General features: G+C 34.5%; 3 protein-coding genes and 1 pseudogene across 3 annotated transcripts; all 4 read left to right on the top strand.

Moving 5' to 3' along the window:
- Window positions 1-30,668: 30,668 nt before the first annotated feature.
- LOC120113462 (rac-like GTP-binding protein RAC1) lies at window positions 30,669-31,747 on the top strand. The gene is made up of 4 exons (XM_039134619.1): window positions 30,669-30,767; window positions 31,057-31,144; window positions 31,235-31,517; window positions 31,682-31,747. The coding sequence occupies exons 1-3, from the start codon at window positions 30,669-30,671 to the stop codon at window positions 31,348-31,350; spliced, it is 303 nt and encodes a 100-aa protein (XP_038990550.1). The 3' UTR covers window positions 31,351-31,517; window positions 31,682-31,747.
- A 4,737-nt stretch (window positions 31,748-36,484) lies between these two features.
- On the top strand, window positions 36,485-36,842 carry LOC120113546. Its single transcript, XM_039134675.1, has one exon. The coding sequence runs from the start codon at window positions 36,513-36,515 to the stop codon at window positions 36,831-36,833; it is 321 nt and encodes a 106-aa protein (XP_038990606.1). The 5' UTR covers window positions 36,485-36,512; the 3' UTR covers window positions 36,834-36,842.
- Window positions 36,843-39,353: 2,511 nt separating this feature from the next.
- LOC120113485 lies at window positions 39,354-40,239 on the top strand (annotated as a pseudogene).
- Window positions 40,240-59,386: 19,147 nt separating this feature from the next.
- LOC120113484 (GDSL esterase/lipase At2g24560-like) lies at window positions 59,387-60,314 on the top strand. Its single transcript, XM_039134632.1, has 3 exons — window positions 59,387-59,632; window positions 59,798-59,884; window positions 59,994-60,314. The coding sequence occupies exons 1-3, from the start codon at window positions 59,387-59,389 to the stop codon at window positions 60,312-60,314; spliced, it is 654 nt and encodes a 217-aa protein (XP_038990563.1).
- Window positions 60,315-72,089: the final 11,775 nt, after the last annotated feature.

Raw genomic sequence — 72,089 nt, 5'->3', positions numbered from 1 at the left:
TTTGACTGTGATGAAAGGAAAGATGACTGCAGGAAATATTTATAGATTGTTAGGGAGTACCGTTGCAGGTGGAGTTCATTCTGTTGAGTCTTGTGATGATACTACAAAACTATGGCATATGCGTCTTGCTCATCTTAGTGAACGTGGTATGACAGAATTACACAAAAGAAATCTGTTGCATGGTGTCAAAAGGTGTAAGCTCGATTTTTGCAAGTATTGTGTTCTTGGTAAACAGACTAAAGTCCGTTTTAAGACTGCGAGGCACACAACTCAAGGGATTCTTGATTATGTGCATTCTGATGTATGGGGGCATTCCACGACATCGTCTTTGGGTGGATCTAGGTATTATGTTACTTTTATTGATGATTTTTCACAGAAATTTTGGGTGTATTTTTTGAAACAGAAATCTGAAGTTTTTGAGAAGTTCGAGCTGTGGAAAGCTGAGGTAGAAAACCAAACAGGATGAAAAATCAAGTGTTTGTGGTCTGACAATGGTACGGAGTACACAGATTCACAGTTCTTACACTTCTGTAAGGAGCACGGGATTAAGAGACATTTTACAGTGCGCAAGACACCACAACAGAATAGTGTTGCGGAACGGATGAACAGGTCGTTGAATGAAAGAGCCAGATGTTTGCGGTTGAATGCGGGGCTTCCCAAACACTTCTGGGCCGAGGCTGTTAACATGGCGTGTTATCTTATCAACAGATCGCCAAGGGCATCATTGGCTGGGAAAGTTGTAGAAGAGGTATGGACTGGTCATGATGTTAGTTTTGATAACTTACGGATTTTTGGTTGTCCTGCTTATGTGCATGTACCTACTGATGAGAGATCCAAACTTGATGTAAAATCGAAGGAGTGCATTTTTCTGGGTTACAAGAAAGGTGTCAAAGGATTCAAGTTCTGGGATCCAATTGCGAAGAAAATTGTGATCAGTAGAGATGTTGTTTTTGATGAACAATCCATGTTGCAACAGAAGAAAGACACGACAGTGGTGGATTTCGAGCAGTTTCCAGTTGAGAAACCAGAAACTTCTCAACGGACTTCTGGTGGTTCCACTACGGATGATTTGCAGGATTATAGTCTCGCTAGAGATAGGGTGAGACGGACGAATATAAAGCCTCCGAGTAGATTGGGTTTTGAAGACTTGGTTTCTTTTGCACTTATTGTTAGCAGTGATGATCCGATTAATTTTCATGATGCTGTTACTAGTCAGAAAAATGACAAGTGGATGGCAGCCATGGTTGAGGAGATGGAGTTTTTGAATCACAATCGTACATGGGAGTTGGTTCTCCTTCCTGAGGGTAAAAAGCTAATTGGTTGCAAATGGGTGTATAAGAAGAAACCAGCAGTAACAGAAAAAGAGGGGGAGAAGTTCAAGTTCAAGGATCGTTTGGTAGCAAAGGGTTTTTCACAGCAGAAAGGAGTTGATTATGATGAAATTTTTCTCCTGTGGTCAGGCACACTTCAATCCGAGCAGTACTTGCATTGGTGGCCAGTTGAGATTTGCATTTAGAGCAGATGGATGTTAAAACTGCTTTTTTGCATGGTAATTTAGAGGAGCAGATCTACATGCGGCAACCTGAAGGTTTCACTCAACCTGGAAACGAGCATTTAGTTTACAGATTGAAGAAATCTTTGTACGGGTTGAAACAGTCTCTGAGACAGTGGTACAAATGGTTTGACTCCTATATGATCAAGATTGGCTACAACCGATGTGAGTATGATTGTTGTGTCTATGTTAAGAGCCTTGATGATGGTTCTTTTATTTTTCTATTACTGTATGTTGATGATATGTTGATTGCTGCGAAGAACATGGATGATGTTATCGGTTTGAAAACTTTATTGAGTCAGGAATTTGATATGAAAGATTTAGGTGCTGCAAAGAAAATTCTTGGAATGGAAATTTACAGGGACAGAGACTCAAGGAGACTGTGGCTATCTCAATGGGGTTATGTTAAAAAAATGCTAGAAAGGTTTGTGATGAGCAGCGCAAAACCAGTTAGCACTCCATTGACAAACCACTTTAAGCTCTCATCAGAACAGTGCCCTAAGACAGATAAGGAAGCTGAAGATATGGCAAAGGTTCCGTATTCTAATGTTGTTGGCTGCTTGATGTATGCAATGGTATGTACTCGTCCTGATTTAGCTCATGTTGTTAGTCAAGTTTGTAAGTACATGTCTAAACCTGGTAAGCAACATTGGGAAGCAGTCAAGTGGATCTTTCGATACTTAAAGGGTACTGTGGGACATGGAATTGTTTTTGGTAGTCAACGAGATAATCCTTTAGTTGTAGGATATGTGGATTCAGACTATGCAGGTGACTTGGATAATAGAAGATCTACGACAGGGTATGTTTTTACTCTTGGTGGAGGACCTATTTGTTGGAAGTCTACTGTTCAATCTGTAGTGGCACTATCTACAACTGAAGCTGAGTACATGGCAGAGACTGAAGCTGCAAAAGAAGCTTTATGGCTCACTAGTTTAGTGAAGGAGTTGGGTGTTCAGCAAGGTGGAGTTCAGCTGCTTTGCGACAATCAAAGTGCTATTCACTTAGCTAAGAATCAGGTATATCGTGCTAGAACTAAGCACATTGATGTACGTTTTCACAAGATCAGAGAGTTGGTTGCATTTGAAGAGATTTTGTTTCAGAAGGTACACACTGATGAGAATGCCTCTGATATGTTCACCAAGCCAGTTACGACAGACAAGTTCAAGCATTGCTTGGACTTGTTGAATGTTTCAAGTTGTTAAAGAACTAAGGTAAGCCAAACCACATTGAATGTTTCCTAAGGGGCAGGATATTCGCCAAGGTGGAGATTTGTAAGGTATGGCTCATAAATATACTGGTAAAGAGGACAGGGGATGGAGCGGAGTGAGCGAAGCGAACATCAACTGTCCTTACATAGAAAGTCTCGTAGAGGGGGTTACGATTATGTGGGTTGGGGGTGCGGGGACAGCGGCCCCGCGGTACGGTACAGGGTTAATTTTGTAATTATGTACCAGGGTTTTCTATTATAAATAGAGATGTAACCTAAACCTATGAGAATTGAATAAAATTTTCTAGCGCCGTCTAGGCACCGAAGACCTAAGCACATTGCCGAACCTCGTTAAAATTCTTGTGTTCTTTCGTTTACTTTGCCCGATTTATCAACACTTTTCATATAAGTAACCTGAAAATCAACAATTCGATATCGACAATTTAAAAATCAACAGTTCATATATAAGACACTTTATGCCAAAATAGAACATTCGACTAAAGCTTTACTTTCATCGAATCAGGTAAACTTGCACTTTTCACATTTATTTAAATCACAAACCAATGTATAATAAGTGAGAATGTATGGTACGTGAGTCAAACGAGTGTGCGCAATATGCAGTTTTACTGTCAGTAACAGACTGCCCATTTAGTGTCAAATCGATCAACAATCATTCTGGCACATTGATTATTCACTGTTTGATTCTTTGACTCATCATTGTTTTAAAGAATAGTCAGGTTGTTGAGAGTGAGAGCCACATGGATTTATCAAACTTACTAAAGTTTATTACGAATTACACAACTAAGTAACTCACATATTTGTTCAAGCTGTTAGATCCTAGATAACTTATGAAATAACTAATAAACTATCAGTTATAATACCCCGCCTCTAGATGGAGGCTGGTGAATGTTGAGAAGTCCCATATTGATCATAAGAGTTTTGAAGACTAGTGAAGAGAGAACTTTGGTGAAAATATGTGTTAATTGGTTAATAGATCGAACATGAAATAATTTGATAAAACAAATCGTGACATTGTCTCGAATAAAATGATAATCGATTTCAACATGCTTACTACGTTCATGAAAAACTTGATTTGAAGCAAAACAAATGATCGGTTGATTATCACAAAATAAAGAAGCATTCGGGACGGAAACTTAAAAAGATGAAAGAAGAGTTGCAATCCATATTAGTTCACATGTAGCTGAGGCCATCACTCGATATTCTGCTTCACATGATGATCAACTCACGTGTGTTACTTAGATTTCCATGAAATGAGGCAATCACCAATGTAAGTATAATAACCAGTAGTGGATCGACGAGTATAAGGGAATGAACTTTAATGGTGCACAAAAGCAGTGAGTTGCAAATTATTGCTTAAAGAAAAAAAATAGACCAAGACTTGAAGTTTTCTTAATGTATGATAATAAGTGATAAACAACAAGGTGTGTTTGACGAGGAAAGGAAACAGATTGACTTAATAAATGGACGACATAGGTGATATCATGTCTCGTATGAGTGAGATATAATAACCGACCAATCAGCCTTCAATACAATTAAGGATCAACCAATAATTCACCTTCTTGAATATTCAATTTATGAGAAGGAACAATTGGGAGGTCAGTAGGCTTCTTGCCAAGAGTATCAGTATCTTCGAAAAGCTTCAATACATAATGTATTTAGGACAAAAAGATTCTAGTAGCATTTCAAGCAATCTCAAACCCAAGGAAGAACTTCAAGGTACCTAGAAGTTTTAGCTTAAAATTTTACTGAAGGAAACCTTGAACATCATTTAATATTTCCAAAATTCTTTCCTACGAGAACAATGTCATCTACATGAATGAGAAGTACTACAAAATCATCTCTTGAGCCTTTAGTAAAAAGGGAATATTCTGATGGAGATTGAATGAAGCCAAATTTGATAATTATTTGAGGAAAAACATGGAACCACTACTTGGATGCTTGTTTTAGATCATAAATGGATTTGTTTAACATGTACACTATGTTTTCTGAATTATTCAAACTATAATCAAGTGACAGTTTCATATATACTTCTTCATCAAGGTTCCCATTTAGAAATGTGTTGTTAACATCTAATTGAAGAAGGTTTCAGTCATTAATAGTAGTCAAGGCAATCAAGATTTTGAAAGGATTCATCTTAGCAACCAAAGAGAATGTGTCAATGTAATCAACAACTTCGATTTGAGTGAAACCTTTAGCTACCCAAACAAGCCTTACACCTATATATAGTGCCATCAACTTTGTACTTTATCTTATAAATGTAGGAAAACTGTCCAGGTTTGAAGATCATCCATACCTTTTAAGTCATTATGCATGGCTGCTCTCCATTCTGGATACTTAACAGCTTGGTGATAATAAGAAGGCTCATATGAAGTAAAAACATTTCCAATAAAAGATTCATAAGAAGGATTGATATGATCCCGGTTGTGATGTTATCCAATCATATATGATGTTGCCCTATTGTGATTCTAGTGAGTGTTTGAAATCTCTTGCTTTGAAACCTGAAATTGTAACTTGTAAGATGATAAGGAAATATATGAATGTTATGGTCATGAAGGATTGATGATGAAATGATTATTGTGATTTGGATAAGTATGGAAGGTAATGGAATTTGTAATTGGAAAGAAAAAGGAAATATGGTGAAGGTATTGGATGATAATGGCATTGGAAGTGTAAGATAGAATGAAGGAGTATGGATTGTGACCCACTAGTTATATAGAACCAGGAACGAACAATATAAAATAATGGATTGAAATGGTAGGGATGGAACGTGACCCTCTAGCTATAAAGGATATAGGAACCAACATTATAAACAAATGAAATGGATGGATGCCCTAAGAACAAACTTGAAGCCAATAAAGTTCTCAAAAGAACTATAAAGAAAGCAACTCACAAAGAGGTTTAATATATCAAAGTTGTGTCTTTACAATTAAAGGAATGTGCGTATATATAGTGTACATAGGCTAAATTTGAAGAGTCACACAATGGAAGATGAATGCTTCATCTTAATGGTGACAAATGCACTTAATTGGTTGGTCTCTTCTTTTCTCTCTTGTTGACTAAATTTTCCATGTAGCCTAGGTTGAATGTGGACATTTTCAAGGCTGAATGAAGACATGTTTTTGTCCAAAGGGAGGAAGACTCTTGAACTTCCATGGCTTGCTTCCTTATGAAATAAAGGAAGGATGAATGTGGACACTTGAATGTATGTAGACATCTAAGGGAGAGTGTCTCTCGGAATTCCATGCTCATCTTAATGTAATTATCCTCCTTGAATGTCATAATAGTATAAATTAAGAAAGCCTTCAATGTATGTATCCTTTTATTAATTTGAAAAGACTTCAAAAATAATGATAAAGAAGGCTTGAATGAAAGATTTGAATTCTTGTCTCCCATTTAGAATGTGAAAGATATTTCCTTGGTTCAAGCTCATCCAAAACGTCTATGCATTTAGACACAAAGGTAGTACAGGTTCAATCTTGAAAATAAACAAAAATAAACACGTCATGCAAACATTTAAAAACCGAGTTTGATTAATTAACCATTTTAATGAATGAGCAAGTTTAATTAGTGAACTAGCTTTATTGAATGAAACAACATACTTAAATGAAGTAACCTTCATAAAGGAACTACATGCTTTTAATGATCTAAATGCTAAATGAAGTACATGCTTAAATGAAACAGCATTCTTATTTTTTTATGCAAATTCATGTCATGTAACTAATAAAACTCTTGCAAACTCATGCACAAGTAAAAGTTGGTAGTCCTCCCTCAAATTTGGTGTTTCCTTCCTCACGTCTCAATCTTGACAAAACATGTACTCCATAGCTACTTGGAATTTCTTGGCTCTTGCACGTGTAATAGGTCCACAAGGGAATTCCTCCAGGTTATTGCCATTGGTGATCATATAGGGTAATCACAAGTAGAAGAGGTACTATTGCAGTAATAACTCGTAAGATAAGAAGGTTTTTGAATAAACCTAGTTGAACACCTAGAAACTCCTTCTACGCGTGTAGTATTATTTTGTGCAACATGTTCAACAAGTTTATCATGGACAATCACATGTGGAATTTCCTGTGATAGTACACGTGTATTCGATCCATTCTGATCAATACAATTATTTGTATCCTGGTCATCATTGTCATGTTGATTAACATCATGAACCTCATTGTTAGTCAATATAAAAGTAATTTGAGAATTTGAAATCTGAGCATCTTGGCTAGGAAACAAAGAAGAATCATATAAAACTTTTGGTAAAGAAAAGAATTGAAATGGATCAATGATTAGATCAATACTATTTAAGGAATGAAAAGGATATATGTTTTCATGAAAAATTACATTTCAAGAAACCACTATAGAATGTGTCTGAAGAACATAAACTTTGTAACCTTTAACCCATTAAGCATAGCCTAGAAAGATCCCAAATAATGCTCGAGTAGAAAATTTATCCATGTTTGCTTGCTTTAAGAATGGAAACAAAACATAAACTCCCAAAGGTTTTAAGATGCAAGTATAAGGGTGTTTTATTGAACATCATTTCATTTGAAGATTTATATTCAACATGATGGAAGGAATTTTATTAATATGTAGTAGTAAGCAAGCAATCTGCCCAAAACTTTACTGAAACTATGGTCTGAAAATAAAGTGCACAAACAACTACTAGCAGAAGCTGATGTTTTCTCTCAACAACAACATTTTGTTGAGGTGTCTCTATATAGGAAAACTGATGAATTATACCAAGAAAAGAAAATAAATATGTGAATTTAAGCTCAGGAGCATTATCAGATCGAAAGATCTTTAAGTATCAAACTATCTTTTTATAATGTAAATGGAGTAAGGAACAATTGAAGCTACTTCAGACTTGAATTGCAACAAGTATGTCCATGTATATTGAGTATAATTATCTACTAAGATTAAAAAATATCGTTCGTTATCATAAGTTACATGCTTACAGGAACTCCAAACATCACAATGTACAAGTTCAAAAGACTGAGAAGAATGTGTAACTGATGAAGGAAAAAGAAGTATTTTTTGTTTACAAAGAGGACAGACAAAGCATGTATTATTTTATTCAACACAGAAAGATTCAATACATCTTTAAGTAAATATAACACTCGGTTACTAGGATGACCTAGTCTACTGTGCCAAGAACAAAAATCAACATTATTAACAACATTCGATTTAATATCATTTGAAACATGATTAACATCATTCAAACTATCATTAGTTGACAAATACAACATATATAATCCTTGATGTAGATCACCCTTCCCAGCCACCTGGTAAAGATCATGAATTACAAAACAAGTTTTGTTAAACAAAATAGTAAAATTAGAATCTTTAATCAATTCACTAACGATCAAACGATTAAACTTATACATTTTTAAGGATCAATTGAGAAGGCAAATGAACAGTACCATAAAAACTAACGAGGGTTATTGACTTATTAGGGAGGGTTATTGACTTCTTAGGGAGCATAATAGAATCACCTCTAAGAGATAAAGTTTCAAAAAAAATCTTAAAACAAAAAATATGTTTAGCAGATTGTGATTCAATTATCTAATCATGACTATTGCTAAAAAAGAGGTAAACTAATAATTAGACAAAAGTTTCTTCTTCTATAAGAAAGTTTCGTCCCTAGTGTACTAAGTCATATGTTGGGTCATACAAAGGACAAATATTATAAGCTACATGGATATTAGGTTATAATACTTGATAAAAAAATCTCATACTACACATACTACAATATCAATGGTGATGGAAGTGTCAACGGTATTGATAATGTCAAAGGAGCTGATTTTTTAACTACATAACAATGTCAACAATTTATTGATATGCTCGCTACACAATTGCAGGTTGCTTCAATTTTTTATCTTCCTTTTAAATCCATAAACTCTTCTATGCAAGGCAAAAAATTTTACAACAAAAACAGCTTCAGAAACAGAACCAGTTAATGAAATCAACCTTTGATTTTTTCCCCTGATAAAATCCAAAAACAACTTTGATAAGAGATAGTAAAGGATCCATCAATAAAATTTGTGTAAGAATATGGACATATGATTCATTAATTCTCATTAAATACCACATCGTTTGCTCTTTTTGATTCATCTAATATCTTGCGAAAACCTCCACATGTGCATTGCAAACAAGAAAAAAACTTGTTTGACTGAAACCAATTCATCCTATATGATTTTAAGTCGAGTGTAATAAGTGCTAACAGACATCAAACCTTGGGCTAACTCATTAAGTTTCTTCTTGAGATGGAAAATACAAAGTCCATTCGACTGTTGAAATCTATCTTAAGATCGCACAATAGTAGAATGATAAAAAAAGACTTGCTACAATTTCTTTGGAAACAAAATTCAATATCCAAGAATTCACAAGATTATTGGTTGTCCAAGCACTATACAAATATATTGAAGTTTTAAGAGGAGTAATAATCGACCCATTTACAAATGCAGACTTGTTTTTAGCAGATAACGCCATCAATATGGAGCATTTCCCGTTGTTATAATTGTCTTGGTTAAGCGTTGAGTAACCAAAATCATCCCTGGATTATCGAATTGACAGATACAATAAGGATTGCTACCATTATCAAAAAGATCATTTATATCATCCAAAATAAAATTAATTAATTAATTAAAAAAAACTTCTTTATGTGCAAAAAGTTGACGAAGCAGGAAATATAACTTCAGAAACCATATCAAATTTACTGAAGTTTATTAAGAATGAAAAATTAAGAATTACACAACTAAGTAACTTACCTATTTATACAAGCTGTTAGATCCTAACTGACTTATGAAATAACTAATTAAATGTAACGTCCTAATGCACTACAATCCCAAGACCGAAGGATTAGCACGCTTCACGATACCACTGAGGTGGTTAACCCAAATTTTTTTTTTTAAAACAATTATAAAGACCAATTTAAAACGTCCATCATAAACATAAAATGAAATAGCAGTGTTTTAATTTACAAATTGGGATCCCCAAAATATATCCAAACTAATTTAAATAAATATTTCAAAATACAATTATGACTCAAATACAAAAGATCCATATACAATACACGTCCTCTAAAAATATACTCAATACATACACAAAAAGATGATGTCGGTATGGAATGCAAACTGTGCGATAAGCTCCTCAAACACTCCTCCTAAGAACTTGCACGTGAAAACAAATTCTGAACGCTGAGCTCACAAGCTCAGTGCCACACTAATTAAAAAATTGTACTATATGCATCCATTATATGATCATGCTCACTAACATAAATATTTGCATACAAAAATGCAAAAGTAAACATACATACAAAGGTGGGCATCATGGTGTGGTCGGAGGGTTTCGCTACATCTTAGAGAAACACACACCCTCTAGCCTACCTAAGGTGAGATATGAAATTTCTACATCGGAAAGTTAACCCAACCAACCTACTCCATACGAGTACTTAGGGCATCTACTATTGTTTGGTAAAGAAGTGCCTTCTGCACTAATTAAGACTAGTCCTGACATTCTACCACGCAAGTTTTTACCTAGCTACTAGACTAGCTTAGGTGTCCTGATTGTTTCCCTGCACCACACATGGCTAGTTTTATGATTCCCTAAATGATATCGTTTCTAGATGCAATTATAGTCAGTAGTGTTGTTCTCACTTGGAATCTTACCCAAATCAAGATGAGGGTATCGATACTGGCCTTATAGTATTGATACTGGCCTTATAGTATCGATATTGGTCTTATAGTATCGATACTAGTCTCTTGGGTCTCGATACTGCCTTCTAGGTATTGATACCAAAAATAGCTTTGATGTTTGAGAAATTAGTTGAGTATCAATACCCTTAATTTAGGTAATGATACCCTCACCCCAGTATTGATACTCCCTTGAGTATCGGTACCAAAATAGACTATTATAATCCTAAATCCTAAAATGGTATTGATACTACCCCTTGAGTATCGGTACTCTTAAGACAATGTCAATACTCTTATAATGAGTGTCGATACTCGTAGCTAAAATACTTCATTGTTTTGACCACTCAAAGGAACATTATAGTTACTATTCATATGGTACCGATATAGTCACCCAAAAATTCCCTATTTTGGGTACGAAAATGAAACTTAATCTAGCCATTTCCTCTTTTAAACCCATACATTAGTGTTTAAGTCTTATTTTATATATTAGGGACATAAAGGGTCATTTTCATGCTTAACAACATAAACTAGCATTCACCACTAATATGCTCCCATGCTTCTTAAGTTAATGCAAGCTATACAATTGTACTTAATGACCTACAAATGGTATAAAAAGGTTAAAAATGTGTTACTTTAATCTCCAAGCTGAAGAAAAACGTCTATAATCATCCCAAAAGAGCTAATTTCTCTTTAGCCTTTGCTTTGGAACCTTCCATAACTTTCCTCACTAGCATAACATGGGAATATGAGTTACTAACTTGTTTGTGAGACTAAAATGAGGTTAAAAACACTTTCCCCAACTTAATATACCAAAAACGAGCTAGAAATCCTTAGTTTCCTAAACCTCCACTAAACCCCTATTTATGGTCATTATTACCGAACTATGAGATTGTGAGCTCCAATGAAAGCTTGAATGAGTAGATTATGATTCTTACCCTAGAAATTCCAAAATAAGCTCATATACTTTTCAAGTTTCTACATTTGATAGTTTTTTTTTGAAGAAAGAAAGATAGTGAAGAAGAGGATTTGGTAAAAGGACCAAAGGAAGATGAAAATTAGGGAAATGGGTTGTAGATAAGGCAAATTAAATCAGCATCAATAAAAAAATAGCCTTTTCTTAATGATGTTATAATTGCTCTTTTAATCATTCATCTTTCTTGCAAATGCTAAAGTACCCAAATATGTTATTAATTGGGCCTAACCTAAGCCTAATTTAATTCTTAACTTAATCCAAGTTATTCTATAAGTCTAGTGGGTCTATTAAGCTCTTCTAGAGTTAGCTTAATACTACTAACCCGAGGCATTACAACTTTCTCCTCCTAATAAGAAATTTCATCCTCAAAATTTACCTGGATATAAGAGTTGTGGATACTGAAGTTGCATATCCTCCTCGGTTTCCATATTGCTTCCTTGACGCCATGATTCCTCCATAGAATCTTCACTAGATGAATCTTTTTATTCCTCAATTCTTTCTCATCCCTAGCTAAAATCCTTATTGGTTATTCCTTGTAGGTCATGTTGTGGCTTACTTTAATTTTCTCTAATGGTATGACATGAGAAGGGTCGAAACGATACCTCCTAAGCATGGACACATGGAATAAATTATGGATCCACTCCAACTCTGGGGGTAAGGATAACTCATAGGACACTTGACCAACCCTCTCAAGTATCTCATATGGCACTATAAACACAAGATTCACTTTCTTTTGCGCCTTAAATAAAGTACATTTTTCCATGGAGACACTTTAAGGAATACCTTGTCTCCCACGAAAAACTCGATGTCCTTTCGTCTTAAATTCGCATATGATCTTAGCCTATAGGAAGCTTCCTTTAACTGTATCTAAATCAATTGAATATTCTCTTCAATTTCCCTTATCAAATCTGGGCCCACTATCTTCCCTTCGCTAAGATCAGTAAAAAAACGTGGAGTTCTACATTTGTGTACATATAAAGCCTCATAGGGAGCCATCTGAATACTAGTCTGGTAGATTTTGTTATATGCGAACTGTATAGTGGTAGATGATCTTCCCCTACCATCAAGGTCAATAACGATGTATCTAAGCATGAGTTCTAGGATTTGAATAACATGCTCGGACTGGTCATCTGTTTGATAATGAAAGGCGGTATTAAATTGTAACTTATTGCCTAGAGATTCATGAAGAGTTTTCCAAAACCAGGAAGTAAATCGCAGATCTCTATCGGATATGATCGATGTCGAAACTCCATGCAACCTTACTATTTTGCAGATGTAGAGCTGTGCCAACCTCTATAAGGTATAATCCATCCAGACTATCAGAAAGTGAGCAGATTTGGTCAACTAGTCAACTATGACCCACACAGTGTCATGTCTCTGTTTAGTTATAGGTAATTCGATCACAAAGTCCATAGTTAATATACCCACTTCTACTGTAGAATCTAGATCGACTGAATCAACCCCGAAAGAACCTGATATTCCACCTTAACTGCTGACATACTAAGCACTTTGTAATGAATTCATACACTTCCTTTTTCATGTCTGGCCACCAATTCATCAATCGAAGTCTTGATACATCTTTTTACCACCTCGATGAACTAAGAGCGGACTACAGTGTGTTTCATGAAGGATCTTACTACGCAACTACTCACTGGCAAGTGCACACAAATGACCTCTAAAGAAAAACATGTCCCCATCATACAACTCGAACCTTAGGACCTCGCCTTGATGGAATTTCAACAACCAAGCTCTTATGTGATCGTCTAAACCTTGCAATCTTTTAACTTCGCTCACTAACTCGGCTTCTACTAGAAGCTCGTCTAATTATATATAGACTCAAGCATACTAACAAGGCTTGTAACTCAAACATTAACTTTTTGCTCAGAGTATCAACGATAACGTTTACTTTTCTGGGGTAGTAGTCGATTACGCAATTATAATCCTTTAGTAACTCAACCAATATATGTTTCCTTAAATTTAGTTCTTTATGCATGAGTATATACTTAAGACTCTTGTGGTTGGTAAACATATGACATCTTTCACCATACAAGTAATGCCTCTTAAGTGTAAAAACTACTACTATGAGCTCTAAATCATAGGTGGGATAATTTTTCTCATGAGGCTTGATTTAACGTTATGCATAAGTTAAGACTTTCCCTTTTTTTCATAAGGACACACCTAAGACCATTGAATGAGGCATCACTGAACACAATGATTTCTTTTCCCGACTCTGGTTGGGTTAAAACAGGAGCTTGAGTTAAGATGGTCTTCAACTGCTCAAAGCTTTTACGTCGCTTCTCATCCCACACAAATAAAACTTTCTTATGATGTAGTTTAGTCATAGGAGAAACTATCATCGAGAAACCCTTCACAAACTGACAATAGTAACTGGTAAGACCCAAAATACTACGCACTATAGTTACGTTATTTGGTTGCTCTCACTCTAAATATAGCCTAAATCTTCTGGGGATCAACCTGAATACCATGTAGTAACACCACATGACCCAAAAATGACATCTCTGACAAACATAACTTGTACTTATTGAAATTAGTGAAAAGTTGTCACTCCCTCAAGGTCTGAAGTACAATACGGAGGTGACAATCATACTCCTCTTCTGAACTTGAGTACACCAGGATGTCATCTATAAAGACCATAACAATCTGGTCTAAGTAAGGGTGGAACATTCGATTCATTATGTTTATGATTGTCGCGAGAGCATTGGTGAGCCCAAACAGCACCACAAGGATCTTATAATGACCATACCCCATTTTAAACAATGTTTTTGCTATATCAACATCCTTGACATTCAAATAGTAGTAACCCAACCCTAAATCTATCTGAAAGTTAACTTATTTAGCTGACGGTAGTCAATACACAACCTTATCAGACCATCTTTATTTTTCATAAAAAAAGAACATTAACTTCTCACGAAAAATGCTTGGTCAGATAAAACCCTTCACTAACAACTCTTAGAGTTGGACTTTTAACTCTTTGAGATTCGTATGTTCCATGCGGTAGGGAGTAATCGACACCGGAGCGAAACCCAGTAACATCTCAATACCAAATTCTAGCTCTCGATCTGGTGTTAATCCCGGCAGTTCTTATGGGAAAACATCAAGGTATTGATTATGTGAGCTAAAAATGATTCACAGCCTCGATCGATCATTATTTGTTCTTTTACTTCTGAAACGATCCTTGAATACCAAAGTTTTTCACCAAACATCACCATTTTGGCTCCATAATTTTTCCTGAGCTTGAGTTATATAACCTTACGCTTCAAGCTGGTATCGTGCCCTAAAAGCCAATTCATACCCAAGATTAAATCGAACTCTCTTAATGGCAACTCTATTAAATCAATTGGGAAGGTTTGACCTTGAATTTCAACTGTACATCGACGATGGATCTTGTTAACAAGGATGTCTAGCCCTAAAAGGCTATACACTATGACTCCTATCTCAAAGTCCTCAGCTGGGAGGTTTCTTTCTTGGACTAAGTCATAATATATGTAGAAGTGGGTGGCTATTGGGTTTAATAATGTTATAACCGAAATAAAAAAATGGTAAAAGTACCTAAGATAATGTCAGCTTCATCGTACTCCTTTTGAGCCCGGACGACATATTGATGAAAGACTATATGAGGCTTTGAACTATTCACAGATCTAGCAGCGCCTCTGTTGTGCTATTCAGAAGCAAAACTCCTACTTTTCAAGGGTTATCTACCTCTCTAAATAGTCTGAACCAACCTCTGAGTCATTTTGAGGTTACACTTTATGCCACTGAACAATCCTAGACAAAATGATCTGGTGAGCCACAACCAAAACACCCTCTATTCTCAGAAAAACATGCTTCGAGATGTCTTTTCCCATAGTTTTGACAAGTTGTGTATGACTTCCTCATAGATCCATTGGCACTCTCTATTGACGTCGTCGATAAGGTCTCATACTGGCCCTAATCTACCCTTACGGTCTGAAATCTGAGTCCATCTCTGGGACTGGCTCACTAGGGTCCTCCAAGAACCTTGAGAATCTCTGACCTTCTTTGTCAGTGCATGAGTGGGTCTCAAAGACTCTATCATCATCTAAATTTACCCTGAAATAGTAACTAACGCTCTGAACCTTATCCCCAAAACCCTCTCGATCATATTTTCGTGATAGGTCAACTTGACGAAGATCCTAGGTAGTCGACAACTAGGTGGGTGAGAATGTCTAGATGAAGGTCATCTCTAAACCTCCTACAGTAGTGGCACTCAAATTCCACTAACTCTGGTTCCTACTAACTCAACCGAAATAACTCTCTCTTGTACTCCATTACTAATTGGTCTACTTAGGTTAAATGGAGAAATTGGTCTCTCAAGTTTTTAATATGAGCCTCTCCTACGTACTTTTGGAGAAAGTCCTCCGAAAAGTGCTCCCAGGTTTGTCTCTCGGGCTCCAATGCCAGCTCGATGGTCTCCCACCAATCTATGGCATCATCTTTCAGCAGGCAGATGATGCACTCCAAGTTAACCTCGGGGGTAAGGTGAAACTGTCTGATCATGCGGAGGGTCTCTCTAAGACCCAAAGAACTTAGTCATTCGGTATCTGTGGAGTCTCTCAACTGGAGACTCTTGATAATTCACTGTTGGAGGAGTTGAAGGTACAGGCAGGGTATGCGGTACAGTTGAAGTCCTAGGGATGGCTATGTGTCGTAAGGATGTTGTTAGATCCCTAAGGAATGCCACCTCGTCGACCCCAGCGTCTTCTAGGACCTCAAACTCAGAGTCTATGATGAACGCATCTTCGGTGTCACCTGCTAAGGAGGCACGACACTCCTCTCTACCCTCGTGACTAGGAGTTGTACTATCGTCCATAACCTTTTTTTTTAAATAAACAAAAACAATAAGGAGTCATCATCACTATTCTATACACACAAGTACTCTTAATACTCTAAGGGCATGCACACATATCGACCTTTATTGACTCTAACCAACAGGTCTTAGGAACGACTAAACATGACGCTCTGATATCACTAAATGTAACGTCCTAATCCACTACAATCTAAAGACCAAATGATTAGTATGCTACACGGGACAACTGAAGTGATTAACCCAAAAAAATTATTTTAAATACAATTATAAAGACCAATTTAAAACATCCATCATAAACATAAAATGAAATAGTAGTGTTTAAGTTTATAAATTGGGAGCCCCCAAAATACATCCAAATTAATTTAAAGAAGTATTTTAAAATACAATTACGACTCGAATATAAAAGTTCCATATACAATACATGCCCTATAAAAATACACTTAAGATGTACTCAAAAGATAATATCGGTCTGGAATGCAGAGTGTACGATAAGCTCCTCAAATGCTCCTCCTAATAACCTGCACACAAAAACAAATTTTGATCGCTGAGCTCATAAGCTCATTATGACACTAATAACCAAACTATAGTATATGCGTCTGTTATATGATCATGCTCTCTAACATAAATATTTGTATACGAAAATGAAAATATAAACATACATACAAAGGTGGGCATCATGGTCTGGTCAGAGGGTTTCACTACATCTCAAAGACACATACTCCTCTAGCCTACCTAGGGTGGGATCCATAATTTCTACATCAAAAAGTTCACCTAACCAACCTACTTTATATGATTACTTGGGGCATCTACTCCCAATCGGTAAAGAAGTGTCTTGTGCACTAATTAAGACTTGTCCAGACATACTACCACGCAAGTGTTTACCTAACTACTAAAGTAGCTTGGGTATCATGATTGTGTCTCGAGCACCACACAAGGTTAGTTTTATGATTCCCTAAATTATATCATTTCTAGATGCAATTATAGTCATTAGCATTATTCTCACTTGGAATCTTATTTATGAAGTTTAGATGACTTTGATCTCCTGACCCAACTTACTTGAGATATGATAGGTTTCTTACCCAAATCTAGATGAGGGTATCGATACTGGCGTTACAATATCAATACTAGTCTCTTGGATATCGATAATGCTTTCTGGTTATCGATACCGAAAATAGCTCTGATGTTTGAGAAATTAGCTAAGTATCAATACCCTTAATTTAGGTATCGATGCCTTCACCCCAGTATCAATACTCCCTTGAGTATTGGTACCAAATAGGCTATTGGAGTCCTAAATCCTAAAATGGTATCGATACTAACACATGAGTATCAGTACCCTTGAGACAGTATCAATACTCTTAGAATAAGTATAGATACGTATAGCTAGAAAACTCTATTATTTTGACCACTTAAAGAAAAATATCGATATTGTTCATGTAGTACTTATACTGTCACCTAGAAATGCCATGTTTTGGGCACGAAAATGCAACCTAATCCTAGCCATTTTCCCTTTAAAGGCCATCAATTAGTGTTTAAGTCTTATGTGATATATTAGGTTTTCATTCTTAACAACATAAACTAACATTCATCATGAATATGCTCCCATGCTTCATAAGTTAATGCAAGCTATACAAGTGTACTTAATGACCACAAATGGTATAAGAAGGTTAAAAATGTGTTACCTTATTCTCTAAGCTGAAGAAAAGCGTATTCAATCACCCCAAGAGCTAATTTCTCTTTTCCCTTGGCTTTGGAACCTTTTCTAACTTCCCTCGCTAACATAACATGGGAAGATAACTTTATTGTGAGACTAAAATGAGGCTAAAAACACTTTCCCCAACTCAAATCTACCAAAAATGAGCTAGAAATCTTTAATTTCCTAAACCCCCATTGAACCCCTATCTATGGTCATTATCGCCAGACTATGAGATTGGGAGATCAAATGAACGCTTAGAGCGAGAAGATTATGATTCTTACCTTAGAAATTATAAAATAAGCTTGGAGAATTGTCAAGTTTCTACCTTTGATAGTTTTCTTAAAGGAAGAAAGATGGAGAAGTAGAAGATTTAGTAAAAGGAAAAAAGGGTGATGAAAATGAGGTAATTAGGGAGTGGGTAAGGCAAATTATATCATCATCAATAACAAAAAAATCAGCTTTTGTTTTGAATGATGGTATTATTGTTCTTTTAATCATTCATCTTTCCTACAAATGCTAAACTACCCCTTCATGCTACTAATTAGACCTAACCCAAGCCCAATTTAATTCTTAGCATGATCCAAGTTATTCTATAAGTCTAGTGGGCCTATTAAACTCTTATCGGGTTAGCCCGAAACTCTGGATTTGGGCATTACACTAACTATCAGTTATAATATGATTTGATGTCTAAAAAGGGAGAATATGCATCTTTAGTGAGCTTGCAAGTATATGAAAACATTACAAATTCAAGCTTTATATGTTATTCTAATGCTTCCGAAACTTTTAGCTTTCGTCAATCTAAAGATAGTCAAAATCTTAGGCAAGATTCAAGGTCAATTACAATAATTGGATTGGAGAAAAGTTATCAAAACTCGTCTTGACAACATTCCACACAGAATCCTTCAAAATGGGAATTAGTTACACTAAATGCACCAGAATAACCCTATGTGCTACTTGGCTCGATCGGTGCAACTTTGGCGAGCATGGAATAGAGTCGGAGATATGATCAAACATTATGAGGGGTTATTTTTATTTACGATGAAAGAACGATGTTTAATAAAGTATTTAGATAGAATGGGAGGGACAACAACTCATCAAAACTCTTGACAACATTCCACACAGAATCCTTCAAAATGGGAATTAGTTACACTAAATGCACCAGAATAACCCTATGTGCTACTTGGCTCGATCGGTGCAACTTTGGCGAGCATGGAATAGAGTCGGAGATATGATCAAACATTATGAGGGGTTATTTTTATTTACGATGAAAGAACGATGTTTAATAAAGTATTTAGATATAAGAATGGGAGGGACAACAACTCATCCCACCTTTTTAATAGCTTCGTCCCTGCAATTATTTGCCTTTGAAATCACACATTTCTTGGCTGCATTAAACTCTTATGATGTTCTTGGCATTAAAAAAGAGATTAAAAGGGTGACTCTTATATTTGTTAGTTTGGTTATTCTTATTGTTCTAATATATCTGTTGCAACATTATTTTTACACTTTAAGGGGAGACAGGCCCGTCCTTGAGCCTGAGCAGGAGGGGCACTTGCCTAAGGCCCTTTAAAACTATAAATTTATATAATTAAAAAATAATAAATTATTTATTTAGTTATTAACCTATTATTTTATTTTTATTTTGATCATTTTATTAGTATTTTTTATAAAATCATACTTAGCGTTGTATTTTGTGTTTTTTTTTTGCTACCCATCATTAAAAAATTAACTACAATGCTGATGTGGTATTTTTAAACTATTCTTTTACTTCCCAATTAATTATTCTTTTATTATTTTTTACAAGATGAAGTAGATTAAAATCTAACATGAGACCTCTTAAAAGTTTTTTTGTTTTCTATTTATAATTTGATGTATTTATTTTATAGTTTAGTAAATGTTATAAAAAATAATTTACAAATAAATTTGTTTAATTTTATTTGTTCTTATTATTCAATTTTTCGATATTTATTGTTAGAGGTCTAATTTTTATGTGCGTTTTATGTCGTTAAAATCTCAAAAAAACAGGTATGATGGGAGAGCAACTCACGACTTTTGTCTGTTTATCGATGTTCTCACGTTCTTTTTCTCCTTTATAATCTGAAAAGCTGAATTCGATTCTTTTCTAGTGGGAACATTCTTCAAGTCGGAAAGATTCAGAACTATGAAATTTTACACTGACATTACTCAGTAAATTAGCGTACATATTATTTATTTATATTTGGCTATCTTTTCCATTGAGGTTGGCTGGTTTTATTTGGATGAGAATAATATTGGTTCGCTGACTGCTGCTTTATCTGCCGATACAGCCCTTGTAGGAAGCGTTCTGGCTGATCGGCTATCCATAATCGTGCAGAATCTAGCACTTACTGTGACAGTAGTCGTAACTGCTTTCACTTTGAGCAGGCTTATTGCAGCCGTTATCATCTCTTCCTTTCCTTTACTCATAGGTGCTTTCATTACTAAGGTAAGTAGGGATGTACTTACGCGGTGCAGGCGGTGTGTTACCCTAAAATTTTAAAATTATCATATTTTTTATTTTTTATTAAAAATCTATTTTTCGTTCTCTTAAAATTTTATAAGTTCAAATTCGCTTATAATATAAAATTCTACGTATGTCCCTGGGGATAATGTCTAAAGACCACTTATTTTGATTACTTCAATTATCAATGACACTGAAGGCCTTCTATTCCAGTTTTTTTATACTTGTTCCTTTTAAAACTGCAACATATGTTTTTTAAGGGATTCAGAGTATATATTTAAATAGCGTTCGCGGTTACGTTTTCGATCGTATCGCGTTTATCATGGTTGCAGACATAACGGATGTTATTGTGGTCATTGAGGGTATCGCAGTCGTGAATTTTTTTAAATGTCGTACAACTTACCCTAAAATGACTAAATTAAATATAATTAAAATAAAATTGTAAAATTTAAATTGCATAAATTTAGATTACTGAAATTAATACTAAATTAACTAAAAATTAAGTTTACATTTTAAACTAGATATTAAATTATAAATTCTAAAAGTGGGAGGGATGTCAAATTAATATATCCTTTAAAATTATATTTTAAAAAATATTTTAAAAAATAAAAGAAATAAACCAACTCTCCCTCCCCTTCCCCGACCTTTCATTGTCTATTTTTTTTTTTTTTTTTTTGCTTTTACTCTCAACTCTCCCATTCGGTCCTCCCCCTTCCTCCTCCTACTATTTCATTGTCTTAAACAAAAAAAATATGCTTTCACTCTCAACTCCCCCTTCCTCCTTCCCGACCTTTCATTTTTTAAAACAAAGAAAAAATTATAGTTGGAATAACGCTTATAGCGTCCCGTGATCGACTCAATCCACCGTTAATCGTTAAATTGCGGGCGCGACATACCGTTATTGGTGTGAATCTGTTACTCACCGCAAAAATCATGAAAATCGATTTCGGACAGCGGTGCTACCGTAATATCACGGCCGTTATCGCGTTTTCGGTCCGTAATTTGAAACCATGATTCAGAGAGAGTTATAGCCATACATACTCCAGCAACTTATATGGTGCGATAAGCGCTTGTTAACATTCGAAATGTGGTTGCATTTGGAGTCGAAGACCAGATATCGATAAAGTTTGATTCATAACTAAACCAACCAAATAAACAAGCATTCTTACGAGGTCATATTCTGAGTTTCAGATATGGTGTATCTCAGCTCATTGCGTTATGTTCTTGCGCCCTTGGCCTTTGGTATGCATCAGTGTTAATCAAGCAAAACAAATCTAACTTCAGAGACATCATGAAGTCCTTTATGGTTTTGATAACCAAAGCACTGGTCGTGAAAGAAACACTAGCTCTCACACCAGATATCGTGAAGTTGTCGCAAACACTAGGTCCGCTTTTGGGATTCTCCACAGGAAGACATAAATAGAACCTAATGATTCGGCGTGGTAACTGTTGAAAATCAAAGTTTCTTTCGGTGCATTAATGCACCGAATGCACCAAATGGTATTGGTAAAAAATGAGCAGATTTTGTTGAAAATTTAGAAATGAAATTACCAAATTTAGTCCTTATACTTTAGGGTATTTACAAGATTAGTCCTTAAGCTTTAACTATAAATACCCTAACCCATTTAGCTTCAAAATTATCCCAAATTATTTTAGCTCTCTCCCAATACTAGAGAAATTAGAGAGTTTTCTCAAGAGCAATTTTCAGGGTGTAATTGGGTTGTGAGTTGTGAGTGTTTTTTGTAAACACCTGTAAATTTTCTCCCTTTAGTAAAAGATCTACAACAGTCTGGAGACGTAGACATAATAGGCCGAACTCCGTTATGAATTTTGGGTGTTATTATTCTGCTTTTAGTTCGCATTCTCACTAAATGGTTATTAGGAAATTACTCGTTTAATTTCCCAACAACTGACATCAGAGCTTTTGGTGGTGAATTTTGTCAGTTTTTCTATGAGGTTAATATTCACGGTGGTTCGTAGGAATTGTCAGAAATGATCCAAAAGAAGCCAGATTCAAGTGGGAGCGATAGCTGTATATGAAGGGAAGGTGAAAATTGAGAAGTTCGATGGTGCAGACTTTGGCTCTTGGAAGATGCTGATTGAAGATTTTCTGTACCAAAAAAAATATATCAACCTCTCTCAGGAAAGCAACCAGAGGGCATGGAGGATGAAGACTGGGCTCTTCTCGACAGACAAGCCCTCGGAGTTATCTGACTGACGTTATCCTGCAATATTGCTTTCAAAATAGCACAGGAAAAGACCATGATGGGTCTTATAGAGGCTCTCTCCAGTATGTATGAAAAGCAATCGGCCTCAAACAAAGTTCACATGATGAGGCGATTATTCAATTTACGGATGGCGGAAGGGGCATTAGTGGCTCAACACCTAAATGAACTCAACACAATTACAACCAAGTTGAGTTTCGTGAAAATTGAATTCAATGATGAAGTTCGAGCTTTAATTCTCTTATCATCTCTGCTAGACAGTTGGAATGCTACTGTTATAGCAGCCAGCAGCTCGTCGAGAAACAGTAAATTGAAATTTGACTATGTTTGGGATCTGGTATTGAGTGAAGAAATTCGACGGAGAGAATCGGGTGAAGCATCAAGCTCCTCAACCTTGCACACGGAGTCTAGAGGGAGAACTTCATAAAGAAATCCAAATAGTGGAAGATCAAAATCTAGAACGGGAAAATCAAGAACGGGAAAGAAATATTTTAACTGGTATAATTGCAGCAAGAAGGGTCACTTTAAAAGAGATTGTCGAGCACCGAAGAAAGATACCGCACACAGGAATCTACCAACACGAGAGAGGAAACATGTGATGCCATGATTCTAAGCATCAACAGTCCGATTGAATCATGGATATTGGATTTAGGGGTATCTTTCCATACCACCCCATTCCAAGAAATCATGGGAAGGTTCATCTAGCTGATGATGAAACCTTGAAGATCGTCATAAAAGGAGACATCTAATTAAAGTTGCCAAACTAAACGACCTGGATGCTGAAAGCAGTGAGACATATTCCTGACCTCAAAAGAAATTTGATTTCTATAAGACAGCTTGATGGAGAAGGATATTGTACAGCCTTTTCAGGCTGTGAATGAAAGATTACCAAATGAGCACTTGTCATTGCTCCTGTAAGAAGACTGGTACTCTCTATGTAACCTCAAACTTAGAGAATATCATTGTAGTAGAAGATGCCGATAGAAAATCAAACCTATGGCACCAAAGGCTTGGCCATATGAGCGAGAAAGGGATGAAGACAGTTTCGTCAAAAGGGAAGCTGTCAGATCTAAAGAGTATAGATGTCGAACTATGTGAGGATTGTATCTTCGGCAAACAAAAGAAAGTAAGTTTTGCAAAGATTGGCAAGACTCCCAAGGCTAAAAAGTTAGAGTTGGTCCATACTGATGTATGGGGACTGTAGATACTCGATTTGTCTTGGGTTAAGCCGGAACAGACCCGAAGCAATGGCAATTTAACCCAACCCCAAACCAGTTAAAGGTCCAACTCAAGCCCAATGACCCTGCAGAGCAGCTCCAGCCCACGTGAATACTCCCTGGAAAACCAAAAAAATGGTTATCAGGAGTTAACATAAACAAAATGGGGTTTTGATTTTCCTAGTCTATGAATAGGAATTAAATAACTGAAAAGGGTTGTTTTAGGGATAACCACTAGAAACTAAAAAGGAGATAGCACATGAAAAAAAGAGAACAAGAGACGATTGAAAAGAAAAACCAACGAAAAACACAGAAAAAAGGAAAAATGCAACCAAAGGGAGAAGACTAGGAGTAGATTGGCCATTTCATAGTGTAAAGGGATACAAAAGGAAAAATAGTGTAAGCTCATAATTCAAGAATAGAGAAAGAAATAAAGGTACATGTATTTTTTTAGGAATTCTCCCTTAATTCTTTATTTTTCAGTTCGCTTTTTCTTCGTTTTCTTTGTGTGTGTGCGATTTTATTTAAAACTAAAATTTGAGAGGGATTAGGACTTGCCTAAACTACCCAAACACGGGTGGAGTCTTGTTGACTCCATTTGTTCTCTGCGTTGGTTTCATTGTCAAGAAAAAGGTGAGATTTAGTTTAACAAAACCAAAATAAAATAGAGGAGAGCGAGTGATTATCTACATTTGAAAAGAATAGCTCTCGCCGTTAGGAGGGGTTCCCCAAAGCTTTCGGTCGTGCCGTTGAGGTTATGTGGTCATGGTAGGGATTCGGTTTAGGTTTGGAAGTCTTATTTTTTTAGAGTCTAAAGCCGAGGAGGGAATGTAACAATGTGTTATCCACTTTTGAGTAAGCGAAGCAAATACAAAAACAAAGATTCAAAACAACATTTCATCATTTTAAAAATCATAGTCGTGTTTCATTGTAACAAAAGAGAAATTAAAAGTAAGAGGGTTTGATTCATTACCTGAGCAGTGGAGAGAGCGTCGTTCATGAGGACATAAGAATAGAGAGGAAGATGAGAGTCAGCCGTGTATTTTGGTAAATTAGTTTAGGTTTGTTTTTATTTAGGTTATATATTAGAGTTTTTGGTTAAATTAGTATTTAGTCGCTGAAACTTTCAGGTAAAATTATTTTTTTGTCTTTATAGGTTTAGTGCTTATTTTCACTTTGGTCACTTGTGGGACTGCTTTCGAATTTGGTTTTTTGTCCTAATGTTGTTATTTTCCAGATTAGTTTCCATGTTTTATTATTTCGGTATATTTTTGCTCAAGCTCCTCCTATTTAGTTATTTTTACGTTTTAATCCTCTGTTTGTTAATGGACAAATTATAACCTTGGTGTCTGGAATGTTATTACTTTTGTATCATGACTCAATGCTTGTACAGTTTGTTATTTTAGCATCAGATCTACATTTCCATTGTAATTTGGTCACATGTATTTTAAGTTCTTTTAATTTTTTATCATTTTTACAATAGTATGATGTTTATGTCATTTATGTTTTAACCTTAAATTAGTTTTCTTTACATTTTAGTCCATGTTTAAGTGTTTATGTGTATGCATATATAGTTAGTTAGGGTTCATTTCGAATGTATGCTTTATATGTTTGAATGATGATGATATGTATGCATGTACACATAGGTTGTTTATTAATTAGATAATCCTTTTTTATATTAAATTTTGCATGATAGCCTCACGTGCACAACTCGACACACATACATAATCAGACTAAGGGTAATACCCTTTTAATTTAAAATTATCTTAAGTGGCTTGTCTTAACTCATTAGAGGGTCATTTTGACGATTTTAAATTAAAAATGTATCCCGAAAGTAAAACCTAAAAAAATTGATTCGTCACTTAAAATTTGGGAAAGAAAGAAAAGGAAATGTTAGTTTATTTAAATCTTTCGAGAAAATGTTGTTACAACTCATATAAGATATGGTCTCGATATTTTTAAATAATCGAACATTCTTTATCTTTCTAAAACGACTCGGTAATTTTAATTTAATCTATTTTGGGTGTTTTTGAATATTGTAAAATTCACATTTTTTTGTTTTACGGGATCAAGAATTAAATTAAATTTGAATTTGTAAAGTTCATTGCAAAGACGTTAATTAATCGATTAGGTACCGATTTAGGGCACTGTGGGGGTGCAAATCCTTCCCCACACGTAACCAACTCCGAACTCATTTTTTTGTAACGCAGAGCACAATTTGTTGTTTTAATTAAAATTAATTTTTATTTAAAATGACAATACATTTTTGGGTGCCCAATCATACCCTAATCAAGGATTGATGGCGACTCTTCGAACCGTATTTTTTCGATCGTAAAGGAAATTCAAAATTTTTTGAAACGATAAGTCTTTTAAATCACATTTGTTTTTAAATTAAAAATCGATTGAAAGAGGATAATTAAGAATTAATGTGGTTTTCAAAATATCACTTTTTCACTTTTTAAGAAAAAAATCGTTTCGATAGGACCATCTCCAGTTCTATCTCTTGCAGGCTCACTATATTATGTCACCTTCATCGATGATTCTACAAGAAAGGTGTGGGTTTATTTTCTAAAGAAGAAATCAGAAGTCTTTGATACATTCAGAAAATGGAAGGCCATAGTGGTAAATGAGACTGGTTTGAAAGTCAAGCGGTTGAGGTATGATAATAGAGGAGAGTACAGAAATAGTAGATTCAGAGAATTTTGCGCAAATAATGGGATCAAGATGGAGACAATAGTTCCCATGAAACCGCAGAAGAATGGCGTAGCATAGTGCTTAAACAGAACTTTGAATGAACACGCCAGAAGCATGAGGATACATGTCGGCTTGCCCAAATTGCTATGGGCTGAAGCTATCAACATTGCAGCTTATCTGATCAACCGTGGTCCCTCATTTCCCTTGGATGGTGGAATACCAGAGGAATTTTGGAATAGAAAAGAAATAAACCTTTCACACTTAAGAGTGTTTGGTTGTATCTCTTATGTACACATAAATTCTGCTAAAAGAAGTAACTTGATGTTAAGTCCAACAAATGTGTCTTTGTTGGTTATGGAGGTGATGAATTTGGTTACCGATTTTGGGACTATGAAAATCGAAAGATCATCAGTAGCAGAGATGTCATTTTCAATGAGAATATGATGTACAAAGACAGGTCAACCATAGAATCAAGTAGCTTCAATACTGAAGCTGAAACAAAGGAATTTGCTGAGTTTGAGGAGATTTCTGAAAATGATGTTCAGATCAATCCTGAAGCAGTTCAAGAAGAACCAGGCACACCAGAACTGAGACGCTCCTCCAGAATTCCTAAACCAATCCAGCGTTATTCGCCTTCTTTGCACTACTCGTTGTTGACTGACAATGGTGAACCAGAGTGCTATGATGAAGTAATGCAGATGGAAGATTCAGTTAAGTAGGAGTCTTCCATGAAAGATGAGATGGACTCGCTTATGTCAAATCAGACGTGAGAATTAGCTGAATTACCACCAGGCAAGAAAGCACTCCATAACAAGTGGGTTTATAGGATGAAAGAAGAGCACGATGGGAGCAAATGCTACAAAGCAGGATTGGTTGTCAAAGGTTTTCAGCAAAAAGAATGTATTGACTATAATTAAATTTTCTCTCCAGTCGTGAAGTTGTTTACAATCAGACTGGTGTTGAAAATTATAGTTGTAGAGAATCTACATCTTGAGCAGTTAGATGTAAAGACATATTTCCTTCATGGTGATTTAGAGGAAGAAATCTATATGAGGCAGCCAGAAGGCTTCATAGAGGCAGACAAGAAAAACCTGGTATGCAGGTTGAAGAATAACTTGTATGGTTTAAAACAAGCTCCTTGACAGTGGTACAAGAAGTTCGATAGCTTCATGGATAGATGTGGTTTTACCAGATGCCAAGCAGATCATTGTTGCTACATCAAGAAGTTCGACAAAAGCTTCATTATTTTATTGTTATACGTTAATGACATGCTTTTGCAGGCTCAGACATGCAAGAGATTATAAACTTGAAGCAAAAATTGTCGAAGCATTTTGCAATGAAAGATCTGGGCGCTACAAATCTTGGGATGAGGATTAAGAGAGACATAAAGTCAGGGAATTTGATGTTATCATAGGCTGAGTACATCAAAAAAGTACTCTTCAGGTTCAACTTGCAAGATGTTAAACCAGTAAGTACACCTTTAGGTGTTCATTTTAGACTCTCCAAAGAACAGTCACCAAAGATGGAGGAAGAATGTGCACACATGGTGAAGGTGTCTTATGCCTCAACAATTGGAAGTCTGATGTATGTCATGGTTTGTACTAGACCAGATATTGCTCAAGCAGTGGGAGTTTTTAATAGGTACATGAATAATACGGGCAAGGTACATTGGGAAGCAGTCAAATGGATCATCAGATATCTGCGGGGTACCACAAACAAAGCACTTTGTTTCAAAGGTGGAGATATGATACTGACAGGCTATGTAGATGTTGACTTAGCCAGAAATATTGACATTAGAAGAAGCACTATAGGGTATGTTTATACTCTAGGAGGTACCACAGTGAGTTGGGTTTATCAACTACAGAAGATAGTTGCTCTCTCCACAACTGAAGCAGAATATGTCGCTGTTACGGAAGCCAACAAGGAGATGGCTTGGCTCCAAAGTTTCTTGGAAGAGTTAGGCAAGAAACAAGAAAACAATGTCTTGTATTGCGACAATCAAAGTGTTATCCATCTAGCGAAGAATTCGTCTTTTCATTCCAGGACGAAACACATACAATTGTGATATCATTTTATCCAGTCTCTTCTGGAATATGGGATTTTGAAACTTGAAAAGATTAGTGGAGCTCAAAATCCGGCAGACATGTTAACAAAGACGGTCACTACGGACAAACTGAAGTTGTGTTCAACTTCAATTGGCATGCTAGAGTAACAAGACCATAAATGTTGTTGCATTGATCGAGGTGTGAAGATAGATTAAAATCAATCTTCAAGTGGGAGATTGTTGAAAATCAAAGTTTCTTTCGGTGCATTAATGCACCGAATGGCATTGGTAAAAAAGGAGCAGATTTTGTTAAAAATTTGGCAAGGGAAAATTACCAAATTTGGCAAGGGAAAATTACCGAATTTAATCCTTGTACTTTAGGGTATTTACAAAATTAGTCCTTAAGCTTCAACTATAAATACCCTAACCTATTTAGCTTCAAAATTATCCCAAATCATTGTAGCTCTCTCCCAATACTAAAGAAATTAGAGAGTTTTCTTGAGAGCAATTTTCAGGGTGTAATTGGGTTGTGAGTTGTGAGTGTTTTTTGTAAACACCTATAAATTTTCTCCCTTAAGTAAAAGATCTACAGCAGTATGGAGACGTATGTATAATTGGCCGAACTCCGTTATCAATTTCGAGTGTTATTATTTCGCTTTTATTGTGCATTCTCACTAATCTGGTTATAGGAAATTACTCGTTTAATTTCCCAACAGTAACCGAAAATAAAAGAGACAGAGTTCAAAAATGTTAGTTTCAAGTACCCAATGCGACATGATGTAACCATTTTTGAGGACTTAAACCTTAAAACTTCAGCTGGAAAGAGTCTAGCCGTAGTTGGACAAAGTGGATCAGAGAAAAGCATTGCGATCGCACCAATTATGCAAGTTTACAATCCTGTTTCCGGGGCAGTGCTGATTGATGGCTATAGTATCAAGAAATTAAACCTGAGGTCTCTACGACTGAGAATGAGTTTAATTCAACATGAGTCAGAGCCATCATTGTTCTCCACCACAATATACGAAAACATCAAGTCTGGGAAGAAGGGTGAATCAGAGATAGAGATACTAAGAGCAACCAATGCTCATCGATTCGTCAGCCGAATGCCTAAAGGATACCATACCAATGTCGGCGATCGAGGAGTCCAGTTATCTGGAGGCCCAAAGCAGAGAGTGGCGATTGCTAGAGCAATCCTGAAGAATCCTTCCATGCCATTAGTGCATTGGACACGGAATATGAGAAATTAGTTCAAGAGGCTCTGGATACCCTCATGGAAGGCCGTACCACAATTGTCGTAGTGCACAGGTTATCGACGATTCGTAATTCCGACAGCATCGTGGTGCTGGAACAAGGAAAGGTAGTTGAAATAGGCAGCCATGAACAGCTAACGAGCAAAGTTGACAGTGTCTATAAACCAAGTCTTAGCATTAAAATTTTATACATGAATATGTCGTGTCCCAAGATAAACTACATTCAAATTATACTCCTGTATGTTGAAACTTCGTAATGATTAAAAAACCATTTATGATTTTATTTGAAATATAGTGAATTCAAATTTTACACAGAAAAGCGGACTGCTTGATTTGAAATGAAAAGAAAAAGTCGTATTCTAATTCAAACTAAAAAAATAAAGCTTATTGAAATTTAAAGAAATAATGGTAGAATTTATGTGGTAAATGATGAAAAGGAGTTGTTATGGAGGTGGCAAGAGCTTGTTATAGGCATTTGTAATTCGCGCCTCTTTTCGCTCTCATCTTACCAATTTTGCGCCATTCTTTTTTCTCTCCCTCACTCCATTTTCTCTTTGTTCACTCACTGCGCACTTTTCAATTAATCTTTCCCCATTAGGATTTGCTTCGGGAAGACAAAGCGATGAAGCCTGTGGATCTCATTCTCTCTTTAACAACTAATTGAGCGTGAAGCATATCTAAGAAAGAAAATCACCAGATTGTAGGGAGAAACACACGAATTTCAAGATTTGGAGAAGAATAAAGCTATAGGCGATTAGATATATTCTGAAAGAAAGAAAAAAATGAGCAACGCAAAATTCATTAAGTGCGTCACCGTCGGCGACGGTGCCGTTGGCAAGACCTGCTTGCTGATTTCCTACACAAGCAACACTTTCCCTACGGTGAACCTTTTTCCCTCTCTTATCCTTTTTTCCCTCAATGGTCGGGTCTTTCTTGCATGATCGTAGTACGTGTTATTGGTATTGCAAAGAGTTGGTTGAAATTGATGTTCGAGTTATCTAATATTTCATCAACTTTGAAATTGCTCCATTGTTTTTTCATTCCATGTAGGAATATCATGTCCGATGAACCAAGAACGGAGCTTTATACTCTGTGTTGGTTGTTAGGTTGTCTTGGACACTGGTTTTCTTTTTTGCTAACTTTTTGCGTTTGGAATTCTTATGGTACCAGGACTATGTCCCGACTGTTTTCGACAATTTCAGTGCGAATATCGTCGTTGATGGCAGCATTGTCAACATAGGCTTATGGGATACTGCTGGTAATTTTCAAATAACTTATAGAATCTCTCCTTTTTTATTGAGTTCTGTTTCTTTCTTGCTTGTGGTTTGAAATCATTGCCTTGGAACAGGTCAGGAGGATTACAATAGACTGAGACCATTGAGCTATCGTGGTGCTGATGTCTTTATTCTTGCATTTTCTCTCATCAGCAAGGCTAGTTACGAAAATATTGCGAAGAAGGTTTAATCTTTCGATTTCTTCCCTTTGTGATAATAATTTTGTGCAGCATAAGATGTCTATAACACATTATCCATGCTGTGATCATGTGTTTTCTTGCTTTGGGTTTCAGTGGATTACTGAATTAAATCATTATGCACCTGGCGTTCCAATCGTCCTTGTTGGAACTAAGATCGGTATGATGTTTCTTGTTCCCTCGATGATGGTATCGTTATACGTGCTTTAAATCTTTGTATTTCTGGATTACAATTGGTTTGATTCGCTAATGGCCTAACAGAGTTTCTTAAATTCTTGCCATTTCATTCAATGCTGTGGTGTTTGCGACTCCTTGCTGCTGCAGATCTCCGGGAGGATGAGCAATTCCTCAATGACCATCCTAATGCAATACCAATTACTACAGCCCAGGTAAATGTTGAACATATTATGTTTTGTTCTGTTCAATGATAATATGTTTCATGTATGTTCAACATAGCCTTTGCTTTGTTTATTTGTGAAGGGAGAGGAGTTAAAGAAACAGATAGGGTCTTCTTACTACATCGAGTGTAGTTCAAAAACCCAGCAGGTAAATTTCTCAACATGTTATTCATGTAAACTTGGCAGAAATTTATTATTGAGGGCGCTTTTGTCTTGCTTGTTGGCTTTACTTCAGAATGTGAAGGCAGTGTTTGATGCGGCTATCAAGGTAGTGCTTCAGCCTCCGAAAAACAAGCAAAAATCGAATGGCGGCAGCGTTTGCTCGGTATTGTGATGAGTGGAAGATTGGAGCCCGATAAAGACGGTTCGACCAGCAAGCTTCTTGCTGCTCTTAATCCCTTTCCGTGGCAAGTTTTTAAATTCTAGTAAGCAACAAACCGTCATGTATAGTCTCTGCTGACATTCTGTGACCGATTTCAATTGGTTTGTTTCTTGTTTTACTTATTTTCAATCTCTAAATTGATGACAAGCATTCCTTCCTTGTTAACATGCACGCCTCTTATCTATAACCAGAAGCTTCGTACTCCGTATCACCCATACCATCAGGTGCCCCATAAGCCAAGTGTGTCCTCAATTCCTTTAATGAGGATACTTTTAAAAGTGGTCCTTATATTTTCCAAGTTTCATCAACTAGGCACCCTAAAAGAAATTAAGAAGTGTTAAGATATCAGGAAGAAGAAGAATAGGCCAACGTTTTATTAATGAAAGCAATACATTCATTGAATACACAGGATTAGTTGTTTATATACAGCTCCTAGAATCAATTATAAACCTAACAAACTCCTTAACCATTCTAACAACCTCAATCATCATTAACAACCTCAACGGTCATATACAACACGTACACAATACTACTAATATTCCCTCTACTTCATCTGAGCTTCTAGTCTTGAACACAATTGCACCCCGATTCTCTCACAAAACACTTCAAATGATGCTTAGAACAAGGGCTTAGTAAAACCATCTGCAACTTGTTGAGCTACAGGAACATAATTCACACACAACTACTCAACAACCACCTTTTTCATAAATGAAATGCACATCAAGATCTACGTGTTTCGATTGTGCATGATAAATCTGATTGGCACTCATTACCACAGCTCCTGCATTATCACACCAGATCACCGACTTCCCATGCTGCTTCAACCCGAGATCAGCTAACAGTGTACTCACCCAAGTGACTTTTGTTTTAGCATCGGCTAAACTCTTATATTTGGCCTCCATTGTTGATCGAGAAACATATTTTTGTTTCTTGGAACTCCATGCAACCAAATGTTTACCAAGAAACACATCATAACCAGAAATTGATCGTCGGTCAATGATAGTTACACCCCAGTCAGCATCTGCAAATGCTGAAACTGTCAACCCTGAATTAGATGGCGAGAACAACAAGCCATAATCCACAGTACAAACAAGGTAGCGAAGAATACGTTTTACTGCAACTAAATGGCTTTCGCGAGGTGCATGCATAAACTGAGTGACCTTTCCAACACTGAATGTAATATCAGTCTGCTATGACACACATACAACAATGACCCAATAATTCTTCGATACATACTAGAATCAGCAAGTAACTCATTATCCTTAGCCAATTTGGATGCAAGAACCATAGGCGTAGCACATGGTGCAGAATTCTTCATGCTCGCCTTCTCCAAAAGCTCCAAAATGAACTTCTTTTTAACTGAGCATCAATGAGCCATTAAGTCGTTTTACTTTAATCCCTAAGAAATAGCTGAGAGACCCCAAATCCTTAAGAGGAAAATGTCACGCAACATGTGCACAACATCAACAATTGCAGAAGATGACGAACCAGTAATAACAATATCATCAACTTATACCAGAAGGTAAACACGTTCAGTACCGACATTGGTAAAAAACAAAGAAACATCAGCTCGGGAAACTTGAAACCTTATTTGAAGCAACACTTCTTTCAACTTGGCATGCCAATTATGGGAAGCTTGCTTCAACTCGTACAATGCTTTCTGCAGTTTACACACGAGAGGTGTACCATCAGCTTCCATCTCTTCAAAACCTGGAGGTTGCTGCATGCAAAATTGCTTCCTTCAAATTTTCATTAAGGAATGCGTTATTGATATCAACATGCCTCAATTCCCAGTTATTAGACACAATAAGAGAGAGAACAACATTAAGGGTTGTAAACTTCACAACAGACTTAAAAGTGTCTAGATAGTCATGTCCAGGAACCTGAGAGAACCCCTTTGTAACAAGTCATGCCTTATATCGATGAAATGAGCCATATGGATTACGCTTCAGCTTGAACAGCCACTTACAACCCACTGCAACTCATCCTGGTGGCAACTTAACAAGCATCCAATTTTCATTCTTCTTCAAAGCATCAAACTCATTCTGAACTGTAGCAGCCCAGTTTGGAGATTGCAATGCTTCATTAATTGTTGAAAGAACTTCTTCATCAAAAACACTTGAGTAAGCTTTAGGCTTAAAAATACCACACTTGCTCCCTGTGAGCATCGGATGACAGTTCGTGCGGGGTGCACCAACCTAATGCAAACCTTCAGTATTGGCACTAGGATTAGCAGCAACATTGGTAGGAGCAGGTAAACTTGAAGACTCAACTGCAACTTCTTCTAAGGAATTTACACTAATATTTCTTGTAGGTTTAATAGTGTTATCACTAGCCATACAAGGAACAACAGTACGACTAGAATGCATCGATGAACCTGCCCCATAACTGCATTGTACACAAAGACCGGGCAGCTGTTGAATATTGGTCACAATATCAAGAGCTTGTGATTGCTGGTCCTTGACCACATGTAACTTGACTGAAACAACTTTCCCTGCAAAAGAAAATATATACTTATTAAAAATAACGTGTCTAGAAATAGAGAATCTCCCATCAGCTACTAAGCACTGAAACCCCTTATGTTGAGGACTAACACCCAGATACGTGCATGGCTGAGACCGAAATGCATGCTTGTGAGCTTGAAAAGGTCACAAGTGAGGAAAATACTGACAACCAAAAACCTTTAGGTCACTATAATTCGGTTTCTTCCCCAACAATTTCTCAACATGAGAGACCCTTGCAGCACCTTGGTGGGCATCTTATTGATCAACTGAACCGTGGCAACAATGGCATAGGACCAGTACTCAACTGGTAGAGACGTATGTGCCAACAATATAAGAGCAATGACGAGAGGCAGTATGATACCATGTTAAGATATCAGGAAGAAGAAGAAGAATATGCCAACGTTTATTAATGAGAGCAATACATTCATTGAGTACACAAGATTAGCTGTTTATATACATCTCTTAGAATCAGTTATAAGCCTAACAAATTCCTTAACCATTCTAACAACCTCAACCACCATTAACAATCTCAACGGTCGTATACAACACGTGCACAATACTGCTAATAAGAAGCAAAGTATATAAGTAGAACTTTTTACGCAGTTGCATGCATGAATCATGATGGATGCAACAACTGAAACACAAAGTCTTTCCTCCCATGACTTGCATTCTTTTTATTCTACTTATCCGAACAAATTTCCATCGAGCCTGCATTCATTTTAACATCATGTTCGGTTTGAGATACTCTAAACTTGACTTTAATCATTGTTATGTCGTATAAACCCCATTGGAAATCAAGTATTAACCACCAAAAGCGACTTTAGTTCGTCACATCTTTGATACGTTAGGAATTTGTAGAACATAAAAAAAAAGAATGTGATATCAATATAAAATAAGACATGCACAATAGGTAAGATTTAAAGTGATTCGATCTTGTCTACTTCCTCGAATAATAACAATAATAATTCACTATAAATGAGATCACAACATGTATAAATACATGATATCTCATATATCCTAAAATTTGATATCTATAACAAAACTCAGAATATTTCAAATCACTCTCTCAATATTCCTATTATATTTGCAAACCTAAACCCAAAAATAATTCTCTATTATAATTTTAAAGGTTAAGGTATGTTCTCTGTTTATAAAATCAATTATTTGGTCACAAAAATTCTAATTTTTTAAGATTCATTTTTGTCTAAAGCAAGTTATTACGTATTAAATAAACTTAAATAAAATCAACTTCAATCATTAAAATTATAACAAAATTCAATTTAATTATCTATTAGAGCTTGTGTTAATAAGATATAACATGATCCATACCTTGGTATAATTAGAAGCGTCAGTTAATGAAATTTCATATGGAATCCTTGTACTAGAGTCGATAATATAATAAATAAATGCACGTCTTCTTAAAGGAGAAATTTTAATAAAATATGAATGCGATTTGAGAGCACTTCAACTTCAACACCAACACAACGTGGCTCTATCACGCCCTCCATTGGGATGACCTATTTGCCTTCTACGTTTTCCTCATGATGTATTGAAAAATGGCCAACTGCCTTTTTCTCACGAGCATGTAGAACACCTTTGAAAATTATTTTAAAAAATCAGAACCGCAAATAAATAAACAAATTGTTCCCAATTTTAATCATACTAAAATACTATATTAAAAAGCATAAAATAGAAACGTGTCACTGTGTTATTGGAAGTAAAAAATCGCCAAATATTTTAAAACTATTTATTTAAAACCCGAGACAACTCATTTAACTCGTTCCAAAGATCCATTCTTCTTCCACCAGATTCTTTTTCTCTTCATTACCTTGGCCGTCTCTTCCCTGAGTTGTGAATCGTGGGGGGTGGATATGGCCGTATGTGATGCGGTGATTGGGAATTTGATGATGATATACGTGGCGTTAATAGCAGGGATAAAGGCGTATAGTTTAGTGTGCGGGAGGAGCTTCGGTGGTGGGTTTGTGCTAATGGCATCGAACACGGTGGTGGGTCTAATCATTGTCGGGGCTCTGGCGTGGGACGTCAGTCGTAAAGCCAAGAATTCTATTTCAGGCGTTGACGATGACGTTGAAGTTCAGGAGATGTGCAAGGGTGGCATGTACTGGCACGGGGTGGCTGCTCGGTGCCCTGCTTCTCAGGTCCGGTTTAGGCTCCCTCAGCGAATTCCGTAAGTCTCTTTGTAAACAAGGATGAGGCGTTTATGTTTGTTTTGGAGGTTAATGTGTATGACAAACTATAGGAACTGCGGTGGCATTATGAAAAATAAGGAATACCATCACTACTTCACAAAAACTATATCTTTATCCTCCATATCAAAACACTTTTATAGTATTTTTTTTCTAAACTATCAATTTGCTACCTTTTATTTTTAACTTTTTATTTTAAATTTTTTTTTTCCAAAATTATGCCTAATAATATTATTTATTTTACTTTTTATTTTGGTGCTCACCAATAAATTTATCTGTCCGAATAATATAAATAATAGTGTGATATAGTATAATAATAATTTTAATTCTAAAAAATATACATTCTATCGAATTATTTCTATTTTAAAATTATTTTTTATTTTAATTTTTTATATATTTTTTATTAAAAATTTATTTTTATCTCTTTTGAATTTTATAAATTTCTCTCTTTTTAAAATTTTAAAATTTTATCTCTTTACATTAAATCATGTGTCGACCCTAACCCTAACAAATCATCACCACATCAATAACCTCAAATATACTCATTGCCTAAACTAACACCAAACCGAAAACAAACCTTAAAATGAAGTTAGAAAATCGAACCCCGAAGAACAGTAAACAAAGAGGTAACCTTAATTTTTTGTCACGATCATTTTTGGATGACAAAAATATTGTGAAATATATGAACGATGAGAATTTTTACCGTGCGACAGCCTTAATATAAGGCTAAAGAAAGGAACTATTAGTTTTGTTATTATTATTTTTAACAAAATCGGTAAAAAATTATTTAACACATTATTATTTCTACCTAAAACATAAATATTTTTAACATTTCCAGTAAAGTGCACAATAATAACAAAACCGGTAGAAAAAATAATAAAACCAGTAGCGCTTTACCGGATATGTTAACAAAACTGGTAAAACGCCCAATAATAACAAAATCGGTAGAAATAATAATGTTTCCGATAATTTTTTACTGGTTTTGTTAAAAAATAATAACAAAAACAGTAACGTCTTTTCTTAACCGTATATTAAGATTATCGTACGTGATACTTTCCCCAGAACAATCGATAGTCGCGTAGGAAAGAGAGGAACAACGTACTAAAAAATTGATTTGATCAAAATTTTTAATAATTTTAAATGTTTTTTAAAAGATTTATAATTAGTATTGTATAGTTTGTGATAATTTTTATTTTAAATTTTTAATAGTATTTTCAATGTGAAATTTTAGTATATTTATTTAATTTTTAATAATTTAATAATTGTTATATTTTAAATTTAAATAAGTTCTTAATTTTTTTAAAATTAAATAAGTGTTCAAACTTTAAAAAAATAATTTTAAGTTTTAATTTTTTTTAAAATTAAATTATTGGGTAAACTATGCATTTAATACCTAAATTATCAATTTTGATATGTTTTAGTACTTAAACTTTTAAATTTTTTAAAATCATACCTAACTTCTAGTTTTCATTTCATTTTAGTACTCTATCGTTAAAAACTTAGCATATTTAGTACCTAAACAATTCTTTTTTATCCGTTTTAGTACCTAAACTTTTAATTTTTTACAAAACTTAACTTAAATTTTGAAAAGGTAATAAAATAAAACAAAAACTAAAGTTTTTAACAAACGTTACTAAAGTGAAACTAAAACTAAATTTTAGGTATGGTTTTGAAACAAAATTAAAAGTTTAAGTATTAAAGCATATCAAAATTGATAGTTTATGTATTAAATACGTAAATTATCCTAAATTCTTCTATCATATCATTATTAATAATCAATTAATACGTCAATATCGTCAATTATCACGTTAATATTGTGAACCGTTATATTAATATTATAAAAATTAACAATGATTTTTAGAGATAAAAACCAATTTATTTTTTTATAACTTGAAAATTTATTAAGTATAAAATAAATTAACAATCTAAATTATTTTAAAAAAATTCTAAAGCCTAGAAAAATGAATAGAAATGGTATTATTCAGTCTGACCAAACTGACAAATTCTAGGATCTTCTTCACCCGCTCCTCTTGTAACGTCCCTGTGGAGTGAATTCCTCACTCTTTCTGACCCCGATAGTTGTGTGACTTGCTGCCACAAAATCTGCATGTTTACGTCGTCGTTTACCGCAACCTTTATAGCTCTCTTATTAATGCTCTCCTTTTATTTTTTTCGTTTTCGATTTGACACAACACCAGAGAGACTCCTAAGCATTCTCTAATTCTTTTTTTGGGTCCTTCTTGACCAAAAACAATAAACAAATCCTTTAATACGTCGCTCCAAAAGCACATCATTATTATGTCTCTTCCATTAATAAATCATATTAGATATAAAAATATTAACAAGCACGGCTTGACGGTCTGTTTCAGCTAAACCAGAAACCAAAGCAATAAAGAAGGAGAGGTTATGCCTATTAAGAAAGAGAAATTGGGTCATGCATCTCTTCTGATTCTCTTATTAATACCCTTCTTCCCAGCATATATGTGAATTTCCATAGTTATTATTATGGCTGTTCAAGCGCAGTTGTATCCTGAAAACTTGGCTTCTCCTTTCCCCATGCTCGGCCTTCAGCCTGCTCTTCTTTCATTTGATGCTGACTTTTGCTTCAGTCTTCAAGGCCCTACTCCTCTGGACCAAAACGCTCAGAACTTGGCTTCTTCTTCTTCTTCAACTTGTGACAATTTTCCTACCATGCAACTTTCTCAATCTTTAGATGCTCTATTAGAGGTGCAAAAGCAGGAACTTGATTTCATTCTTCATTTGCAGGCAAGTTTTTCCTTCTTTAGAATTTCTTTTTCATCAGAAATTGATAACTCAAAATTTTCACTATCTTGAAACAGAATGAAAGGCTAAAATCTGTTGTACGAGAAGAAAGGAAGCGACAAGTGGCGACCCTGATAAAGGTTATGGAAACGAAGGCTTCGTACTTGATGAGGCAAAAAGAACAAGACTTGGCACGGGCAACAAAGAAAACAGTGGAGCTTGAAGCCTGCCTCGAGGAAGCTAAAATGGAGAGGGAGACATGGGAAAGACTGGCGAAAGCAAACGAAGTAATGGTGTTGGATCTAAGCAACGCACTGGAGCAGGTCAATGAGGGCCTAATCAGGGCCGAAGATGCCGAGTCCCTTTGTTGTGGCTCGTGTGATCAACAAGGAAATTCGAAGGAAGAAGACAGCAGCAAAACATTGCTTGCAAACACTGCAACTCTTGGAGATCTTGCGTTCTCTTCCTACCTTGCAGACACCTTTGCTCGTGCATGTCTTGTGAAGCTTTTCTTGATTCCTTTCGTGTCTGTAAATCTGTAAAGGAGGCGAGCATGAAGATTTTTTTTGGGTCTAACAAGAAAGCAACAAAGCAAAGGCAGAAAAAGAAAAAGAAAAAGAAAAGCTGATTCATGTAATTGTCATGGTATGTTTTATTTTAGGGTGTGATTGGATGGGGAATGTGAGATTTCTATGAAAATCCTATTTTTCCGTTTGGTTGGTCGGGAATGTCATTCCCGATAATCTTAAATTACCAATAGTAGATTTTTTTAGGTATATTACCGGAAACGTCATTATGTTCCTTTCTTTAGGTATTGTTGGATTATCAGCGTTTTTGACTAAAATGCCTTTAAAATTTTTTTTTAAAAATATCTTTGTTCTGTCATTGAATAATAAAAATTTTATGAATGTTAAATTATAAATTTATCCTTAAATTATTTTAAATTTACAAAAAAATCTATAATTGAAATTTTATATGAAGTTCAGGGGTTAAAATAAAATTTTACCTTTTCATTAAATTTTTTTTTATATTTTCAATTTTGTAAAAAAATATATATAAATTTTATGAATTTAAATTTTTTAAATAAAATATTTAAATATTTTTCAACTTGTTAAAAAAACAAATATATAATAAGGACAATTTGGTCAAATATATTTTAATAATCTTTTATTTCTTTAACCAAACACAGTAATCTTACATTTATTCTATACCAACCAAACACAAAATACAACATTCCCAGTAATCTTATTCTCTGATAATCTTTTATTCCCACAAATAAACTTACATTCTGTGAATGGTAAACAGGTTTCTATATTATGTACTTTTGTCTACCCATTCTAAAGTGATGATAGTCTGGGTTCGGTGAGATGTATTCAACTTTTAATATTTCCAGGTTAATTAACATTTTCCTCATTTGTATTGCACCCCAAAAAGATTCATAAAATATTGAATTTCTTTAACTGGAAATGACTGCTCTCTTCTAGGGTCGGTTTTTTAAATATAATGTTTGGATCGAGTCGGATTTAGAGTGAAAAATACTCGATCTGATTAAAAAATTATAATTTTATCTTATATATTTAGGAATAATTATAATAATATACCTCTATATATTATTTTTTAATTAAATTATTATTTTTATTGAATAAAAATAATATTTTTTATTATTTTGAATCGAATCTAATTTTTAAGTTATATATCAGATTGAATTGAAGTAGGGTAAACCAAAACCCTGCCCATGACCATCCATACTCTCTTCAGAAGTTGATTTTGTTTAACTCGAGGGGAACTTTCCACCGCCACTAGAGATCTCGGTTTTCTTCTTGGTAGTTTTATCCAATGAAATGAACAAATTCAGAGCCTATAAGAACATTATTTTGTTTTTCCTTGTGTTTGTCGAAGTAGGAAAAAAACCAGCAAATTAGTTTCAGCTTTGTTGTCCCGCTAAATGATAATACATTATCTCAATTAGTGGTGAGCATTTGATCTAAGTATGGTTAAAAGATTTTGAGTTATTCGAGTTTACGAGTCATATTTTATAACTCAAACTTAACATGAATTATTTTATAATCGAGTTGAGTTTAAGAAATTTGAATCTAGTTATTCGAGTGTCTACACTAATTTTATTATAATTATTTATAGGATTATGACAATGATTTGTTCCAATTTTTTGACTTTTTATAACCATATAAGATATATATATTTTATATTCTTTTCGTATTAAAATGTTATTTAATATATCAACTACAATCTAAAATTATGAAATATATCCATATTATTATATTTTAAAGAAAGTATTTGGGTAAAATATTGATGATAGTATAAAGGAATAAAAGAATTGGTGAGAAAAAAGAATTTACAAACAATTGTAGTCAAAAGATCAAATTTGAGTAAAATACAAAGTTAAGGGACTAAGCAAAAAGAGAATGATTACATTTTTAGTGAAAAAAAAGGAATTGAAGTTACATAAGTATTATATTGTGATATACTAGCACGTGGTTCAAATTTGGTAAAAACAGACTTAAAATAAGTATGAATTGAAGAAATAAGGAAAATATGAAAATTTGAGGGACTAAATTGAAAAAATATAGAAAATCTATTATCAAAAAGAGAAATTGAAAATACATATGTATTATAAGATAGTTTAGGAGCATGTGGTTCAAATTTGATAAAAACGGACTTAAAATAAATGATGAACTGAAGAAATAAGAAGATTATAAAAGAAATTAAGGGACTAAATTGAAAAATAGAAATTTGATAAAATTAAGGGAATTAAAATTACATATGTATTCTACTATGGTTAAGGAGCATGTGATTCAAATTTGATAATAAAAAAGGGACTTAAAATAAAGGATGAGCTGAAGAAATAAGAAAATTATCAAAACAATTATAAAAATATTAAGGGACTAAATTGAAAAATAAAAATTTTGTTATCAAAAAGAGTAATTAAAAATGCATTTGTATTTTATGATGGTTTAGGAGCACGTGGTTCAAATTTGGTAAAAATTGACTTAAAATAAATGATTAATTGAAGAAATAAGAAAATTATAAAAAATTGATGGATTAAATTAAAAAATAAAAAATTCGTTATCAAAAAGAGAAATTGAAAATACATATATATTCAACGATCTTTTAGGAGTATGTGGTTCAAATTTGGTAAAAAACAAACTTAAATAAATGATGAATTGAAGAAATAATAAAATTATAAGAAATTTAGGGACTAAATTGAAAAATAAAAAAATTGTTACCAAAAAGAGTAATTGAAAGTACATTTGTATTATAAGATGTTTTAAGAGCATGTGGTTTAAATTTGGTGAAAAAGTAGACTTAAAATAAAGGATGAATTGAAGGAATAATAAAATCAGGGACTAAATCGTATAACTATCAAAATACTTAGTCAATTTTTTAATTTTTCGAATAATTGGAAATTTCAAAATTTCAACTAGGATCAAACTCGGAAACCGAATTAAAAATTCGAGTTAACTCAGATAACTCAACTCGAATAACTCGAAATTAAAAAAAAAACAAATTTTTATTATCTGATCTCAATGAATATTCATCAATTACTTCAATTTAATCTAATCGAGTCTTTTAAATATCTAAATATTTAAAAAAATTGATTTAAAAATTATTTTTAGTAATACAAGATATTGAAATAAAATAATTTTATTTGATTTCATAATATTTATTTAGCGAGAAAAAATTAAGATTTTTAATAGAAAACAATCTGTGAGAATACAAGATAATACCATTACCTTAGATAACTTCCCACAGTACTTATGCATTTTAGTATCGAGGTATTGTTACATCAGTGGTCCAGTTCTGAATATGGGTTCGGCTAAGTTTAGTGTGAATGTGATTTGACCGTTGAGGTTTGTTGCGATTTCTGTTTGTCTAACATAATATGGGTGCACTCCACTAAGTGTTTTGATATTCGCTCGTTACAAATCCCTAATTCTTCTCTTAACTTTTTTTTTTTGCTGTTCTTCTACTTCTGGTTATTACCACAAGATTCTTGACGTAATTTTTACCTAGCTGGTTCAATATGGTATCATTCGCCGGTGATTCAAGTGCCCGAGGTTAGTATTTGCGGTCCGTGTCCTTCTTCGCTTCGCTCTGTAGTGGTTCTGGTTTGTGTTTTCTTCTTCAGTCATGGTAGATGGAGTTACTGGAAGTGGCTCTGTGGCCAATCGGCAGATTGAATCTACTTTTGTCAACAAGTATGTTAGTGTACGTTTAGATGACACTAACTTGCTTTTGTGGAAACAACAGGTTTTATTCATAGTTCGAGGTTATGAATTGGAAAACTTCTTGGATTGTCCCCCTCGCAAACGATCTTTGATGAGAGTGGTGCGGTCAATCCTGCTTATCGTCAGTACAAGAAGCAAGATAACTCTCTGGTGACGTGGTTGTTGTCTACCATCAGTCCATCCATCTTACCACAGTTGGTTGGTGCTCAAACTACATCAGAGATATGGGGTATGGTTATGAAACTTTAAACTTACCACTACCAAGGTCTTGAGCCTTCATTTTAGGCTTCGCTCTTTTAGAAAATGAAATCTATCGATTCGTGAGTTTGCTACACAAATCAAAGAGATCTGTGATCTTTTATCTACGAGTGGGTTTCCAGTCTTGGAAGTTGAGCAGATAATTACTTTGCTTAATGGTTTATCGTTTGAGTTTGAACCGTTTGTTGCTACGATAACCGTCATTCGTGAGCCGTATACGTTTGACACAATTACCTCAGTTCTCATAGATGCTGAAGCTCGTGTTACGGATCCAACCAGGATATCGATTAGCATTAATATGGCTAGCCATGATCGTGGTGGAGGATTTGGTGGTTCTCCATCCAAGAGTGAAGTTACTCGAAGTGGTAACAATCGAGGTAACAATTCAGGCGATGGTAAGTAAAAGGTCAGTCTCGGCACTAGTGTCAACTTTGTGGAAAACTTGGCCACCTGGTTGACTGATGCTGGTACAGGTTCAACAAAGAATTCAAAGGAGTTGGAGCATCGTGCTCTAAATTTGATAATGATACATGCATCACAAGGCTCACATCAAAGGAAATTGAACTAAAGTTTTCAATGGACTCACACGACCAAGCCTTGGAAAAGAACAACAGATCAACAGACTTGCGATTGCTTTTTGAATGGGATCCTGATTTTTTTGGTCGACATGTCTTCTGGATATCTGACCGGATGTCTCTTATATTTGCAACGGTTCTTGAATATCGTCAATCCGATATCGGAAACTCAAGATATGACTATTTTAGTGAAGACATCGCTTGCAGAAATCCCTATGCAGAATATACATTATTTTATAATTAATTACGAATTTTTTTTATTTTTATCTTAGGAATAGGTTAAGTTAAGGTTATAAGGGTAATTTGCTTGTAATGCTAAAACCCTAGCAGCCCCCATCTTATTCTCCAAGCCTCCACCTTCCAGAAGCTCAATTTGAATCGTTCATCACATCTAACATATGAGGATCAAGTCATGCATTCAAATTACTAGTTTCCATCTCCACCATCGAATCAAGCACTACCTTCAAGGGCCCAGATTGATGATGCCCACATCACATGGATTATGATGGTATTTTCCTAACATTTTATTCATTATTCATGTACCCACAAGGACTCCTCAAACACTATATAAGGAGGCCTTCCCCTCATTGTAAATCATCAACTTTCATCTATTTTATACAATACAACGAGAGATCATTTTTGCAAGAGCTGATTATCTTGTTCCTTCAAAGTATCTTCTTCTTTAGTTCTTCCAAGTTCTTGAGAGAGGGAGATATTCACACTCTGATTTGCCTTTTCATTACGATTATGAGGGCTGGTTAGAGTCGTATTATCGAGTTTTCCTTTTCATTATGACTAGGAGGGTTTGATAGGACATATCCCTCTATCTTCATCGTCCACACACCATCATCATCAACTTATCCATTAATCATGCCACCCCCATATATCCTATCAGGTTTGCATTAACCCCTATACCTACCGAGATAAATTTTCAATTGCGTTTTTCTCACAAGCTGACCATCCAATTTCAAATCCGTCTTCACCATCTTTCTCATCTTTCCATCCTCTTTCTAATGAGTCATCATCCATCAAGATCAGACCATAAACATATTGGGTGACTATTACAAGGGAGATAAGAGCATATTTCTTTTAGTACATACTTTATTCTTGTCTTTAATTCTTCATAGTTTTTATTATCCTTATTTTTATTGTCTTAATCTCACCTATTTGTTTATTTTCTAGCAACTAAAAGCCTCCCAAAACCCTAATCTTTTCTACCACCTTGAAGTACCCATTCAAACTCATTCGCTTCTTCATTAAGTCTAGAACTTTCCTAGATTTGGGACGAATCTTGGAAATAATCAAACATTTTTTACTTGTTCTCGAAACATCAATCGTAGAAGTACCCAAATGGAGCTAGTTCACAAAAAATCATCGTTTTCATGTTCTTTTTGTATTCTTTTAATTTAGTTTCGATTATTTATTGATAGTTTGTTGTTTTTATTCATCAAAAGAAAAAAAATCAAGAAAAAGAAAATGAAGGAATTTGGAGCTGATTTTTTATAAGATCATACCTCATACAAAGAAGGTTCAGCAGTCCAAAATTCAGCCAAATCGGAGTTCATTCAATCCCTCAAATCCCCATTCAATTTTATTTGATATATTCACTCTCCTCTCACTATCAGATTTTTCCAGAATGTTTCAGAAAGAATTTCGTGTTGAAAATTTTTAGATCACAACTAGACTCACTGAGGAACATCCACACAAAAAATCAAAATTTTTGGAGATCGTAAACCCTCTAAAAAACATTGTTCAAGTTAACCCAACGTTTTAGGTTCTGTTCCGGGTTTGGGATATTTCATAAATTTCTCTTTGACTCCTATTGCTTCTAGGTTCTTTTGTTTTACCTTTTATTGTTCCTTTACACCATCTAACACATTTTTTCCTTGTGTTAGCATGATTCAATTAATTTCCATACTTGTTATTCCTTGCATTCTTGTTCACTTGGAGTCTATCTTTCCTTGGCCTCTTAGAACTCCTAAGTTTTCTTATCTTATTTTGTTAGTGATCAAACTCCGATACGAACATCAAAAGACTCTTGGAGAGAAAAAGTTTTAACGAGTACAAGATCAGTTTTCTTTCCTGTAGTTGTATTGCTTCCTTAGAGTGACTTGTGATGTTTCTTTTTTTCTTTGATTTTCTTTACATGTTGTTTTGAGTGTTTTGTTTTTCAGGATGTTCGAACCAAATATATTGAAATCAAGCATTTCACAATTCTATGGCGTGGAAGACCCACACGACTACTATGAGTGGAAAACCGAGATGAAATGCATATTTCACTACTACAATTGCTCTGAATGAGACAAACTGTCTGTAGCTATACATAGACTCCGACACAAGGAAAGAGTTTGGAGTTACTTAGTTCTATATGGAATTGATTTTTTCGAAACCTGGGATGAGCTCAAACTGTTTGTTTCAGATTCCTACACCGAGTAAATCCTACAAATATTTCAAAGCCTAAGACAAAGTAAAAGATCCGTAGAGGATTATTATATAGAGATGAAGCCTTTAATTCGACGATTGAGAATTCCAAATGAAGATTACCACTGTTACCAATTCGTGGAATGTCTCAATCGAGACATTCGTGATGAACTTGCTGAATAAGACTTCGTAGATTTTCAGGGTATACTATAGAAGGCCCTCACAATTAAAAAACAACGAAAATTTTGTCTCAAAGACACTTGTCAAGGTACTTTACCTACTTCCACTTAATCTTCTACTCCACATCGTATATAATGAATCTGACGATGACAATGATGAATACGATGGTAGTATCATTGTAATAGAAGATATCGATCTTCAGTTACTTCTTCCTACACCATTGGAACCAAAAGATGAACTTGAAAGTCATAAGATTAAATTTTGTGAGGAGGTTGGGAAAACTGAAAAAGAAAAAATAATGAAAAAGAGGCATAAATAAAAGAGGTCACAACCCATAAAAGCCAAGGACATGATTCACATGAGGTGAGTGATCCTATTTGTGAGAAAAAAAGAGTGACTCAAAAAAGTAGATGCAAGCACAAAAGTATTGAGAGTGAACCTCCTTCAAAAAAAGCCTTGCATCCTTGTTCGCTTTAGGAAATCAATGGTTTCGATTTCTAACATTAACAAGGATTTTCCTAGTATGTTTATTTCTCTCTTACAATATTTTCAAGAAGCGTTAGGCGATCCACATGACAGATTATCATTGGAAAGAGGGAAACAACACGAAACTGATCTAATTCAAGGTTCTATCGTACCCCATCGAACAAACAATCTTGAAGGAACCAAAGAATTATATTTGCTACAAAAAGGCTACTTCCAAGAAAGCCTTAGTCATTGTACTATCTCAGTGACGACACATGAATTAAACTACTCCGCAGGTAAGTACATTGTTATCTATGTTGATGATATTCTTGTAAACTCTTTTTTTACCAGGTTCAAACACTTGAAGCTTGGTAACTATACATACTTCCAACAAAGGTTATCACCAATAGTAACCATAGATTCTTTCAGTGGTTAAAAGATCGAGATAGGTATTCATTTCAACTGACCAAGTTGTGCAGTCCAAAAGCTCCTCAGGAGAGTCATTATTTCCTGAACCACACATCGAGGACTTCATGGACTACTTTCATGAACCACTTGACAAGGTTTTTAAACACTCATTCTCTCCACATAAGAGTAAAACCATGGAAAGAAAATATGAAGCAATCACGAAGAAAACCAACAATGGATGGTGCCATGTTGATTTTCAACCAAAACTCTAGATTTCAAGAATTGTGTTCAAAATAGGATTTCACGACAACAAGAATTTGATTCCAACAAGGAAGAAACCTCTAATGAAGTGCATAAAGACACATCACATTGATCCAGGTAAGTATTTTATAATTTTTTTATTTCCACACGTCTAATTCTCTTTCTCTTGAATTTTCAGATTCGTGGATGAATTCTTTTGAGGAGTGGGGGGAATGATACACGTAATAGAGTCTATAACAATGGAAAAATGCTTCTTTAGACTAATGTTTATAATTGGACCTATTAGAAGAACAAAGTCTTGAAGATTCAAAGCATATATATTCGATAAGTATAATGAGAATGAATGTTTTAAAGATCCTAATGTTTCTCCCTTTGATGTTTTAGATTCAAGTTTGAATCCTTTAGAAGAGAGGGAAAATGATACATGCATCACAAGGCTCACATTAAAGGAAGATGGACTAAAGCTTAAAATAAACTCACACAACCAAGCCTTGAAAAAAAAGAACAACATATTTGTGACTACTTTTGAAATGGAATCCTAATGTTATTTTGTCAACATGTCTCTGGAGATCTGACAAGTTGTCTCTTAGATTTCCAATGGTTCTTGAATCACGTCAATCTGATATCGGGAGCTCAAGATATGACCATTTTAGTGAAGATAATGCGTGCATAAATCCCTATATGGGATTATACGAGATTTTATAATTAATTACGATTTTCCTTATTTTTATCTTAGGAATAGTTTAAATTAAGGTTATAAGGGTAATTTTCTTGTAATGACAAAACCCTAGCAGCCCCTTTATCTTATTCTCCAAGCCTCCACCTTCCAGAAGCTCAATCTGGATTGTTCATCATATCTAACGGCTAAGGATCAAGTCATGCATTCAAATTCCTAGTTTCCATATCCATTATCAGATCAAACACTACCTTTAAGGACCTAGATTTATAATGCCCACATCACATGGATTAGGATAGTATTTTTTATTATTTTATTCATAATTCATGTTCCCACAAGGACTCCTCAAACACTATATAATGAGACCCTCCCAATCATTGTAAATCATCAACTCTTCTTCTATTTTATACAATACAATGAGAGATTATTTTTGAAAGATCTGATTTCTTTGTGCCTTAGAAACATCTTGTTCTTTAGTTCTTTCGATTTCTTGAGAGGGAGATCTTCACACTCTGGTTTGCCTTTTCATTGCGATTAGGAGGGGTAGTTAGAGTAGTATTATCGAGTTTGCATTTTTATTGTGACTAGGAGGGTTCGATAGGACATAACCATCTATATTCATCATTCACAAACCATCAGCATCAACTTATCCATCAATCACTCCACCACATATAACCTATCAGGTTTGCGTTAACCCCAATACCTACTGGCGTAAATTTTTAATTGTGTTTCTCTCACAATCGGACTATCTGATTTCAAATTCGTCTTCACCATCTTTCTCATATTTCCATCATCTTTCTAATGATCCATCATCCATCAAGATCATACCATAAACATATTGGGCGTCTATTACAAGGGAGATAAGAACATCTTTATTTTATTATATACTTTATTCTTGTCTTTAATTATTTATAGTTTTTATTACCCTTATTTTTATTATCTTAATCTCACATCTTTGTTTATTTTCTATAAGCTAAAAGCCTCTCACAACCTTAATCTTTTCCACCACCTTCAAGTACCCATTCAAAGCCCTTTTTCATCGAGTCTAAAACTTTTCTAGGTTTGTTCCCTAGACGAGAGCAACATTCACATCACCCGCTGTCATTTCTCTATCATATTAGGATATGGAGCTAATGTTTGTAAATTTACTACTGATAACACTAACAACTGTTATAATGCTTTGTATGTCTGCAGGATCAGAAGACTCAATTGGGGATGCTCATACAACACAAATCATGTAAATTCTTTTATTGCTAAGGGAGTTCTCTTAGTCTTGGAAAGGCGGTTCCCTGACTCAGGGGCCATTCACCATGTGACATATGAATGTTCTAGAGCTCCAAAGGGTCACCAATACTCAGGTAATGATAAGGTGCATCTCAGTGATGGTTTATCCCTTGCTATTTCTCACATTAGTAATACAATGATTCCTATTTCTACTCATAATTTGGATCTCGAACATGTTATGTACATCCCTTAGATAACTTGAAATTTGTTGTCTGTGTCTAGATTTACATGTGATAACAATGTTGTAACATCCTAATTAGAGGGTTAGTGACCAAAAAGGTAAGAATCATAAACTTAGTGGTTGAATTAGAATAATTTAAAATTTTAAGGATTTATGGTGGAATTTATATGTAGGACTTGAAAGCAATTGTGGAGTCATGGAGAGGGCAATATGGTCTTTTCATGATAAAGGATAATTATCTCTTTATTTAAGGGTTAAAATAATGGATTGGGGTATCTGAAAGCTTTCCTTTATTGCATTCTTCTTCTTCTACCGTGGGATTTACTTCTAAAGGTAAAATTCAAAATGTTGTGGTTTTCCTTTAATTATTAGCTTGGTAATGGAAGTAGGAGTATTATATAAGCTTAAGGAAAGCCTATATAAGATCAAAACAACAAGATAAGTGAATTTGAAAGGATTTTGAAAAATGGGTTTAGGAATGAAATTTTGATATGGAGCAATTTTTGAAGTTTTAATGAGATATTTGACTTGTCAATGGGCTAATTAAAGGTTTAGGAGTATTAGAATTTCATAAGAGCTTGGTTGAAAACATGGTATGCTTTTTAGAGATAAGTGTTTTAATGAAATTTGGGATGTTTGGGAGTAGTAAAAGGGTTCAAGTTGGTTTGGAAGTATAAAGATGAGTTTAAAGGCTTAATGTATGTGTATATGAGAGATTTGGGAGGAGTTTTGGGTAATTTTTGGGGTGAAAATGGCAATTCTGGGCATCAAGTACTGGTAACATTAGAACAGTACCGATATTTCAAGGGAAAAATCTGTGAAAATTAAAGGGTAGTATCGATACCTGTTGAAGAGGTATCGATACTGTAAGGGTAGTATCGATACCTGAAGGATGGTATCGATACCCTTAAAACATCAAATGCCAGATTGGTATCGGTACCTTGAGGAGGTATCAATACCCTTGAAACATCGAATGTTATATCGATATCGGTACCATGAGGAGGTATAGATACCCTTGAAGGGAAGTATCAGTATTGTTAGGGTAGTACCGATACTTCTAAACATGAAAGGGAAATGTAGGGTTTCTTACATTCCAAGTTATTCTGATTCGATATAATTGAGTTGAAGAACGATATTTATTTTAGATTGTTTTGTGTAGTGATTGAACGTAATCGACTTCCGGTCAACTTGGCATATTAATTATTGATTCGAAAGGGTTAAAGATTTAGATTAGACTTCTATGAGGCAAAGGTGAGTGCAACTTCTCGGTTTTGTAACAGAAGTGAGGAAGGCTTGCGATAAGCCAACCTCAGTGTTTTTGATAGAAAACTTTATAATTTCTTTATTTTATATTGCAATGTTTTATTTGATTTATATTATAAAAGCTATGTTTTACGGTTATATGAATTTGGAAATGTGAACTTTGAACAATTGAAGGTAAAAAGACCCTATGAGAGAGAAACTATGTGAATAAGAAATACTTCGAATAATGATTGAACATAATTATGTGATTAATAGCCCAAAGTATATGTATGAGGATTAGAGGTATAATTGGCATGATAAGAGTTAAGAGTCTAGGGTTTTATGTGGTCATTCGGGATAATTATGTGGTCCTTCGGGATAAATATATGGCACTTCGGTGCAACCCTATATGGCACTTCGATGCACCTATATGGCTCTTCGGGACAATTATGTGGCATTTCGGTGCAAATTACGAGATGTGGTGACAACATTAGTGCACAACCTCAATTTACTCAAATACCTAGTGTTCTCAGTAGTATACCTTGGGTAATTGGAACAAAGACCTATAAAGTAAAAATATTCATAAGTATACTTTTTTATATAAGAAATAAGAAGAGTTCTTTGTAAACCATTTTGAATAAAACAAATAAGATTTTGTTTATTAAGCTAGCACTTTTAGTATTACCTCACTAAGTCATCGACTTAGCGTTTGTTTTTCTCACGCGTAGGTTTGAAGAAAGTTGAAGATTGATTTGGGTTGAGGATAGCATACACTTTTGAAAATCAGATCAGAATAAATTAAATGTAGGTGTTTTGTAATATTACAACTGTTGGCATATATAAAGCATTTAATTTGCAAATGCTTTGATCGATTTTGTAAACTCATACATTTTGGTATTTTGTAAAAATGTATGTTAAATGGTTGTTTTATTAAAGAGGTTTATGTTGTTTATTTTGATACAAAACTTTAATTTTGCTCGTAATTATAATTTGTATATTTTTTGAAAAGTCAAATATGACACATCAGATTCGTATCCAGGCCAGATACGAGTCAGGGGTGTTACAAATGTTTTTCTAGAGTTTCATTCGAGTAAATGTTTTGTGAAGGATTAAGACACCATTGAAGTACAGCTAGAAGGTACACTGGTGTAAGGTCTTTACTGCTTTGAGCCTAATTTTGTGCCTCGTGGTTCAATTTATAATGTTACTGCATCTGATACTCAGAATACCAATGCTATTAATAAGTACTCCTTATGGCATAGACGCCTGGGCCATCCTGCATTCAACATTGTGCATAACATTTTAAAAACACATGTTAATAAAAATGTTAGTACTGATTGTGTTGCCTATAATTTAGGTAAAACCCATCATTTACCTTTTTTAGGTCAACTTTGGTCTTTACTCATATGTTTGAACTGGTAGAAGATAATGTGCAAGGACCAATACCGATTCAATCGGTTGCCTGACAGTATTATGTTTCATTTGTTGATATATACAATAAAAGTTGTTGGGTTTATCTGTTAAAAAATAAATTGGATGTTTTGCTAGCGTTTACCATGTTTCATTCTCTTATTAAAAATAAGTTTCAGTGTAATATGCTAGCTTTACATACGGATGTATGTGGTGGGTTTCGTGCATTAGGCTCTCGTCTTGCAACTGTTGGTGTACAGCACCAGATCAGATCCCTGTACTTCTCAACAAAATGGTGTGGTTGAAATAAGACATCATTACATTATTAATATTGCCCTTACCTTGTTGGCACAAGCTTCGGTTCATTTCCGATTTTGGTCATACGTAGTTCTAACTATTGTTTTTCTTATTAACAAGCTTCCCACTAATGTCTTTGGTGGTCAGTCATCGTATCAAAAGGTGTATGACAAGTTGCCTGATTATGATGCTCTACGGGTATTTGGCTTTCAATGCTTTCCCTACTTGAGGTCTTACAATCAACATAAGTTTGATTATATATCAAAACCATATGCTTTCCTAGTTTATTCACCTCAACATCAGGGCTATCAATGTGTTGACAATTCAGGCAGAGTTTATGTTTCACGCCATGTAAAGTTTGTTGAAACTAATTTTTTGTTTTCTACTATGGACTTCAGGGATAAACAAGAGCTTCCCACAAAATTGAATGTTGTAGTTGGACCTTTTCCAAGACGTGCATGAAATGTAGATGAGTTCGAGGGCACTAAATCGAGAGGAGTTGTTGTTAGTGAGAGTGTATCACCTGTTGGACCAGCTGTCTTGGCTACTGGGGAAGTTCATTCGATAGGACATAGTTGTGATCAAGAAGTTCTTGGCAACGTTCCTGCTGATAAAGTGGTTCAACAAGTTGCTGATAACAATGACCAGAATGAGTCTAGTAGCTCTACTGCAGCACCTGCTAATGTTACTAATCACCATTGTATGTTAATTCGTAGCAACGAAAGTATTTTTTGTCATAAGGTTTACAACACTACGACCTTTGATGTTCCATCTCGTGTGCAGGATACTCTTCAGCATGATCAGTGGTGTGGTATTGTTGAGACAGAGTATAATGCTCTTATAGGAAATCAAACGTAGTCATTAGTTCTTCTTCCAGCTGACAAGAAAGCCATGGGTTTAAATGGATTTTTTGGGTAAATACAATGTAGATGGATCTATTATTCGTTACAAGGCACAGTTGGTGACTAAAGTCTATTCTCAAGTTTTGGTCTGTGATTTGGTGGACACATTTAGTCATGTGGTAAAATTCTTTACCCTTAATATTTTTCTTTCTCTTACTGTAACTCGTGGTTGGCAAGTTCACCAAGTCAATGTTAATAATGCGTTTCTCAAAGGTGATATTACCGAGGATGTGTGTATGAAGCAACCTTAAGGGTTTGAATGGTGAGCAGCTGGTTTGTGAGTTGAATAAAGCTCTATGCGGTCTTAGGTAGGCTCCATGTAATTGGTTCACAAATTTGCGTGATTATTTGTTTACCTTGGGTTTTGCATCTGTTGAATAATCGGGTAAAGAAAAACGGAAAGAACACAAGAATTTTAACGAGGTTTAACAATGTGCTTACGTCCTCGGTGCCCTAGACGGCGCTAGAATTTTTATTAAATTCAATGTCTCATAGGTTTAGGTTACATCTCCTTTTAAAATAAATAAACCTGGTACATATTTACAAAAATAACCTTGTACCGTAATTGTAACCTCCACTACACGAGAGTTTCACTCACTCCGCTCCATCCTCTGTCCTCTTTACTGGTATATTTATGAGTCATACCTAACAAATCTCTACCTTGGCGAATATCCTGCCCCTTAGGAAACATTCAATGTGGGCTGGGTTACCTTACTTCTTTAACAACTCGAAAACATTCAACAAGTCCAAGCAATGCATGAACTTGTCTGTCGTAACTGGCTTGGTGAACATATCAGCCGCATTCTCATCAGTATGTACCTTCTTAAACAAAATCTATCCAAATGCAACCAACTCTCTGATCTTATGAAACCTTACATCAATATGCTTAGTTCTAGCACAATATACAAGATTCTTAGCCAAGTGAATAGTGTTTTGATTGTCACAAAGCAACTGAACTCCACCTTGCTGAACACCCAACTCCTTCACTAAACCAGTAAGCTATAAAGCTTCTTTTGCAGCTTTAGTCGCTGCCATGTATTCAACTTCAGTTGTAGATAATGCCACAACAGATTGAACATTAGACTTCCAACAAATAGGCCCTCCACCAAGAGTAAAGACATACACTGTCGTAGATCTTCTATTATCTAAATCACTCGCATAATCTGAATCCACATATCGTACAACTAAAGGATTATCCTGTTGACTACCAAAAATAATTTCATGTCGCACAGTACCCTTTAAGTACCTAAAGATCCACTTGACTGCTTCCCAACGTTGCTTACCAGGTTTAGACATGTACTTACAAACTTGACTAACAACATGAGCTAAATCACGGCGAGTACATACCATTGCATACATCAAGCAACCAACAACATTAGAATATGAAACCTTTTCCACATCTTCAGCTTCCTTATCTGTCTTAGGGCACTGTTCTGATGAATGCTTAAGGTGATTCGCCAATGGAGTGCTCACTGGTTTTGCGTTGTTCATCGTAAACCTTTCTAGCATTTTCTTAACATAACCCCGTTGAGATAGCCACAATTTCCTTGAGTCTCTGTCCCTGCAAATTTTCATTCCAAGAATTTTCTTTGCAACACCTAAATCTTTCATATCAAATTCCTGACTCAATAAAGTTTTCAAACTGATAACGTCATCCATGTTCTTCGTATCTATTAACATATCATCAACATACAGTAACAGAAAAATAAAAGAACCATCATTAAGGCTCTTAACATAGGCACAACAATCATACTTACATCGCTTATAGTCAATCTTGATCATATAGGAGTCAGACCGTTTGTACCATTGTCTTGGAGACTGTTTCAACCCGTACAAATATTTCTTCAATCTGCAAACTAAATGCTCGTTTCCAGGTTGAGTGAAACCTTCAGGCTACTGCATGTAGATTTGCTCCTCTAAATCACCATGCAAAAAAGCAGTTTTCTCATCCATCTGCTCTAAATACAAATCCCAACTAGCCACCAATACAAGTACTGCTCGGATTGAAGTGTGCCTGACCACAGGAGAGAAAATTTCATCATAATCAACTTATTTCTGCTGTGAAAAACCCTTTGCTAACAAACAAGCCTTGAATTTATCCCCCTCTTTTTCTATTATTGTTGGTTTCTTCTTATACACCCATCTGAAACCAATATGCTTCTTACCCTCATGAAGGCGAACGAACTACCATGTACGATTGTGATTCAAAGACTCCATCTCCTCAACCATGGAAGCCATCCACTTGTCATTTTCCTGACTAGTAACAGCATCATGAAAAGTAATTGGATCATCATTGCTAACAGTAAGTGCAAAAGAGACCAAGTTTTCAAAACCCAATATGTTCGGAGGCTTTATATTCGTCCGTATCACCCTGTCTCTAGCGAGACTATAATCCTACAAATCATCCGTAGCAGAACCACCAGAAGTCGGTTGAGAAGTTTCTGTTTTCTCAACTAGAAATTGCTTGAAATTAACCACTGTCGTGTATTTCTTCTGCTGCAACATGGGTTGTTCATCAAAAACAACATCTCTATTGATCACAATTTTCTTCGCAACTGGATCCCATAACTTGAATCCTTTGACACCTTTCTTGTAACCTAAAAAAATGCATTCTTTTGATTTTCAATCAAGTTTGGATCTCTCATCAGCAGGTATATGCACATAAGGAGGACAACCAAAAATCCGTAAGTGATCAAAAGTAACATCTTGACCAGTCCATACCTCTTCTGCAACTTTCCCAGCAATTGATGCCCTTGGCAATCTATTGATAAGATAACACGCCATGTTAACAGCCTTAACCCAGAAGTGTTTGGGAAGCCCCGCATTCAACCGCAAACATCTGACTTTTTCATTCAATGACATGTTCATCCGTTCCGCAACACCATTCTGTTTTGGTGTCTTGCGCAGTGTAAAATGTCTCTTAATCCCACGCTCCTTACAGAAGTTTATAAATTATGATTATGTTTACTCCGTACCATTGTCAGACTGCAAATACTTGACTTTTCGTCCTATTTGGTTTCCTACCTCAGCTTTCCACAGCTTGAACTTCTCAAAAATGTCATACTTCTGTTTCAAAAAATACACCCAAACTTTCCGTGAAAAATCGCCAATAAAAGTAACATAATACCTAGATCCACCCATAGATGATGTCGTGGAAGGCCCCCATACATCAGAATGCATATAATCAAAAATCCCTTCAGTTGTGTGCTTCCCAGTCTTGAAAAGAACTTTAGTTTGTTTACCAAGAATACAACTTGCAAAAATCGAGCTTATAACTTTTAACACCATGAAACAAATTTCTTTTATGTAATTCAACCATACCACGTTCACTAAGGTGAGCAAGACATATATGCCACAGTTTGGTAGTATCATCACAGGACTCAACAGAATGAACTTCACCTACAACGGTACTCCCTAACAATCTATAAATATTCCCTGCAGTCATCTTTCCTTTCATCACAGTCAAAGCTCCTTTAACAATTCGAATGATTTCCCTATCTCATCAGCCTTAGGGATAAAACCATTCTTGTGCAAAGGGCCCAAAGAAATCAAATTCTTCTTCAAATCTGGTATATGTCGAACACCACACAACGTCCGAACAAAAATCATCATACATCTTAATTCTGACATCTCCAATACCAACAATATCGCAATATCGATTATCACCCAAATAAATAGAACCATAATTAACCGACCTGTATGTTGAAAACCATTCCATATGGCGTGATGTGATAAGAACATCCAGAATCAAGACTCCAAGCATCCGTCAATTGAGTCGTTGAAATAGAGAGCATATCAACCTCACTGCAATCAGAATTGTCATCCTCGACCACATTCACAGAATTGGATAAGTCATCACGCTTCTCATCAATCTGCTTTTTCAACTTCAAACAATCTCGCTTTATATGTCCTGCCTCCTTGCACTTGTAACAGTGAATTGTCTTCTTATCCCTAGATTTGGATTTGAAATTCCGCTTCCCAGACCTTGCCTTCTCTGGCTTCCATCCACGATCTCGATTACCCTTGGCATATAAGCTATCAGCTTGAGAGCTTTCCCCTGCATTCAGCTTCCGCTAGTTGTGAGCCAACAAGGCTGCAGTAATCTCCTCAACTTTGATAGTCTTTTTCCCATATGTAAGAGTAGTCACCATGTGTTCGTAAGAGGGAGGCAACGAACACAACAGAATCATCACTTTGTCTTCATTCTCAATTTTCACATCAAGCAGAGCCAAATCAGAAATGATTTGATTGAAGACATTCAAGTGTTGCGCCAAATCATGATCATCTTGCACCTTCAGCCCATACAGTCGTTGCTTTAGATACAATTTAATCGTTAAGGATTTGGACATAAACTGATTTTTCAACTTCTTCCAAATTTCATCTGGAGACGACAGATGCATGACGTGATACATGACCTCGTCCGCCAAACATAATCGTATGGTTCCTACCGCTCGCTGCTACAATTCTTCTCAATCTTCCTCCTCCATCGACGCCGGCTTTGTAGGTCGCAAAGCCTTCAAGATCCCTTGCTGCGTCAACAGATCCTTCACCATTGTTTGCCATAATCCGAAGCTACCCTGACCATCAAATTTCGCAACTTCGAATTTGACTCCTAACATCTGATACCAATTGTTTAATAATCGGGTAAAGAAAAACGGAAAGAACACAAGAATTTTAACGAGATTCAGCAATGTGCTTACTTCCTCGGTACCCTAGGCGGCGCTAGAATTTTTATTTAATTCAAAGTCTCATAGGTTTATGTTACATCTTCTTTTATAATAAATAAACCATTGTACATATTTACAAAAATAACCCTGTATCGTACCGCGGAGGCTTCTCTCACTCCGCTCCATCCTCTGTCCTCTTTACCGATATATTTATGAGTCATACCTAACATTATCTTTTCGTGTTGATAGCTCATTATTTGTGTTTGTTTCACCTGCTATTGTCACTTATATCGTGCTCTTTATGGATGATATCTTAGCGACAGGAGTTCACATTAAGCAGGTTATTAAACAATTGTATGTCACATTTTCTTTAAAGAACTTGGGTCTGTTGCACTACTTCCTAGGCATTGAGGCCACACATGTCAAAGGCAGTCTAGTCTTATGCCAACGGAAGTATATCAAAAAGTTGTTGGCCAGATTCGAACTGGATCAGGTGCGACCAGTTGAGACACTTATGCCCGTGACTCCCAAGTTGAGCAAATTGGAGGTGAACCTGTGGACCCTCAAGTCTATCGCAGCGCGGTTGGAACACTGTTTAAATTATCAATGCTCCTTCACTTTTGTCTGAATTATCAGTCAGTTATACCGTTGGGGGACCAGTTAAACAACTTCAAAGAATACATAGCCAAGTTGAAAGCTCTTGTTGGAGAAGACAGAACACAATTCATCTTGGAAATTACAGTACGATATTTCTGCTTACACCGACTTGAAGGTTAACTCCGCTGCGGACTTCGTAAAGGTAATTTTTAAGGGTCAAATCCTAAATTCGAGACCAAAATCATAATTTGACCTTAATAACGTAACTACTTATAATTTTCGTTCTAATGAATTTGAGTGGAATTTTAAAGGAACTATACGGTTTGGGAGCTAGGAGAATTGGGGTATTCAGTACACCACCAATCGGCTGTGTGCCATCACAAAGAACTTTGGGTGGAGGATTTCAAAGGGGATGTGCTGAAGATTACAACGTGGCAGCCACACCATTCAACAAGAAGCTGTTGTCGGTATTGAATTCCGTTCGGGCAAGCATGCCTGATGGCAGATTTGTGTACATAGATGTCTACAACCCTTTGTTTGATCTCATTCAAAACCCTCATAAATCTGGTATTTTTATAAAATATTTACTACTTAATCCTACTTTAAAAAAACTAATGATTTACAGTGGTTAATCAAAACAAATCTTTTTCACCTTATTGGTGTTGTTTAGGGTTTGAAGTTGTAAACAGAACCGGGAACATAGAAGTGCCAGTGTTGTGTAACCAACTCAACATGTACAGATGTGGATATCTTTTGGGACAGTTATCATCCCACGGAGAAGGCTTACAGTGTCTTGGTTAAGACAATCTTCCAGAAGGTTATCAATGATTTCTTCAAATGAACCAAATCTCAGATGAAAAAGTGATCAAAGCACTGTATGTTTTTCAATTTATTATCTTGTTTTATCCTCATAAAAAAACTGCTCTTTCATATAGGATACGTAACTTTATTAAAGTCGATGCAAACTTTTATTTATATATATTTAATAAAAATGTCGATTTATATTTTATTTATTTGTCTTTACAATGTTTTGAATCCAATGTTTTCGATTGAACTAAAATTTTAAGATCAATTTCCTAACAACAATCTAATTACAATTGGCCATAAAATAACGTTATATGACAATGCTTCGTTTAATTCATTCAATATGATAAATAGAATTCTTTTTATTATCATTATTGTCAAAATCATTTTTAGGTCGAAGGAATTATTTTTTAGAAAACATAAATATTATAAAAAGTGAGTCGTTATATCATTTCTAGTTATTTGTGATCGATCACGTACAAATCTCTTTTTTTTTTAATTTTTAAATTTTTTTTAGAAAAATAATTTTAAAAGTTCGTATAACACCCTTAATCTGCATTCATCTGAATACAAGTTCAAGATGTCATATGTTTTTGTTTATCTGTTACTGTTCAAAAGAGGGAAAAATTGTTTCTTTTAACATTTATTATCAAACTATTTAACCGATTAACACCATGATGTAGTATTTTAATTTTCAATTTACACTTGATCTCGCTCAATATCTAGACAATTTAATATTATTTCATATCATAATTTAAAACTGTCTAATTTAAAATTTAATCAATTTATCTTTATAACATAAAATTTTTATTACACTCATACATAACCACTTAAGATCTTATCATATTTTCACATTTCCTTATTACATTTCTTATATTATATTATTTCCCATTTAAGCACGGTTTATGTATTTTCCTTTTTCTAAAACTATATATAAAATATTTATAATCATATTTGTTTTAAAATAGATTTCTTTTGGTTGTTGTCTACCACCACACGACCACCCACTTACAACAAATTTTATTATATTATCATCATTATATAGATGTACATATCATTCATATGTAAATTCAAACAAATATAACTCATTATCTATAAATCATTCAATGTAATTTACACTATTTTTTATAAAATTGTACCGTAAAATATAATAATTAAACTTGTATAGTTTGTTGTCCTATACTTTCTCTTTTTCCTATACTAATCCTTTCACTGTACTATTCTTTTTCCTATATCATTCATTTCACCGTACTGTTCCTTTTTCTGTGATAATTCCTTTACTGTATAATTTTTTATTATACTATTTCTCTTTATTGTATCTTTTACTGTTCTATATCTTTTACTTTTTTTATGACCCAATGTATAATCATGAGAATACATTGCACGTGAGTCTATGCTTAAGTGTTCTATGCTATGTGTAGTATAAACTGCCTGAAACTGGCTGTAACAGTGCGGCACATTTGTGCCTTGTGTGCAGCAAAGCCACCAGTAATCTATAATAGTATGGCACATTTAGTGCCCTGTGATTGCACCGCAAGTGCATTATACTATACTATATGCAACATAGTTTGCTTGTAGTATATAGTTGTATGGCACATTTAGTGTCCTATGATTACACCTTAGGTGCACTGTGAATGTACAACACTGTAGAACACAACAACACTGTACCTATAATCCCGAATACATAAATATATTTGGTAACTATTATGTATACGAATGTACCTTTGTATGTTCGATCAATAACACTCACCTCGCGCACCACTGTCTCTAAAGTCTTATACACTGGGCTTTTATTTGAAATCTTATATCCTTCTTCCTATAAAAATATTTATAGAAAAATTATCAAATTCGTTTAATGTTTTAATCATGTGTTCATACTTCAATTAATATAATAAATTCATAATCATACAAATATTCTTTAAAATATCATTAATATATATTCAATACTAATTTCTTTTACCAAATCGAAAACTAACTTTAACTCTATAAAATTAACCTTCTTACTCCTTTAAATAATTTATTTCTCACAACAATTCACCTAACCTTCCAACATTTCACATTTAGCCACCAATAAAATTTTCTTTCAGTTATAATTTTAATGCTTCAAAATATCCAAATCAGTTCTTTAATATTCAATTTGAATTCATATCAATTATTTTCACATTATTTTCAATCTAATGCATTAACTTATATATAATTATCGTTTTACCACCAACTTTTCTAAAACTTACGAATTATACCTTTATCTTATACAACTTTTCATATTTATCTAAACTAAATCTGTCATCTCTTAATTATAATTTTCAACATACAAATTTTCCAACCTTTACATATTTATTCTTCAAATTTTTGTAAACTTTCGATTCGATTTGATTATTCAAATACTTTACAGAACTTTATCACTTACTAGCTCTTTACATAAATTTCAGATCAAAATGTCAATTGCATAAAGAATCTATTCTTAAAGACGATCTATTTATTTATAGAATAAAATTTCTTTTTGGTAAAATTACCTCTTTGGTCCTTGAATTTTCTAAGTTTCTACTTTAGTTACTAAACTTTTAAAAAATCATGTTTTAGTCACTAATCAAATTTTTGGATATTACAGTTCGTCTTTCAATCCAATGTGAAAAAATGAGTTTGAGAGTAAATTATGCATGCAGAATGTCAAAATACTCTCATAACATCCAAAATTACTACCATAAAAATTATATATTATATCAAACTAATATAATTTTAATTTTAATAATATAATTATAAAATGGAAATTTATATCTAGAAACTATAATTATTGAAGGGGGGAAAACAAAACTCACTTTTTTTTCTCAAGTTTATGGAGAACAAGAAAAACAACTCCAAAGGTTCATCTTCCAATTTGCTCTATAACTTCAAACGACCTTCTCTTCAATTTGTTTCTCATCATCAGTGTCCTCTTCTTCTTCGTCATCTCCATCATCATCTCCATTTCCATCATCATCTTCATCTTCACCATCGTCTTCAATTCCACCTTCAGTCTTAGCCTTATCTATCAAATGAGAACCTTTAGAAAGTTCGTCGAGGTAAATCTGGGGATTGTGGAACAACAAAGCGATGAGGCCATTGTCGAGCTCGATTACCCTGTAGTGTCATTGGTCGTGAATAGAGAACGAGGAATACTTATGGAAACCCTTGAATTTTGACTCCCTTCGTATGCAAAAAGAAAAAGGGAAAAAGAGAAAAAGGGGGAAGCACGGCGTGAACTGATTATCAAGGGGGAAGAAGCGGGAAATGATGAAAATAATGGGGGAAATTAAAATACAACTTTTACAGATGACACACAATTAAAAGTGTACTCCGTGTTTTTGAAAAAAAATTAGATCATGACTATTAAATATGACACACGTTATTGTAAGTCATAAAGCGTTCGGATTTAAAAAAAATGGCATTATAAATACTAATGTGAACATAAACCCTAGAATTTGGGATCTTTGAACACAAACCAAATTAGTAAACAATAATGGTACCAAATGATAGCATTTTTCGAATAGAACAGTTTTCTATTTCACGGAATGATCCAAAATCCAAAGGAAATTGCTCGAAAATGAAAAATAAAAATTCTCCTACCTTTTTCATGGGGAGAACGAAATGTTGGATGAAAATGGCTAAGTTTTCATGAAATTTCTAATGAAATTCATGTTAATTTAACCTTTATTTAAGCTTAAATGAATAAAATATTCATTTAATAAGAAATGTCCATTTTTCATTAATGAAACTTGATTTTTACAATAATACCAAGACACATAACTTTATTATCTTTCCAAATTCAAAGATGAACAAAATACTTACCATTTAAATCCAACGGTCCAAATTGAACATGGAAATAAATTCTCAAATCAAATACTTCATATTATTTTTTATCATTTTAAAATGTGGAAATAATATTTCTAAGATTAATTTATCATCTTTCAAATTTTCCTGAAATTTCTATTTTATCCGATTTAACGAATTTTTACTGGACTTTAACATTTTCCAGTTTTTAACACAATATCCAAATCAAGAATCTAATTTCAATAAAACCCCTCTCAAGAGTAAACTATCCATTTATAGAATAAAAATTATTTTTGGGAAAATTACCACTTAGGTCCCTAACTTTTCCCAATTTTTTACTTTCACTATCAAACTTTCAAAAATTACATTTTAGTCACTAACCAAAATTTTGGGGTATTACAAGAATGACCAATTCAAAATGCTCATTATGGTGTATGTGGATGACATTATCCTTACCGGGGCAATGTTGATGAAGTTGACAACATTTTTAGGATAATCAATGGTGAATTTCTATTGAAAGATTTGGGGTAGATAGATTTCTATTAAATCAAAAGTGTTATGTGCTTGAGCTTTTATCGAAAGAGAGTATGGGGTCCCTCAATTCTGTCCCGACTCCGATGGTTGTTATGAACAAGTTGTGCAATGATGAAGGGCAGATTTTTCATAACATTCATTTGTGTAGAAGTATTGTTGGTGGCCTACAATACGTTACCTTGACCACACAAGATATCGCCTTTGCAAATAATAAAGTTAGTCAATACATGAATTGTCCTAGGGACACACATTGGAAGGCTGTGAAGCGTATCCTTAGATACTTGAGTTGCACCGTTGATTATGGTTTAGTGTATCGCTCTTCTGATTTGATTGATATGGTCTGTTATTCTGATGCGAACTAGGTAACATCGGTTGAAGATAGACGATCAACGTTAGGTTATTGCATCTTTATTAGGGGTAATCTGGTAGCTTGGTTCTCTAAGAAACTAAGTGTAGTGTCCAGGTCTACTTATGAAGTCAAATATAGAAGTGTTACAAATACAGTTTTTGAGTTAGTTGGCTTGGAACAGATGTTGCCTGAAATAAGTGTCAATGTTACGGGGAAACCAGTTGTCTGTGTGATAACTCGTCTACGGTTTCCATGTCAGCCAATCTCACTCATCATGCTCGTATCAAGCCTGTGGCGATTGATGCTCACTTCGTTCATGAGCGAGTTACTACTGGTCAACTTGTGGTCAATTTTTTGTTGTCTAGCAAACAAGTGGTTGATCTGTTAAACAAACCGGTTCTTCCTTCTCATTTCAGCCGATTGCGAGCTTAGGTGGGTGTTGTATCTTTGTCTAGTCTTTAGGAAGACGACCAAACCGGGAAAATATCAGAGTATACAGATCATATAGATAGTTTAGAAGACTCTAAGTCGATTATGTAGGTCGTTAGGCCGTTGGGCTTTAAGTCTTGGGCTATAAATATTAGTAGCGGGTTGCTTTTTTACTTAGATAATTCAGATGAATAAAATCAAGTTTATCTTTCCTTTTCTCTTTATTTCCTCTTTTGTTACACACACTCTCTATCTCGTCGTTTTCTTTAACTTCTCCGGTGGTTCTTCACCTATCACTAGATTCTATAAATGGTTAAAAGAATAATTGTTATTTCTAGAGGTTTAGGGTTTCAACACCAACGACTACAACAAGAGTAATTGAACCTTCATTGTCAAATAATTAGGAGTATTTAGAATAGATATTTCTTTGTAATCACTTTAAGTTAATAAAATTTTAAATATATATTACCTTATAACCACTCCAAATTATTAAAAAAAATACATAATCATTTAGATTTTTGACGGTTCTCACTATCTTTGTTGAAAGAGGGGGCAAATACCGGGGGGGGGGGGGTTCATCATTGTTGCTACATATTATGGATTTTATCAAGCGGGAACGAAGGGTTGTTCTGGCTCATGCTCCCCGCAGGTGTAATACCATAACAGATGGGATGGCAAAATTTGCTCGGACTGCAAATGTAGGGCTGCGTTATTTTCAGCCTCCACCGAATGAAGTTATTGGGGCTTACAATAAGGTGGCCGATGTGCATAGGCAAACTTCTACTTAGCTTACTGCTTGTTTTTTTTTTCATTCAATTTTTTTAATTAACAATTTTCGGTCGAAATCTGGTGGGGCAAATACGTAAAGTGATATTACTAAGTATCCCAGTCAATCTTAGCGTGGTCTCGAACCGTGTAAAAGAACAACTGTGGTGTCTACGACTTGTTCGAAAAATTGCCACTGTCAATTCATTGACTTCTCACTTTCGAAGAAATTGTCTACCAAGAGAAAATGCCACCAATTTCTGCTTGTAAACGTCCCCGTTTCTCTTCGTTCTCTATAAGAAAACCCTGAAATTCTTTTCTTTTTTGGTTTTTATATACTTAATTTGCTAGTTCATTATTATTCGAAGATGAATAGTTCAATTAAGTTGCATGTGGTTCCAGTCATTGGGTTGATATTTTTTGCAGTTTCCCAACTCAGTAACGGGCAAACCATGGGTTCTTCGTCGTCACTAGCTCCGGCTCCATCCAACTATGGTGCACCATTGATCAAGGAATTGCTTATGTTTCTTCTGATTGCCTTGGCAATTCTACTCATCCATTGATTCCATAGATAAAAGTTGTCTTCGTCATATAAATCACGATTATATCCATCAATTGTCACTTGTATAAACACAATCAAATAACATAAATCAATCACAGAGTGTAGTTTAAAAACTACATATAACTTGAACCAAACAAGTTAATTTTCCGTTTATCCTCTTTAAATTTTAATGAAATTAAATTTTATCAAAATTAGAGTGTGAATAAACTAAAATAAATTTTATTTCTGTAAAAAAAATTTAAAATATTAGTGTGTTCATAAAAGACTTAAGATAAAAATTCTTTAATAAACACGCAATAATTAAATTATAGGTCCCACCATAAATTTTTTTTGGTAATCAAACACCTATATATATTAAACCTTTGAATCTAAGCTTCGATATTAAATTTTATGTCCCACGGTCATTTTTTGATAAAATAATTGACAGACTCAATAAATTTGATAATACTCAAATCCTTTAATAAACAGTTGCAATAAATTATTTTATTGATCTATGGACAATTATAAGTTTAGAACTAACACGAAATTCATTTAGATGAAAAAAATATTTGCATTGACTCCTTTTGGGAAAAAATCACTCAATTTTAAGAAAGATGTTCTTTTTTCTAACGAATAAATAATTATATATACTCTATCAGTTTTGAAGATTATCTTATTAATTACCATAATACAACAATATTGCTTTAATTTTAATTACCATAACACAACAGCATTGCAATTTTAAATCCAATGATTTGCAGATAGATGTTTGAACTTCCGGCATGAAATCTAAATGTGGGAAGCGTTTGGGATAGTGAAGTTGGTGGAATGCGGCAATGAGATAAAGATTTTAGGGATGACATGGAGAAGGATGACTATAATGTTGAAACAGATTTTCTTATAGCGGTGAAGGTGTCCAAAAGGAGGGATCAATGGTCGATTTGGTTGGCAGTAGGCCTGTAAACGAACCGAACGCACACGAACGGAGGTATGTTCATGTTTGTTCATTTAATAAATAAACGAACATAAACGAACAAAATTTTTTTTGTTCATGTTCGTTCATTAAGGAATATAGCTTGTTTATGTTCATGTTCGTTCATTTAATAAATAAACGAACATAAACGAACATAAACGTTGGAGACCCCACCTTCCATTGTTCTTTCATGAAAAATAGTCGACAATGCAAATCAACCAAATCTATAGTGATAAATAGCGTAAAAGCTTATTAGCAGTGATGAAATGTTTGAAGATATCAAATATTTCGATCAATCTTTTAAAGATATTAAATGATTCACACGACTTTAATTTAATGCTATAACATTTATCTTAGTGGTCCATGATTACATATGAACCAATCATTTTCCACTACTTATTCTAATAAATTCGCCGGCTAAAAGTTTTGTGACATCAATGTCAGACTTTAGTGAGATTTGTTAATAATGATCCTTTCCATTGGCAGAGTAGAAAATTTAACAGCATGAAGATTTTGAACGGTACAAATTGGACTACAAGGCAATAACATAGATCCGAAATCCCTCCGATTCTATATATCTAACTGATATTATTGCTAAATCACCATTCAAAATTTTAACGTACCTAAAGTCTACTCCACAACTAAAGGTCACACAAGAGCTATGAAAACAAAAGTTCATTGTCAAAGTGTATTTTATACTTATTAATGGGTTCTTCCTGGAAAACCCATTACTTCCGATATTACACTTTTTTTCAGAAATTGCATAGAAACCTTTGTTTTGTTTTTTGGAAAATTCTATATATTTTTCTCTTTATTGATGCTCATATACTTCCGATTGTTATCTTTATATTCCCATCTATTTCTAGAAAGAAATATGATGTTTTCTTGAGTTTTAGATGTGAAGATACCCACAATAACTTTACATATCAACTATTAAGCCAAATAATATAGAGAAAGAGATGAAAACAGACCTATAAAACTTCAGATTGCACTATAATATAACTTGTTTTGAAGCTTTCACCAATCGTCTCCACTCTCCAGTAAACACTAGGGTTTGAGAAAAAATGGGGAAAATGAATATAGGTGCGAGATGCCTCACGGGTTAACATATTGGATTTAATCTCCAAATAAAATTGGGTTAATTATGGAGTTGGTCATCAGAATATCATATTAATTAATATTTTAAGATACTTACAAATTGGTCACCAAAATTGATTTAAGAAGATTGGGTTAAACATAAATGAACGAACATAAACAAACATAACCGAACGTTCACGAACGTAAATGAACGAACGAGACCTATGTTCATGTTCGTTCATTTAATTAAACGATCACAAAATCTTGTTCATGTTCTAAACGAACTTCCCGCCACACGGTTCATGAACGGTTCGCTGAACGTTTAATTCATTTTTGGCCTAGTTGGCAGGGATTCGTCTCTGGGCAATGAATATATGGCAGTGGAGATGACGTGGAAAGTTAGAAGAACTGAAATGGTGGTTATCTCATGTGTAGTGTAATACCCATGGACTGATACGGGTGATTTGATCCGATCTGAGGTGTCACACTAGGGTCACCAGAACGACTTACAATAAAAATACGAGAAAAATTAAAATTTTCAGAAAATATGTAAAATTGTAAATTAACTTTATAAATACAATACAAGTTCATAAATCATTCAAATATTAAAATCAGAATTTTAATTATCGTACATCATATCATACAAGTTTCAGACTCCGTATGAAAACAAATACGACCTACATGCCTCCTATTTATACATGCACCATACTCTGTAAGCAAAGCCGAAAGAACTTCCATACTGATATTGATACTGGACATGATCAATTCTTATAATCTGAAATGGTGAGTAAGAGAGTGAGATTTGGGAAAGCTCAGTAATACAATACTACCAACAGATGCTAAAGGCCAAGCATATATATGATGCATCATGAAGATTTCCTTAGTTATCCAGAAATATACATGTCATAGGATGAGTTGAAGTTTTACTAATTAGTTCTTGAAGTAACAGTTAGGAAGCTTACCATCTAGAGGAAATGTTCAAAGAGACATATTTAGAAGATGGAGTTCGGAGTTGAGTGCGTTCCAACAAAACCAGAAATAATGATTTATTTCAACAAAACATTTTTTTTTGAACACTCAGTAATACCCTCCAACTAAACACTCCACATGCAGTTCCCCAAAACGGAAGCTTACCATCAGAGGAATGTTCAAAGAGACATATTTAGAAGATGGAGTTCGGAGTTGAGTGCGTTCCAACAAAACCAGAAATAATGATTTATTTCAACAAAACATTTTTTTTTGAACACTCAGTAATACCCTCCAACTAAACACTCCACATGCAGTTCCCCAAAACTACATTCATAAAGACTTACCCTATACCCAATGGGTATAGAAGTCTAATAAAAATGATCATAACATAAAGGAATTACCAGCTAGCTAAACATCAAACTCCATACACCTACCAAGACCTAGGAAAACAGTTTCAGACAATATCAGTAGTGTCAGAGATCAGGAGCTAGATATATTTTGTATCAGAAAATAGAGATAAGAGATCAGACTTTTATTTCAGATATCATAGACATACTTTTAAAAATAGAGAAAATATTTATGTTCATAAGGAACACACTAAAGGATTCAAATATTTTTGGAAGGCACGCAGTAATTATCATAGAGGGAAACACGAGCTTCTATAAGTTGATTGGATTTCTGAAACGGGATCCTATAAGAATATTTTGATTACTAACATCTTTAATAAGATATTTCGGGGCCATTTAGAATTTCAGTGTGTCAGAAAGGTATTCAGGAACTTTTACATCAGAATTGTTTTAACTTCATATATCATAGGTGTGACTCCATTATTCAAACCATCAATAGAAATTTAGACATTTTGATTCTTGAAGAATTCTTAGTACGTTAACCTAGTAGGGGTAAAACAATAATTTGCAATATTCATGAGTTATATCCAGTTATCAAGATTCCAAGTCAAATTTAACTAAACAGTTCCCAGCATTGCTATACTTGCCAGTCATACAGACTTAGATATTTCATGAATATTCACCTCTTAATGTTTACTGTACTAGTTGAACTGATCACATTCAAAATCATCTTTGATTAGATATCGAGGAAACGAGCAATTATTTCGATGGTATTTATTTAATTTTTGTATTACAGAAGTATTCCAGAATGTCCGACGTTTTTGGGTTGTGCTTCAACCTTAAAAGAGGCGGTACAACACTTAGGTTTACTAATGTTTCCAGAATTAATCCAATGTCATCCATTTAATTCTAGGTCATAAGGGTATTCATGTTATTTTAGCACACGATGTTATTTTAGTCAATTTAAAGTTCAAGGTATTTTGGTCCTCGTATGATTCAAGGGCATTTTAGTCATTTTAATACTTAAGGGTATATCTGTCATTTTTTTGATTCAATAGTATGGATCATTCTAATAATTTAGTTATCGAGTGCATATTCCAAAAACCAAAAATTCTAAGTCTTTTGCTATCTCCAAGGTTAAAAATCGGTTATCTAGGTTTTTTCTAAACAAAACAAGCATTTGCCATGTAAATCGGTAGTTTAATCAGATCAATATGTCTTTTCAGAGTTATTTTCCATTTCTAGGGACAATCCTTTCTTTTTACATCATAATGGTATTTTTATAATTTACCCCGTAGGGGTATTTTTATAATTTACCCCATAGGGGTATTTTTGTAATTTTACTATACAATAATTTTCAGTATTCGACCTTTAATGAAAGTAACCAGAATTTACAGATCTTGAGGATGCTTGCTTTACCACTTAATCACAAACTTGGAATTTAATTCCTATCGGTCTTCCAATTTCTTATGCTAATCATCTGAGTTATATTTAGTTTACTAACTTTACACCATATCCAGTTTGAGTCCAGTAATAATTAACTATACGTAAATGATCAATAATATTTATTCATGCAACCCATACCAATGAGTTCCCTAAAGCATGCAAGAAGTAGTAATGTATTACATCGATTTTTATGCCATATCAATAAACCAATTAAGCTTCATTTGATCTCTCTTGCACTTAAATTCGACATCCCATAATATCTCTAAGACAAGGCCTAATGAAATACGTTAGATACAGAACTTAATCGGGAAAACTATTCAAATCAGATGATAAAACGTTGAAAAACAGCTCACCCGGTTCGAATTT

Source organism: Hibiscus syriacus, unplaced genomic scaffold, assembly GCF_006381635.1.
Source record: "Hibiscus syriacus cultivar Baekdansim isolate YM2019G1 unplaced genomic scaffold, ASM638163v2 tig00110209_pilon, whole genome shotgun sequence".
Lineage (NCBI taxonomy): Eukaryota > Viridiplantae > Streptophyta > Magnoliopsida > Malvales > Malvaceae > Hibiscus > Hibiscus syriacus.
This window is presented reverse-complemented; position numbering and strand designations above follow the sequence as displayed.

Coding starts and splice junctions, on each gene's coding strand:
- LOC120113462 (XM_039134619.1), top strand. CDS start 30,669: ATGAGCAACGCAAAATTCATTAAGTGCGTCACCGTCGGCGACGGTGCC. Junction 30,768..31,056: donor CAAGCAACACTTTCCCTACG/GTGAACCTTTTT, acceptor TTATGGTACCAG/GACTATGTCCCGACTGTTTT. Junction 31,145..31,234: donor AGGCTTATGGGATACTGCTG/GTAATTTTCAAA, acceptor GCCTTGGAACAG/GTCAGGAGGATTACAATAGA.
- LOC120113546 (XM_039134675.1), top strand. CDS start 36,513: ATGGCCGTATGTGATGCGGTGATTGGGAATTTGATGATGATATACGTG.
- LOC120113484 (XM_039134632.1), top strand. CDS start 59,387: ATGGATGATATCTTAGCGACAGGAGTTCACATTAAGCAGGTTATTAAA. Junction 59,633..59,797: donor CCAAGTTGAGCAAATTGGAG/GTGAACCTGTGG, acceptor TTGTTGGAGAAG/ACAGAACACAATTCATCTTG. Junction 59,885..59,993: donor CCGCTGCGGACTTCGTAAAG/GTAATTTTTAAG, acceptor GGAATTTTAAAG/GAACTATACGGTTTGGGAGC.